Source organism: Triturus cristatus, chromosome 12, assembly GCF_964204655.1.
Source record: "Triturus cristatus chromosome 12, aTriCri1.1, whole genome shotgun sequence".
Lineage (NCBI taxonomy): Eukaryota > Metazoa > Chordata > Amphibia > Caudata > Salamandridae > Triturus > Triturus cristatus.
The window spans coordinates 660325772-660390056 of NC_140595.1; the positions used below are offsets into that span (position 1 = coordinate 660325772).

The window sequence follows — 64285 nt, forward strand, 5'->3', positions numbered from 1 at the left end:
GTGGCCAAGTGGTTAAGGCGATGGACTGCTAATCCATTGTGCTCTGCACGCGTGGGTTCAAATCCCACCTTCGTCGGAAAGCCATCAGAGTCTCTTTTGATGGCCAGCATTTCTTGTAGTATAATTACACTCTCTTTCAAGACAGAGCCAGGATCCGCTAGATGGGATCATCTGACTGTTCCATTTTAACAAATATGTCAAATAAAGTGAAGTATTTTGTGCGTAATAGAAATTAGATCTTTCCTGGAGTTTCCAGAGGATTGCCTTTCACTCACTCCTGGCTTATTAACCAGTTTGGATAAATAGATTGATAAGAAAGCAGCTCTTACTCCTAAAGTTTAGGCATTCTCAAATGAATGACTGTTAACATATGTCTGCCCCACAGAGACAGATCACTTCTAATAAGTGGGTTCTCTATATGTCACTGATTGCAGACATACTAACTAGAGCTATCGGTATGGTCTTGAATGCGAAAACTCTTATTTTCTCATATGAAAATGTAGTTTTTCATACTTCCAAAAAAAGTGCCTTAAGCATGGTCTTCAATGTGTGCGCGCACGTGGACATTCATATGCAACTACGTTTCCATATAGAGTCTCAAAATCATAGATATATTCATACCTCAGTAAGAATACATGTTGCAATTTACATCCTGCGTCCAGACTGGCCTTGTAGCTCAGTGGCAGAGCACTGGACTTGTAAACCAGGGGTCATGAGTTCAAGCCTCATCAGGGCCTTTTTACATGAGTCTTTCTGTATGTTGTTTTCAAGTCATTCTTCCCTGGAGTCACACCTTGCTTTAGGATTGCTTATTGCCAAGCTTCCCTTTCCTGCTTTCATATTATCAAGAAAATATCATGAAGATCATTGAATTATAAATTATTGCCTCACCCCTTCCGATCGCCTGACGAACGCCTGACAAACGCCATTCTCACCCTGCCGGGCAAAGCCAAATAAGCCATGCATATTTACAGTTCCTTTGAAAGGCAGAGCGAGGACTAGGACCTCTGTTCCGACTGAATCTGCATCCACAGAAAGGATGTTATAAGGCCCTACAAATTTCACCAAGGAGATGTGAAAGTCTTCCCCCATAAAATACTTTTTTTCCCAGATACCCCGGCTCTTAGGCAAATGAGGTTACTCCTCAAAACCCCACCCCCACTCACCATAAATATCCTTCTCTCCTGCTGTTCATTCAAATGATACAAGGTATCTTGTACATAGAGAGAAAGGGAGAATAGGCAGACTTGCTTCAAAGATGTGGTGACTTTGGATGGGTGGGTTGAATGAAGAAGTGAACCTGGTTTCTGGGAAAGGAGTATTGAGATGATGATGAGGAAAAGTGAACATGGACCACATTCATAGGTTAGAGAAATACATTTAATAGGTTGAATGGTTTTGAAAAGTGAACTTCGAGCAGTAATTGTTGTTTTTTAAACTGCAAAGAAATTAAAAATGAATGTGGGATTGGAGGCACACTCTGAGCAGAAAAGCACCATAAGCTGCTATGGTGCAACTCAAGATGGTGAATAGAACCTTTAATATGATGATGCTCTTCTTTTGCTAGTTTTTTCGAGTCACCTTTTATTGTAAGTAGCTGATACAGCATTTTTTGCAGCTCTTCAGTTTATGGTTATCATGTGAGAACACTGTTTTCATCATATTTATTATTCTACAAATGTATTTTTAAATGCACTGATGTGGTGTTTGCATGAAATGCAAGATGGCACATCATGGAATGTTTAAACTGAGCATCGCGGAGGATATGTGATATTTGGCACCCAGAGGAGTAGGACACGTAGATCCTATAAGAAGTAAAGACTCTCTAGCAAGGGCCGTCCATACTCTGAGTTTAAACTTTACTTTTTGTGAAATGGTTTATGAAAATCAACACGGCTGCTACAGGTGAGGCTCGAACTCACAACCTCGGCATGGCTCAGTGCAAGTACTGCTGTATAAGTACCGCGCGCTAACCGATTGCACCACTGGAGTTCTCTCTTTTCACATCTCCCCAGGTGAGCCATCTACAGCTGACCAAGTAGATGACAGACACTGCTCCATCATTCACTGTGCAAGATCGACTCACATGCTAGCATGTTATCATGACTATTAAAAATACAGTCCAAACGGAATAGATTCTATAATTGTCCTATAACATATGCTCTGTCTATTCAAAACCCCATAGAATTATATCTTGACAGTTCTGACAAAGTCTAGGGGAATCTTATGAATATTTGTAATTAGCACATAGTAAGAATTTCCCAAAAATGAAATGTAGGTCCCTGATTGGGGGAAGACGTGGAATGTGAGATCTTGCCTCTGCTGTTTTTTTCTTTTTTAGGTACAGTATATTGACACTTCAGTACCTTTTGTGAAGCAAGGTTTCAGATGGGGCTGTAGGGCAGACGAGGTGGCCGAGTGGTTAAGGCGATGGACTGCTAATCCATTGAGCTCTGCACGCGTTGGTTCGAATCCCACCTTCGTCGGAAAGCCATCAGAGTCTCTTTTGATGGCCAGCATTTCTTGTAGTATAATTACACTCTCTTTCAAGACAGAGCCAGGATCCGCTAGATGGGATCATCTGACTGTTCCATTTTAACAAATATGTCAAATAAAGTGAAGTATTTTGTGCGTAATAGAAATTAGATCTTTCATGGAGTTTCCAGAGGATTGCCTTTCACTCACTCCTGGCTTATTAACCAGTTTGGATAAATAGATTGATAAGAAAGCAGCTCTTACTCCTAAAGTTTAGGCCGTCTCAAATGAATGACTGTTAATATATGTCTGCCCCACAGAGACAGATCACTTCTAATAAGTGGGTTCTCTATATGTCACTGATTGCAGACATACTAACTAGAGCTATCGGTATAGTCTTGAATGCGAAAACTCTTATTTTCTCATATGAAAATGTAGTTTTTCATACTTCCAAAAAAAGTGCCTTAAGCATGGTCTTCAATGTGTGCGCGCACGTGGACATTCATATGCAACTACGTTTCCATACAGAGTCTCAAAATCATAGATATATTCATACCTCAGTAAGAATACATGTTGCAATTTACATCCTGCGTGCAGACTGGCCTTGTAGCTCAGTGGCAGAGCACTGGTCTTGTAAACCAGGGGTCATGAGTTCAAGCCTCATCAGGGCCTTTTTACATGAGTCTTTCTGTATGTTGTTTTCAAGTCATTCTTCCCTGGAGTCACACCTTGCTTTAGGATTGCTTATTGCCAAGCTTCCCTTTCCTGCTTTCATATTATCAAGAAAATATCATGAAGATCATTGAATTATAAATTATTGCCTCACCACTTCCGATCGCCTGACGAACGCCTGACAAACGCCATTCTCACCCTGGCGGGCAAGCCCTGCCGGGCAAAGCCAAATAAGCCATGCATATTTACAGTTCCTTTGAAAGGCAGAGCGAGGACTAGGACCTCTGTTCCGACTGAATCTGCATCCACAGAAAGGATGTTATAAGGCCCTACAAATTTCACCAAGGAGATGTGAAAGTCTTCCCCCATAAAATACTTTTTTTCCCAGATACCCCGGCTCTTAGGCAAATGAGGTTACTCCTCAAAACCCCAACCCCACTCACCATAAATATCCTTCTCTCCTGCTGTCCATTCAAATGATACAAGGTATCTTGTACATAGAGAGAAAGGGAGAATAGGCAGACTTGCTTCAAAGATTTGATGACTTTGGATGGGTGGGTTGAATGAAGAAGTGAACCTGGTTTCTGGGAAAGGAGTATCGAGATGAAGATGAGGAAAAGTGAACATGGACCACATTCATAGGTTAGAGAAATACATTTAATAGGTTGAATGGTTTTGAAAAGTGAACTTCGAGCAGTAATTGTTGTTTTTTAAACTGCAAAGAAATTAAAAATGAATGTGGGATTGGAGGCACACTCTGAGCAGAAAAGCACCATAAGCTGCTATGGTGCAACTCAAGATGGTGAATAGAACCTTTAATATGATGATGCTCTTCTTTTGCTAGTTTTTTCGAGTCACCTTTTATTGTAAGTAGCTGATACAGCATTTTTTGCAGCTCTTCAGTTTATGGTTATCATGTGAGAACACTGTTTTCATCATATTTATTATTCTACAAATGTATTTTTAAATGCACTGATGTGGTGTTTGCATGAAATGCAAGATGGCACATCATGGAATGTTTAAACTGAGCATCGCGGAGGATATGTGATATTTGGCACCCAGAGGAGTAGGACACGTAGATCCTATAAGAAGTAAAGACTCTCTAGCAAGGGCCGTCCATACTCTGAGTTTAAACTTTACTTTTTGTGAAATGGTTTATGAAAAACAACACGGCTGCTCCAGGTGAGGCTCGAACTCACAACCTCGGCATGGCTCAGTGCAAGTACTGCTGTATAAGTACCGCGCGCTAACCGATTGCGCAACTGGAGCTCTCTCTTTTCACATCTCCCCAGGTGAGCCATCTACAGCTGACCAAGTAGATGACAGACACTGCTCTATCATTCACTGTGCAAGATCGACTCACATGCTAGCATGTTATCATGACTATTAAAAATACAGTCCAAACGGAATAGATTCTATAATTGTCCTATAACATATGCTCTGTCTATTCAAAACCCCATAGAATTATATCTTGACAGTTCTGACAAAGTCTAGGGGAATCTTATGAATATTTGTAATTAGCACATAGTAAGAATTTCCCAAAAATGAAATGTAGGTCCCTGATTGGGGGAAGACGTGGAATGTGAGATCTTGCCTCAGCTGTTTTTTTCTTTTTTAGGTACAGTATATTGACACTTCAGTACCTTTTGTGAAGCAAGGTTTCAGATGGGGCTGTAGGGCAGACGAGGTGGCTGAGTGGTTAAGGCGATGGACTGCTAATCCATTGTGCTCTGCACACGTGGGTTCGAATCCCACCTTCGTCGGAAAGCCATCAGAGTCTCTTTTGATGGCCAGCATTTCTTGTAGTATAATTACACTCTCTTTCAAGACAGAGCCAGGATCCGCTAGATGGGATCATCTGACTGTTCCATTTTAACAAATATGTCAAATAAAGTGAAGTATTTTGTGCGTAATAGAAATTAGATCTTTCATGGAGTTTCCAGAGGATTGCCTTTCACTCACTCCTGGCTTATTAACCAGTTTGGATAAATAGATTGATAAGAAAGCAGCTCTTACTCCTAAAGTTTAGGCCGTCTCAAATGAATGACTGTTAACATATGTCTGCCCCACAGAGACAGATCACTTCTAATAAGTGGGTTCTCTATATGTCACTGATTGCAGACATACTAACTAGAGCTATCGGTATGGTCTTGAATGCGAAAACTCTTATTTTCTCATATGAAAATGTAGTTTTTCATACTTCCAAAAAAAGTGCCTTAAGCATGGTCTTCAATGTGTGCGCGCACGTGGACATTCATATGCAACTACGTTTCCATACAGAGTCTCAAAATCATAGATATATTCATACCTCAGTAAGAATACATGTTGCAATTTACATCCTGCGTGCAGACTGGCCTTGTAGCTCAGTGGCAGAGCACTGGTCTTGTAAACCAGGGGTCATGAGTTCAAGCCTCATCAGGGCCTTTTTACATGAGTCTTTCTGTATGTTGTTTTCAAGTCATTCTTCCCTGGAGTCACACCTTGCTTTAGGATTGCTTATTGCCAAGCTTCCCTTTCCTGCTTTCATATTATCAAGAAAATATCATGAAGATCATTGAATTATAAATTATTGCCTCACCCCTTCCGATCGCCTGACGAACGCCTGACAAACGCCATTCTCACCCTGGCGGGCAAGCCCTGCCGGGCAAAGCCAAATAAGCCATGCATATTTACAGTTCCTTTGAAAGGCAGAGCGAGGACTAGGACCTCTGTTCCGACTGAATCTGCATCCACAGAAAGGATGTTATAAGGCCCTACAAATTTCACCAAGGAGATGTGAAAGTCTTCCCCCATAAAATACTTTTTTTCCCAGATACCCCGGCTCTTAGGCAAATGAGGTTACTCCTCAAAACCCCACCCCCACTCACCATAAATATCCTTCTCTCCTGCTGTCCATTCAAATGATACAAGGTATCTTGTACACAGAGAGAAAGGGAGAATAGGCAGACTTGCTTCAAAGATTTGGTGACTTTGGATGGGTGGGTTGAATGAAGAAGTGAACCTGGTTTCTGGGAAAGGAGTATCGAGATGAAGATGAGGAAAAGTGAACATGGACCACATTCATAGGTTAGAGAAATACATTTAATAGGTTGAATGGTTTTGAAAAGTGAACTTCGAGCAGTAATTGTTGTTTTTTAAACTGCAAAGAAATTAAAAATGAATGTGGGATTGGAGGCACACTCTGAACAGAAAAGCACCATAAGCTGCTATGGTGCAACTCAAGATGGTGAATAGAACCTTTAATATGATGATGCTCTTCTTTTGCTAGTTTTTTCGAGTCACCTTTTATTGTAAGTAGCTGATACAGCATTTTTTGCAGCTCTTCAGTTTATGGTTATCATGTGAGAACACTGTTTTCATCATATTTATTATTCTACAAATGTATTTTTAAATGCACTGATGTGGTGTTTGCATGAAATGCAAGATGGCACATCATGGAATGTTTAAACTGAGCATCGCGGAGGATATGTGATATTTGGCACCCAGAGGAGTAGGACACGTAGATCCTATAAGAAGTAAAGACTCTCTAGCAAGGGCCGTCCATACTCTGAGTTTAAACTTTACTTTTTGTGAAATGGTTTATGAAAAACAACACGGCTGCTCCAGGTGAGGCTCGAACTCACAACCTCGGCATGGCTCAGTGCAAGTAATGCTGAATAAGTACCGCGCGCTAACCAATTGCACCACTGGAGCTCTCTCTTTTCACATCTCCCCAAGTGAGCCATCTACAGCTGACCAAGTAGATGACAGACACTGCTCCATCATTCACTGTGCAAGATAGACTCACATGCTAGCATGTTATCATGACTATTAAAAATACAGTCCAAACGGAATAGATTCTATAATTGTCCTATAACATATGCTCTGTCTATTCAAAACCCCATAGAATTATATCTTGACAGTTCTGACAAAGTCTCGGGGAATCTTATGAATATTTGTAATTAGCACATAGTAAGAATTTCCCAAAAATGAAATGTAGGTCCCTGATTGGGGGAAGACGTGGAATGTGAGATCTTGCCTCAGCTGTTTTTTTCTTTTTTAGGTACAGTATATTGACACTTCAGTACCTTTTGTGAAGCAAGGTTTCAGATGGGGCTGTAGGGCAGACGAGGTGGCCAAGTGGTTAAGGCGATGGACTGCTAATCCATTGTGCTCTGCACGCGTGGGTTCAAATCCCACCTTCGTCGGAAAGCCATCAGAGTCTCTTTTGATGGCCAGCATTTCTTGTAGTATAATTACACTCTCTTTCAAGACAGAGCCAGGATCCGCTAGATGGGATCATCTGACTGTTCCATTTTAACAAATATGTCAAATAAAGTGAAGTATTTTGTGCGTAATAGAAATTAGATCTTTCCTGGAGTTTCCAGAGGATTGCCTTTCACTCACTCCTGGCTTATTAACCAGTTTGGATAAATAGATTGATAAGAAAGCAGCTCTTACTCCTAAAGTTTAGGCATTCTCAAATGAATGACTGTTAACATATGTCTGCCCCACAGAGACAGATCACTTCTAATAAGTGGGTTCTCTATATGTCACTGATTGCAGACATACTAACTAGAGCTATCGGTATGGTCTTGAATGCGAAAACTCTTATTTTCTCATATGAAAATGTAGTTTTTCATACTTCCAAAAAAAGTGCCTTAAGCATGGTCTTCAATGTGTGCGCGCACGTGGACATTCATATGCAACTACGTTTCCATATAGAGTCTCAAAATCATAGATATATTCATACCTCAGTAAGAATACATGTTGCAATTTACATCCTGCGTCCAGACTGGCCTTGTAGCTCAGTGGCAGAGCACTGGACTTGTAAACCAGGGGTCATGAGTTCAAGCCTCATCAGGGCCTTTTTACATGAGTCTTTCTGTATGTTGTTTTCAAGTCATTCTTCCCTGGAGTCACACCTTGCTTTAGGATTGCTTATTGCCAAGCTTCCCTTTCCTGCTTTCATATTATCAAGAAAATATCATGAAGATCATTGAATTATAAATTATTGCCTCACCCCTTCCGATCGCCTGACGAACGCCTGACAAACGCCATTCTCACCCTGCCGGGCAAAGCCAAATAAGCCATGCATATTTACAGTTCCTTTGAAAGGCAGAGCGAGGACTAGGACCTCTGTTCCGACTGAATCTGCATCCACAGAAAGGATGTTATAAGGCCCTACAAATTTCACCAAGGAGATGTGAAAGTCTTCCCCCATAAAATACTTGTTTTCCCAGATACCCCGGCTCTTAGGCAAATGAGGTTACTCCTCAAAACCCCACCCCCACTCACCATAAATATCCTTCTCTCCTGCTGTCCATTCAAATGATACAAGGTATCTTGTACATAGAGAGAAAGGGAGAATAGGCAGACTTGCTTCAAAGATTTGATGACTTTGGATGGGTGGGTTGAATGAAGAAGTGAACCTGGTTTCTGGGAAAGGAGTATCGAGATGAAGATGAGGAAAAGTGAACATGGACCACATTCATAGGTTAGAGAAATACATTTAATAGGTTGAATGGTTTTGAAAAGTGAACTTCGAGCAGTAATTGTTGTTTTTTAAACTGCAAAGAAATTAAAAATGAATGTGGGATTGGAGGCACACTCTGAGCAGAAAAGCACCATAAGCTGCTATGGTGCAACTCAAGATGGTGAATAGAACCTTTAATATGATGATGCTCTTCTTTTGCTAGTTTTTTCGAGTCACCTTTTATTGTAAGTAGCTGATACAGCATTTTTTGCAGCTCTTCAGTTTATGGTTATCATGTGAGAACACTGTTTTCATCATATTTATTATTCTACAAATGTATTTTTAAATGCACTGATGTGGTGTTTGCATGAAATGCAAGATGGCACATCATGGAATGTTTAAACTGAGCATCGCGGAGGATATGTGATATTTGGCACCCAGAGGAGTAGGACACGTAGATCCTATAAGAAGTAAAGACTCTCTAGCAAGGGCCGTCCATACTCTGAGTTTAAACTTTACTTTTTGTGAAATGGTTTATGAAAAACAACACGGCTGCTCCAGGTGAGGCTCGAACTCACAACCTCGGCATGGCTCAGTGCAAGTACTGCTGTATAAGTACCGCGCGCTAACCGATTGCGCCACTGGAGCTCTCTCTTTTCACATCTCCCCAGGTGAGCCATCTACAGCTGACCAAGTAGATGACAGACACTGCTCCATCATTCACTGTGCAAGATCGACTCACATGCTAGCATGTTATCATGACTATTAAAAATACAGTCCAAACGGAATAGATTCTATAATTGTCCTATAACATATGCTCTGTCTATTCAAAACCCCATAGAATTATATCTTGACAGTTCTGACAAAGTCTAGGGGAATCTTATGAATATTTGTAATTAGCACATAGTAAGAATTTCCCAAAGATGAAATGTAGGTCCCTGATTGGGGGAAGACGTGGAATGTGAGATCTTGCCTCAGCTGTTTTTTTCTTTTTTAGGTACAGTATATTGACACTTCAGTACCTTTTGTGAAGCAAGGTTTTAGATGGGGCTGTAGGGCAGACGAGGTGGCTGAGTGGTTAAGGCGATGGACTGCTAATCCATTGTGCTCTGCACGCGTGGGTTCGAATCCCACCTTCGTCGGAAAGCCATCAGAGTCTCTTTTGATGGCCAGCATTTCTTGTAGTATAATTACACTCTCTTTCAAGACAGAGCCAGGATCCGCTAGATGGGATCATCTGACTGTTCCATTTTAACAAATATGTCAAATAAAGTGAAGTATTTTGTGCGTAATAGAAATTAGATCTTTCATGGAGTTTCCAGAGGATTGCCTTTCACTCACTCCTGGCTTATTAACCAGTTTGGATAAATAGATTGATAAGAAAGCAGCTCTTACTCCTAAAGTTTAGGCCGTCTCAAATGAATGACTGTTAACATATGTCTGCCCCACAGAGACAGATCACTTCTAATAAGTGGGTTCTCTATATGTCACTGATTGCAGACATACTAACTAGAGCTATCGGTATGGTCTTGAATGCGAAAACTCTTATTTTCTCATATGAAAATGTAGTTTTTCATACTTCCAAAAAAAGTGCCTTAAGCATGGTCTTCAATGTGTGCGCGCACGTGGACATTCATATGCAACTACGTTTCCATACAGAGTCTCAAAATCATAGATATATTCATACCTCAGTAAGAATACATGTTGCAATTTACATCTTGCGTTCAGACTGGCCTTGTAGCTCAGTGGCAGAGCACTGGTCTTGTAAACCAGGGGTCATGAGTTCAAGCCTCATCAGGGCCTTTTTACATGAGTCTTTCTGTATGTTGTTTTCAAGTCATTCTTCCCTGGAGTCACACCTTGCTTTAGGATTGCTTATTGCCAAGCTTCCCTTTCCTGCTTTCATATTATCAAGAAAATATCATGAAGATCATTGAATTATAAATTATTGCCTCACCCCTTCCGATCGCCTGACGATCGCCTGACAAACGCCATTCTCACCCTGCCGGGCAAAGCCAAATAAGCCATGCATATTTACAGTTCCTTTGAAAGGCAGAGCGAGGACTAGGACCTCTGTTCCGACTGAATCTGCATCCACAGAAAGGATGTTATAAGGCCCTACAAATTAAATTTCACCAAGGAGATGTGAAAGTCTTCCCCCATAAAATACTTTTTTTCCCAGATACCCCGGCTCTTAGGCAAATGAGGTTACTCCTCAAAACCCCACCCCCACTCACCATAAATATCCTTCTCTCCTGCTGTCCATTCAAATGATACAAGGTATCTTGTACATAGAGAGAAAGGGAGAATAGGCAGACTTGCTTCAAAGATGTGGTGACTTTGGATGGGTGGGTTGAATGAAGAAGTGAACCTGGTTTCTGGGAAAGGAGTATTGAGATGAAGATGAGGAAAAGTGAACATGGACCACATTCATAGGTTAGAGAAATACATTTAATAGGTTGAATGGTTTTGAAAAGTGAACTTCGAGCAGTAATTGTTGTTTTTTAAACTGCAAAGAAATTAAAAATGAATGTGGGATTGGAGGCACACTCTGAGCAGAAAAGCACCATAAGCTGCTATGGTGCAACTCAAGATGGTGAATAGAACCTTTAATATGATGATGCTCTTCTTTTGCTAGTTTTTTCGAGTCACCTTTTATTGTAAGTAGCTGATACAGCATTTTTTGCAGCTCTTCAGTTTATGGTTATCATGTGAGAACACTGTTTTCATCATATTTATTATTCTACAAATGTATTTTTAAATGCACTGATGTGGTGTTTGCATGAAATGCAAGATGGCACATCATGGAATGTTTAAACTGAGCATCGCGGAGGATATGTGATATGTGGCACCCAGAGGAGTAGGACACGTAGATCCTATAAGAAGTAAAGACTCTCTAGCAAGGGCCGTCCATACTCTGAGTTTAAACTTTACTTTTTGTGAAATGTGTGGTAAATAAAATAAATATTACCGGACTGAATTTCATGCGGAATCTTAAATTAAAGTAAAATAGCTCAAAATAACGAGAGGCAGAATCCGTGGTATAAGAGGTTTCTAATGGGCTTTATTCCATTCAAAATGGCCGACTCGAGTCGCGGCCCTCAGGTTCCGTCACCACGAAGGTTCAGGAAGTGAAGTACAATAATTTATTAACAGACATGTATTTTTATAATAAGTACATTACAATGAAACGAATGTAGAAGGCGTAACATTTGATAAGAAAAATGACGTGACAGTGACATAATCGAAACTAGGCGTAATAAGGAATAAAAGAAACATGATTGGTTAGAATTATCAGGCATAGGTGGATCTATAAGATAATACTTGGCATAGATGCGCGCGCGGCAGCATGACGTGTAATTGACGTGCAACTAGGGGGTGAAGGGGACTTGACATTTAGCTCTACATGTGGAGACGAGAAGTCTGGGGTCAAGTCATCCTAATCCCAAATCATATCTAACATCCTATGTTTAAAGAACTATGTTATCCACAAGGAAGAGACTCTCGGACAGAATCTATTCTATACTGACTGTGTGCGTGTACAAGCGTCTAAGTGTCTATATGAGATGCGAGGGGCAGAAAACTTTCCATGGCAACAGGGCTATGAATCACTTGCAGGAGGACGGAAAGACTGAGTCCTTTGCTTGTGAGCTAAAGGAAATGTTTACCTAAATCACTGGACAGGAATGCATCGGCTGAAGAGCAAAATAGATAATTCGAAGGTGAAATACAACTTCTTGGCAGACAGGCGAAAACTGGCCGAGGCAGGCACCGTTAGCTGCACAGGGAGTAGGACAAAGTTCATGGATACAGATGCGAGCTCAAGCTGAAGCTGTCAGAGACAGAGAGCAGGGAAAGGCTTTGAGGACAGAATCGGGCCTACTCGCCTGAACTGTAAAAATGGAGTAACTTAGCCATATAAAGTCGGTGGCCTTTCATACTAAGGAATCGAATATCCAGCCCATTGATGGCTGATCTGACAGAGAACATGTTGACAGTAGACACACATATGTTTGCGTCTTAGAAACTGGAACTGGAGGGAACATACATGTACTTGTAACATGCATATAGAACCGTTGGGGTCCAAGATAGGGGACATAACTGATCAGGAAAATCCACATTTCCACATTCCCTCCTTGTCCCCTTCTTGCCCTTCACGAGACATCAATCTTCATCATTCCATTGATTTGCTCATGGAGCATCATTTCTTCTTCTTTCTTCTTCCGGGATCTTGAGCGAAAACCTTGATGTGGAATACACGATGTGGCACACAGACCACAAATCGCTGGTCCACATTGCAGGCATAGACAACAACTGAAGAGCATAAGAAGGCCAATACCTAGGAAGGATAGAACTCTCCATCCCCAGGCTGATATCACACTCCAAAACCACCCGGACCACGTCCAAGTGCCTGGATTCTCGTGTATCTGGCTTACAATCTTATGAAGGCGTGTTATAGCTTTATATACAGATGGCGAATTTTCTGGTATGAATATACAGCAGCTGGATCCGATGACCCTACAAGCTCCGCCCCTATCGGCCAGGATGACGTCAAGGACAAGACGATTCTGGAGAACAACAATTCTCATCACTGATTGTTCCTCTGTCAGATTGCCTAGGGCGGCTATAGTCTCGTTTACTACAGCTTCAAGAGTCTTGGTGAGTCTGCGTATCAGCTTACTATTTGATATAGTACCTATATAGGGAAAGATACCTTTATTGAAATCTACATACTTGTCCCATGTTGTCTCAGTATAATCGACAACTGGGAGATCTCTTTGCTCTCTATTGTGTACTAAATGAACATTTCGATAATAATCAGGGGGAGCTAGGAAAACAGGTGGCAAAAGGAATGCTATGTAACAGGTACCATCCCAATCTAGAGGCAGACGCATATATGCCGTCTGACCACATATGAAGTAGGAATGGCGAGAAGCTCTAAATGAAGATTTGCCTTGATCACTATATTCTACTGTAGTAACGCATTGGCTATGGCCCATATGTATGGAACCAACTTTTCTAACACATAATTCACCCTTAACTGGAAATACTGACATAGTGGGCAGAATTAGTTCAACTTCGGATTTGACATTCAAAATCATAAGATTAGGTGTAAAATTACCTAATTTATACACTTCATTTTCTAGATCAGTTCCTGTTCTACTGGGGTGACCCTCCTTATTAGGGTGACAGACTTTGAATAAAACTAGATTCAGATTTCCCCATATCCAATGTTGTTGATAAACTGCTGTGTCTGGGTCTATGGAATTTAATAAACTAAACCATGCTCCACAGGAGTCATTGTGTGTGAACGGATGTGGAAAGAAAGGCAGAACTCCTTTGTTATTCTGATAGGGAGGGAGTCGGCCACACACCCAACAATTGGTCGCATTACTAGTCTGATGGGAATGATGTAACATACTAATGAATGTGTTATTGCGCAGCGCAAGTCTATAAGATAATTCATGTGGCGGTAGGTCACTAAAAGAATATTCATCAGTTATATTGAAAACACGTTTTGAAACAGGATGATATATGTGCAAAATCATACTCGTAATAATTACTAAAATACTCAATAAAAACAAAATTAATAATGTCACAATACAGTGGTTACGCAGTAATTTACAATAAGCATGTCGTTTCATTATGATTCTGGACTCTACATGATTCAGACCTAAGGGATACATGTCGGGACAGATTCAACCGCTTCACCTTGGAGAGGACTTAAACAATCAAATCGTCCGACAGTTTAGATCTGGACCTGAGTTTCTGTTTATAGCACTGAGAGTCATTCAGTTCAACAAAAGGAAGTTTTGAATCAGTCTGTGAGGGAGTGCAGGGCACAGTGTCTATATCTGAAGGTAGTCCATGAAATTTTTTTATATGGGTGGAATGCACCCATCCTTTCCGTCCTTCGATCTTCACAGCTGTTCTGGTCGTCAGCAGGACCTGCTTAGGCAACTTCCACCTAGGATCCAATTGGCTTTTCCTATCAAAATTCCGAACCAGGACAAAGTCCCCGGGGACCACGTCATGGGGTTTCGCCTCAGTGTTGTCGGGAAAGGCTGCAGCTACCTGTGAACGAGAAGATTGTAGTGCAGACATCAAGGAAGCCAGGTAATCTGTCAGCATATTACAGTCAACATCAGTTATTTTACGTGGTATAGGCGTCCCCCACATATTCGGCGGTCTACCAAAGATCACCTCATACGGGGATAGCCCTGTTCTAGAGTGTGCTACCATTCTCATGTAAAAGAGTGCAACTGGTAATGCTACTATCCAGTCGACACCTTTCTCTCTACATATTTTGGACAGTCTGATTTTCAGTGTCTGGTTATGTCTTTCTACGAGACCTGCTGCTTCGGGGTGTCGGACACAGTGGAATTTCCACTGATATCCCAACAGGAGTGAGACATGTTTCATTAATTCGGATGAGAAAGGCTGACCGTTATCTGAATATACAACACGTGGTAAACCGTACCGTGGGAAGAATTCTCGAACTAGCTGCTTGGCAGTAGTCGGGGCAGTGTAATCTGATACGGGATACGCCTCTGTCCAACGGGAGAGAGCGCAGACAACTACGAGGACATATTTGAATCCTCGACAACGTTCCATCTGAATATAATCCATCTGGAGGACTTCAAAAGGATGGTCAGGAGGCTGAAATCCACCCTGCTCTACGGGAACACTCTTTCCTGGATTAAACTGACAACATATCATACAGGTACGAACTTTTTGTTTAGCAGCTGCTCGCAAATGTTTGTTAAACCAAATGTGCTGAATGCTGTCTAGCATAGCCTTCTCTCCTAAATGTGCTGGACTGTGAACTGTAGCTATAATGGCTTGAACCATGGAATCGGGGAGAAACCATACAGATTTCTCCTTCGTCATCCATCCTTGATCTGTCTGGATCCCTCCTAGTTCCGTCCATTTCTTTATTTCTTCTGCTGTGGCATGTGTCTGTATGTCAATTACGTCAAGTGTGGGATCCTTAATTGTCATACACTGTGTTGGTGTCTGAACTATTGGCTTTGTCATGTCTAATGTGCGATTCTGAGCAGTCTGTTTAGCTATTCTGTCAGCTAAATCATTGCCTTGAGAAATGGTATCAGTAACCTTCGTGTGTGCTTTACATTTCATAAGTGATATAGCAGTGGGTAGATGTATTGCGTCTAACAAGGCATGAATGAGGGACCCGTGTTGAATATGTGTTCCATGAGAAGTTAAATAACCCCTCTCCCGCCAAAGCACTCCGAAGTCATGTACGACTCCAAATGCATAACGTGAATCAGTATATATGTTGACTTTCTTATTTGTGGCTTGAATACAGGCTTTTGTTAGAGCAATAAGTTCTGCTGCTTGGGCTGACAAAGTATCTATACAATTTGTCTCAATAACTTCAGTGTCTGTTGTGACTGCATACGCGGCCACTAAATCTCCTTTACTTGTTCTCATGCATGATCCGTCTACATACAACGTCAGGTCTGGATCTAACAATGGAACGTCTGTCAAGTCTTGTCTAGGTTTCGTCTTTATTTCAATGATTTCAACACAATCATGAGCTAGTGGGTCTGTTCCAATTACAGGTAATAGTGTAGCAGGATTCAATGTATTACACCGTCGGATCTCTATGTGTGGTTGAAACAATGTCAGTTCATAACCGGTAAGTCTTGCTATGGTCAAGTGTTGCGTTTGTGTTCGGTTCACAAGAACCTCTACTGCATGTGGTACTTGTACTGTCAATGGGTGTCCTAATACTATGGCATCGCTTTGTCTGATTGCTAAAGCTGTCGCTGCCACTGATTTCAGGCATGCAGGCAAAGCCTGAGCTACGGGATCTAATGTACTGGAAAAATAAGCACATGGCTTGCGTGATCCTGCTTGATCCTGAGTGAGTACTGACAAGGCAGTACCTTCGCGTTCTGTAACAAAGAGTGTAAAAGGTTTGCTATAACATGGTGTTGCTAAAACTGGTGCTTGACATAGAGCTTTCTTTAAGCTCTCAAAAGCTTGTGTATGTTCCTGAGTCCAAGGGAGAACAGTCGATGTGGCTGCCTCCTGTGTTGTCAACTGAATGAGTGGTTTTGCTAGAAATGCGTACTGGGGAATCCACTGTCTACAGTATGAAGTGAGGCCTATAAAAGCCCGCACTTCCTTTTGCGTCTGCGGTATTGGCATGTTTGCAATTAACTGAATGCGATCAGGTGTAAGCTGCCTTCCCTCCTTGGACAGCGAGTGACCAAGATAAATAACTCGCTGAACACAGAATTGCAGCTTAGAAGGGGACACCTTGTGCCCCTTGTCGGCTAGGAAATGTAAAACTGTCAGAGAAGCTTTTTCACATTCTGGCTCGCTTCTCGCGGTGATCAGCAGATCATCGACATATTGAAGTAATGCGGTGTTAACGGGCATGTGTATACTGTCAAGTTCTCGTTTCAGTGCTTGGCTGTAGATGCTGGGGCTTTCTGTAAATCCTTGGGGAGCGCGTGAGAATTTAAAGCTGCGCCCATTTAAACTGAATCCGAACAAGTATTGGCTTTCCGGATCTATTGGGACGCTGAAAAAGGCATTCTTGAGATCAATTACAGTAAAGAATGTTGCTTCGGAATCAATTGCTGTCAACAATGATGATATATCAGGGACCACAGGGAATTGTGGTACAATACACTTGTTTAGTTCACGCAAATCAATAACCAATCGGTACACTGGCGGAGCAGTAGGATCAGTTCGTTTAAGAATCGGAATTATCGGTGAATTACATACATTGGAGTCTGTTTCTACAACTACTCCCTGGGCAATTAGTTCATCAATGATTTTCAACAAAGCCACTACAGCATCATGCGGTAACTTGTATTGTCGCATTCGTGGTAGTACCACTCCTGCTTTCAATGTAACTCGATAGGGTGTAATGTTCATGCAGCCAACATCCGTAGGGCCTTGTGCCCATAGATGTACTGGTAAAATCTGTAGTCGGGGATCCATGTCTCTAGACACATAGTGACCTTTAAAATCACGCAAAAACAACCTTACTCCTTCCGGAGAACAACATATTATGGCTCCTAGTGCTTTCAGAGTTTTAATTCCTAACAAATTTTCTGGGCATGATTTAGTAAGCAATAAATCTGTAGTTCGTGTCAAAGGTCCTATCGTAAGTGGTAGAGGCTGTGATACTTCATTAACAATAGGTTTTCCTGAAAAACCAAGGGAAACATTTTGAGAGCCTGAGAGGGGTGCCCCTGGAACTTCACTACGTTTTATGGTTGTTCGACTTGCCCCTGTATCGAGTAAGAATTTTCTATCTTGACCTAATAATTCACTATGTACATAAGGTCCTTCTTGATCTACCGGAATCTCGATAAGCGGTAAGTCAACTTCCCTCTCTAGGCTGGTTCATGCGTAACGCTGATACTCAGGGTATTCATACTGTGCAGTCTGATACATTTGTTGTGTTGTGGTTTGTGTGGCAGTAGCAGGCAACGGTGGTGCAGCTGGCACAAACTGTATGGGTTGCTGTGAGGCTGGCATAGACTGTTGCTGAACTGGCACGGACTGTCCATGCTGCATAGCTCCTTTTTCATTCTGATCTTGTCTAACTAATCGTGGTCTCTCTTTTGCAATACCTGTAGCTATATTTCGTTTCAGGACTTGACAATCATGTACATAATGGCCTAGTTGTTTACAGTAATTGCAGGTTCCTTTTACAGGAACTGCAAAATCACCAGAATGTGTCACACCCTTTTTGTGACCATCTGCTGGTACTGTCTGAGAAACTAGCATTTTCATTTTTGTATCCTTCATGCGTCTATGCTCGTGTTCTTGTTCATCCCTAATTCTATTGTGATGATACTGTAACATTTGTAGCATTTGCGACGGAGTGTTACTTTGCCAGGTACTCTCGAATTTCAATATTCTATTCTTTACTGGAGGTAATGCATTTTCCACTAATTTTGTCACAAATAAATGTGGATATGAGTCACTACTTGCTTTTATACCACTATTTATACCAAAACATTTTTCAAATCGAGCATAATAATCGCTTGTGTCTTCATCTTGCTTTTGTTTACAGGCTGTGATTGCACCCCAATCTTCCTTTTTTGTAGTTAATAAACGTGGCAGTACCTGTACTAGTAAACCTGGTAATAGTTTAACTTTATCCCCGAGCCCTGAACCTGCGGCTCGGCCCCTTTCTTCCTCTGCTAATGCTGTCCAGTCTATCTTTTGGTCTCCCACTTCCCACTCTTTTTCTTTCAGTTTTTCATATATGCCAGTAGGCAAAAGCACCTTTAATATTGTCATAATATCAGGAAAGGTGTACTCTCCCATCAGTAACATGTCTTTAATTTCTCGGTGGAAACCCGCTGGGTCTTTGTCATGGCTAGGTACTACTTTCTTCATTTCTAATAATTCCATTTTTGATATAGGTGTGTAAACAAATACACGGTGAAACTCATTGTCTTCGCCTTTTATTGGGTGCACTTCTCGTAAAGGATTTTGTCTATCCATGTAGTACGGTGCTCTTTCTCTGGGGGGCAGGGAGAGAGAATCTGGATTTACAAAAAGGACGTACTGCTTACGTGACACTAATATCTCTTTAATTAGCTTGTTACTAGAACCTTTCCATCTGTACGTGAGTAGTTCCGTTAATATATCAGGTAAAGGACCAGGATCAGCATGTTGGCTCTTATATAATATGAGGAGTTGCTGAATCATATAGATTCCAGCTAAACGTTGTTCATCTGTACTGAGGTTGAGAAACGTGCGTGCTACGGTCTCATCACCGTATTTTTCAGGACTAACAATCCAGTGAACGGCTGATCTGGCTAATTCTTGCTCATCCATGGAATCGAGGAGGTGGTAACCCCTTCGTTCTCGTAGTATTTTATCTGCGGCTTGAAACGAATGTTCAGGAGACTTCAGATTTATTACAGGCGTCGGATACGTTCTGCTATTATTTGGACATACAGAGTGTATTGGATCAGAAAAACATCTAGTATTTTCACAAGATCTTCCTCTGCCTACATAGGCTATGGTCTCTGACTGTCTTGCAGAATTCCCTGCTTCGGACACTTCATCTTGCTCAAACTCGTCTGTTTCCAATCTCTCTTCATGAATACGCTCTATTTCTTTACGTATTTTTCGGCACATGGCTATTATACAATTTTGCTTATCGTGTCTCCCTTCTGATATATTCTGACTCCATCTTGTAAGAATAAGCATTGCATTCCGGTCTACCCCCGGACGATCTTGATTTCTGATCACACAGTTTATGAGGAAACGTAACAGTTCCCCTTGTATCTCTACTTTCTGGAATTCCATAGCTCTGTTAATACATCCTGGATCTCGTCCTGTTTGAACAAAATGATATATGTTATCTAGATGCGTAGCCATCCCTGGTAACCTTGCTAAATACTCTGCGGCTCGTCTGATACGTAATGATGCCAGGACCATTTCGTCCTCTTTACCAACCACGGGGTCATATCTACAATTTACAAGGAGTTCCTTAAGCGTACGTTCATTTACGAACTTAGGTGTGCGTGAATGTGCTGACTCTTGAAAGACAAGTTTATTTATTCTAGGTGGTGTAAAAGTACTGCTAGCACCTCCCGTGGCCCCATCTGGGGCGTCGGGTGTGAAAGGGTTCGTCGAACGTGATACAGCAACTATGGGTGTCGATACCCCTGTAGAGTCGACTGCGGAAACAGATGCGGAAACAGATGTGCTTGCCGATGCTTGTATCGGGACTTGCTGTTGCACGGGGACAGATACCTGATCCTGACGTTGAACCCCTCCGCCAGACGGTCTATGTGGTGTGGCGTTAGCATACTCGGGGGCTGCATCGTCTAGATATGAGGAAAGGAAAACATCTTCTGCGGTTCTGGGATGCCCCTTTGGATGTACCTTAATTGGAAATAACGGGGGTGGCAAGTCTTTTGGCACCTCCGTAACAGCCTTAGGTAGTCCTTCGGCTAGAAGGGGATACATACCATTCATAAGAGCATTTCTTTGTCTATTTACTTGTTCTGATTTCACTCGGATACCTTCCTCAATTAATAGATTTTCTTGAACTTTATTTGAACTTTCTTTACTCCTCTCTTCTTGTCTACGTGCTTTTTCTGTTCGTCTATGAGATTCTTTACGCCATAACTCAACGGCGTCTTTCTGTGACTGTCTGACCTTTCTTTTCCATAACTCTTCCTCCACTTTCATGATGCACTCTGCATCCCAGGTTCCCGCTATGGGCCACCTTTGACTTTCCGGTAATCCTTTGGTATAATCTACCCATAGATCAAGAAACAATATGGCATCTAAGCCATGTTTATGGTACATGAAATGTCCTGGAGTGTCTCTAGGAGGAATAGGAACTGCTTCTTCAAGCACCCCTTTTCTGGTAGTAATCTGTCTTAACTTCGAGAAGAGCGGCATATTGACAACTGATCTGATACTTACTCTTGAACTTACTTAATACGAGAAACACAATAATGAACAGTGAACAATGAACAGTCATTCATACCACAATATGCAAGACATTTTCTGAATACTTTAAACATTAAACATTAAACATTATAACAATGATCGACAATGATGACAGTCTGCCTAACTAATCACCACGCTGAATTCTTGACAATAACTGAATACTTCGGAATACTTGATATACTGCCAAACAGTACATATACACTGCTAAACAGTGCAGACCGGATTTGTGTACCCAAATCCGTCTTGACCGGCACAACCTATGTGCGCGTCAACACGCCTCCCCGGCGATGGTACTCACCGAGTAGCTCCTTGAAACGGAAGGCCTCAGAGAATGGACAGGACTCGATAACTGCGGACATCGGACCCTCTGGACGTCGGAATTTCGGAAAACCTGGTGGGCCTCTGTATACCTCGGATCTTGCTCTCTCAGATAGGCTCTGGTCGGGATACTTCGCACTTCTCACCGCCTCGTCTGGGTTGAACGCAGCCTCAGTCGCCCCCGCTTGACCGGAGGGAGCTTACAGGAAATCCTGCTGGTACGCGTTTATGGTCCGTCCAGCTGTGGCAGGAGACCGGGCCTGCAACGCACCGCCGGCGCGTGAGATGAGAAAGTGTCCCTATTCGGGCGCCATTATGTGGTAAATAAAATAAATATTACCGGACTGAATTTCATGCGGAATCTTAAATTAAAGTAAAATAGCTCAAAATAACGAGAGGCAGAATCCGTGGTATAAGAGGTTTCTAATGGGCTTTATTCCATTCAAAATGGCCGACTCGAGTCGCGGCCCTCAGGTTCCGTCACCACGAAGGTTCAGGAAGTGAAGTACAATAATTTATTAACAGACATGTATTTTTATAATAAGTACATTACAATGAAACGAATGTAGAAGGCGTAACATTTGATAAGAAAAATGACGTGACAGTGACATAATCGAAACTAGGCGTAATAAGGAATAAAAGAAACATGATTGGTTAGAATTATCAGGCATAGGTGGATCTATAAGATAATACTTGGCATAGATGCGCGCGCGGCAGCATGACGTGTAATTGACGTGCAACTAGGGGGTGAAGGGGACTTGACATTTAGCTCTACATGTGGAGACGAGAAGTCTGGGGTCAAGTCATCCTAATCCCAAATCATATCTAACATCCTATGTTTAAAGAACTATGTTATCCACAAGGAAGAGACTCTCGGACAGAATCTATTCTATACTGACTGTGTGCGTGTACAAGCGTCTAAGTGTCTATATGAGATGCGAGGGGCAGAAAACTTTCCATGGCAACAGGGCTATGAATCACTTGCAGGAGGACGGAAAGACTGAGTCCTTTGCTTGTGAGCTAAAGGAAATGTTTACCTAAATCACTGGACAGGAATGCATCGGCTGAAGAGCAAAATAGATAATTCGAAGGTGAAATACAACTTCTTGGCAGACAGGCGAAAACTGGCCGAGGCAGGCACCGTTAGCTGCACAGGGAGTAGGACAAAGTTCATGGATACAGATGCGAGCTCAAGCTGAAGCTGTCAGAGACAGAGAGCAGGGAAAGGCTTTGAGGACAGAATCGGGCCTACTCGCCTGAACTGTAAAAATGGAGTAACTTAGCCATATAAAGTCGGTGGCCTTTCATACTAAGGAATCGAATATCCAGCCCATTGATGGCTGATCTGACAGAGAACATGTTGACAGTAGACACACATATGTTTGCGTCTTAGAAACTGGAACTGGAGGGAACATACATGTACTTGTAACATGCATATAGAACCGTTGGGGTCCAAGATAGGGGACATAACTGATCAGGAAAATCCACATTTCCACAAATGGTTTATGAAAATCAACACGGCTGCTACAGGTGAGGCTCGAACTCACAACCTCGGCATGGCACAGTGCAAGTACTGCTGTATAAGTACCGCGCGCTAACCGATTGCGCCACTGGAGTTCTCTCTTTTCACATCTCCCCAGGTGAGCCATCTACAGCTGACCAAGTAGATGACAGACACTGCTCCATCATTCACTGTGCAAGATCGACTCACATGCTAGCATGTTATCATGACTATTAAAAATACAGTCCAAACGGAATAGATTCTATAATTGTCCTATAACATATGCTCTGTCTATTCAAAACCCCATAGAATTATATCTTGACAGTTCTGACAAAGTCTAGGGGAATCTTATGAATATTTGTAATTAGCACATAGTAAGAATTTCCCAAAAATGAAATGTAGGTCCCTGATTGGGGGAAGACGTGGAATGTGAGATCTTGCCTCAGCTGTTTTTTTCTTTTTTAGGTACAGTATATTGACACTTCAGTACCTTTTGTGAAGCAAGGTTTCAGATGGGGCTGTAGGGCAGACGAGGTGGCCGAGTGGTTAAGGCGATGGACTGCTAATCCATTGAGCTCTGCACGCGTGGGTTCGAATCCCACCTTCGTCGGAAAGCCATCAGAGTCTCTTTTGATGGCCAGCATTTCTTGTAGTATAATTACACTCTCTTTCAAGACAGAGCCAGGATCCGCTAGATGGGATCATCTGACTGTTCCATTTTAACAAATATGTCAAATAAAGTGAAGTATTTTGTGCGTAATAGAAATTAGATCTTTCATGGAGTTTCCAGAGGATTGCCTTTCACTCACTCCTGGCTTATTAACCAGTTTGGATAAATAGATTGATAAGAAAGCAGCTCTTACTCCTAAAGTTTAGGCCGTCTCAAATGAATGACTGTTAACATATGTCTGCCCCACAGAGACAGATCACTTCTAATAAGTGGGTTCTCTATATGTCACTGATTGCAGACATACTAACTAGAGCTATCGGTATGGTCTTGAATGCGAAAACTCTTATTTTCTCATATGAAAATGTAGTTTTTCATACTTCCAAAAAAAGTGCCTTAAGCATGGTCTTCAATGTGTGCGCGCACGTGGACATTCATATGCAACTACGTTTCCATACAGAGTCTCAAAATCATAGATATATTCATACCTCAGTAAGAATACATGTTGCAATTTACATCCTGCGTGCAGACTGGCCTTGTAGCTCAGTGGCAGAGCACTGGTCTTGTAAACCAGGGGTCATGAGTTCAAGCCTCATCAGGGCCTTTTTACATGAGTCTTTCTGTATGTTGTTTTCAAGTCATTCTTCCCTGGAGTCACACCTTGCTTTAGGATTGCTTATTGCCAAGCTTCCCTTTCCTGCTTTCATATTATCAAGAAAATATCATGAAGATCATTGAATTATAAATTATTGCCTCACCCCTTCCGATCGCCTGACGAACGCCTGACAAACGCCATTCTCACCCTGGCGGGCAAGCCCTGCCGGGCAAAGCCAAATAAGCCATGCATATTTACAGTTCCTTTGAAAGGCAGAGCGAGGACTAGGACCTCTGTTCCGACTGAATCTGCATCCACAGAAAGGATGTAATAAGGCCCTACAAATTTCACCAAGGAGATGTGAAAGTCTTCCCCCATAAAATACTTTTTTTCCCAGATACCCCGGCTCTTAGGCAAATGAGGTTACTCCTCAAAACCCCACCCCCACTCACCATAAATATCCTTCTCTCCTGCTGTCCATTCAAATGATACAAGGTATCTTGTACATAGAGAGAAAGGGAGAATAGGCAGACTTGCTTCAAAGATTTGATGACTTTGGATGGGGGGGTTGAATGAAGAAGTGAACCTGGTTTCTGGGAAAGGAGTATCGAGATGAAGATGAGGAAAAGTGAACATGGACCACATTCATAGGTTAGAGAAATACATTTAATAGGTTGAATGGTTTTGAAAAGTGAACTTCGAGCAGTAATTGTTGTTTTTTAAACTGCAAAGAAATTAAAAATGAATGTGGGATTGGAGGCACACTCTGAGCAGAAAAGCACCATAAGCTGCTATGGTGCAACTCAAGATGGTGAATAGAACCTTTAATATGATGATGCTCTTCTTTTGCTAGTTTTTTCGAGTCACCTTTTATTGTAAGTAGCTGATACAGCATTTTTTGCAGCTCTTCAGTTTATGGTTATCATGTGAGAACACTGTTTTCATCATATTTATTATTCTACAAATGTATTTTTAAATGCACTGATGTGGTGTTTGCATGAAATGCAAGATGGCACATCATGGAATGTTTAAACTGAGCATCGCGGAGGATATATGATATTTGGCACCCAGAGGAGTAGGACACGTAGATCCTATAAGAAGTAAAGACTCTCTAGCAATGGCCGTCCATACTCTGAGTTTAAACTTTACTTTTTGTGAAATGGTTTATGAAAAACAACACGGCTGCTCCAGGTGAGGCTCGAACTCACAACCTCGGCATGGCTCAGTGCAAGTACTGCTGTATAAGTACCGCGCGCTAACCGATTGCGCCACTGGAGCTCTCTCTTTTCACATCTCCCCAGGTGAGCCATCTACAGCTGACCAAGTAGATGACAGACACTGCTCCATCATTCACTGTGCAAGATCGACTCACATGCTAGCATGTTATCATGACTATTAAAAATACAGTCCAAACGGAATAGATTCTATAATTGTCCTATAACATATGCTCTGTCTATTCAAAACCCCATAGAATTATATCTTGACAGTTCTGACAAAGTCTAGGGGAATCTTATGAATATTTGTAATTAGCACATAGTAAGAATTTCCCAAAAATGAAATGTAGGTCCCTGATTGGGGGAAGACGTGGAATGTGAGATCTTGCCTCAGCTGTTTTTTTCTTTTTTAGGTACAGTATATTGACACTTCAGTACCTTTTGTGAAGCAAGGTTTCAGATGGGGCTGTAGAGCAGACGAGGTGGCCGAGTGGTTAAGGCGATGGACTGCTAATCCATTGTGCTCTGCACGCGTGGGTTCGAATCCCACCTTCGTCGGAAAGCCATCAGAGTCTCTTTTGATGGCCAGCATTTCTTGTAGTATAATTACACTCTCTTTCAAGACAGAGCCAGGATCTGCTAGATGGGATCATCTGACTGTTCCATTTTAACAAATATGTCAAATAAAGTGAAGTATTTTGTGCGTAATAGAAATTAGATCTTTCATGGAGTTTCCAGAGGATTGCCTTTCACTCACTCCTGGCTTATTAACCAGTTTGGATAAATAGATTGATAAGAAAGCAGCTCTTACTCCTAAAGTTTAGGCCGTCTCAAATGAATGACTGTTAACATATGTCTGCCCCACAGAGACAGATCACTTCTAATAAGTGGGTTCTGTATATGTCACTGATTGCAGACATACTAACTAGAGCTATCGGTATGGTCTTGAATGCGAAAACTCTTATTTTCTCATATGAAAATGTAGTTTTTCATACTTCCAAAAAAAGTGCCTTAAGCATGGTCTTCAATGTGTGCGCGCACGTGGACATTCATATGCAACTACGTTTCCATACAGAGTCTCAAAATCATAGATATATTCATACCTCAGTAAGAATACATGTTGCAATTTACATCCTGCGTGCAGACTGGCCTTGTAGCTCAGTGGCAGAGCACTGGTCTTGTAAACCAGGGGTCATGAGTTCAAGCCTCATCAGGGCCTTTTTACATGAGTCTTTCTGTATGTTGTTTTCAAGTCATTCTTCCCTGGAGTCACACCTTGCTTTAGGATTGCTTATTGCCAAGCTTCCCTTTCCTGCTTTCATATTATCAAGAAAATATCATGAAGATCATTGAATTATAAATTATTGCCTCACCCCTTCCGATCGCCTGACGAACGCCTGGCAAACGCCATTCTCACCCTGCCGGGCAAAGCCAAATAAGCCATGCATATTTACAGTTCCTTTGAAAGGCAGAGCGAGGACTAGGACCTCTGTTCCGACTGAATCTGCATCCACAGAAAGGATGTTATAAGGCCCTACAAATTTCACCAAGGAGATGTGAAAGTCTTCCCCCATAAAATACTTTTTTTCCCAGATACCCCGGCTCTTAGGCAAATGAGGTTACTCCTCAAAACCCCACCCCCACTCACCATAAATATCCTTCTCTCCTGCTGTCCATTCAAATGATACAAGGTATCTTGTACATAGAGAGAAAGGGAGAATAGGCAGACTTGCTTCAAAGATTTGGTGACCTTGGATGGGTGGGTTGAATGAAGAAGTGAACCTGGTTTCTGGGAAAGGAGTATCGAGATGAAGATGAGGAAAAGTGAACATGGACCACATTCATAGGTTAGAGAAATACATTTAATAGGTTGAATGGTTTTGAAAAGTGAACTTCGAGCAGTAATTGTTGTTTTTTAAACTGCAAAGAAATTAAAAATGAATGTGGGATTGGAGGCACACTCTGAGCAGAAAAGCACCATAAGCTGCTATGGTGCAACTCAAGATGGTGAATAGAACCTTTAATATGATGATGCTCTTCTTTTGCTAGTTTTTTCGAGTCACCTTTTATTGTAAGTAGCTGATACAGCATTTTTTGCAGCTCTTCAGTTTATGGTTATCATGTGAGAACACTGTTTTCATCATATTTATTATTCTACAAATGTATTTTTAAATGCACTGATGTGGTGTTTGCATGAAATGCAAGATGGCACATCATGGAATGTTTAAACTGAGCATCGCGGAGGATATGTGATATTTGGCACCCAGAGGAGTAGGACACGTAGATCCTATAAGAAGTAAAGACTCTCTAGCAAGGGCCGTCCATACTCTGAGTTTAAACTTTACTTTTTGTGAAATGGTTTATGAAAAACAACACGGCTGCTCCAGGTGAGGCTCGAACTCACAACCTCGGCATGGCTCAGTGCAAGTACTGCTGTATAAGTACCGCGCGCTAACCGATTGCGCCACTGGAGCTCTCTCTTTTCACATCTCCCCAGGTGAGCCATCTACAGCTGACCAAGTAGATGACAGACACTGCTCCATCATTCACTGTGCAAGATCGACTCACATGCTAGCATGTTATCATGACTATTAAAAATACAGTCCAAACGGAATAGATTCTATAATTGTCCTATAACATATGCTCTGTCTATTCAAAACCCCATAGAATTATATCTTGACAGTTCTGACAAAGTCTAGGGGAATCTTATGAATATTTGTAATTAGCACATAGTAAGAATTTCCCAAAAATGAAATGTAGGTCCCTGATTGGGGGAAGACGTGGAATGTGAGATCTTGCCTCAGCTGTTTTTTTCTTTTTTAGGTACAGTATATTGACACTTCAGTACCTTTTGTGAAGCAAGGTTTCAGATGGGGCTGTAGGGCAGACGAGGTGGCCGAGTGGTTAAGGCGATGGACTGCTAATCTATTGTGCTCTGCACGCGTGGGTTCGAATCCCACCTTCGTCGGAAAGCCATCAGAGTCTCTTTTGATGGCCAGCATTTCTTGTAGTATAATTACACTCTCTTTCAAGACAGAGCCAGGATCCGCTAGATGGGATCATCTGACTGTTCCATTTTAACAAATATGTCAAATAAAGTGAAGTATTTTGTGCGTAATAGAAATTAGATCTTTCATGGAGTTTCCAGAGGATTGCCTTTCACTCACTCCTGGCTTATTAACCAGTTTGGATAAATAGATTGATAAGAAAGCAGCTCTTACTCCTAAAGTTTAGGCCGTCTCAAATGAATGACTGTTAACATATGTCTGCCCCACAGAGACAGATCACTTCTAATAAGTGGGTTTTCTATATGTCACTGATTGCAGACATACTAACTAGAGCTATCGGTATGGTCTTGAATGCGAAAACTCTTATTTTCTCATATGAAAATGTAGTTTTTCATACTTCCAAAAAAAGTGCCTTAAGCATGGTCTTCAATGTGTGCGCGCACGTGGACATTCATATGCAACTACGTTTCCATACAGTCTCAAAATCATAGATATATTCATACCTCAGTAAGAATACATGTTGCAATTTACATCCTGCGTGCAGACTGGCCTTGTAGCTCAGTGGCAGAGCACTGGTCTTGTAAACCAGGGGTTATGAGTTCAAGCCTCATCAGGGCCTTTTTACATGACTCTTTCTGTATGTTGTTTTCAAGTCATTCTTCCCTGGAGTCACACCTTGCTTTAGGATTGCTTATTGCCAAGCTTCCCTTTCCTGCTTTCACATTATCAAGAAAATATCATGAAGATCATTGAATTATAAATTATTGCCTCACCCCTTCCGATCGCCTGACGAACGCCTGACAAACTCCATTCTCACCCTGCCGGGCAAAGCCAAATAAGCCATGCATATTTACAGTTCCTTTGAAAGGCAGAGCGAGGACTAGGACCTCTGTTCCGACTGAATCTGCATCCACAGAAAGGATGTTATAAGGCCCTACAAATTTCACCAAGGAGATGTGAAAGTCTTCCCCCATAAAATACTTTTTTTCCCAGATACCCCGGCTCTTAGGCAAATGAGGTTACTCCTCAAAACCCCACCCCCACTCACCATAAATATCCTTCTCTCCTGCTGTCCATTCAAATGATACAAGGTATCTTGTACATAGAGAGAAAGGGAGAATAGGCAGACTTGCTTCAAAGATTTGATGACTTTGGATGGGTGGGTTGAATGAAGAATTGAACCTGGTTTCTGGGAAAGGAGTATCGAGATGAAGATGAGGAAAAGTGAACATGGACCACATTCATAGGTTAGAGAAATACATTTAATAGGTTGAATGGTTTTGAAAAGTGAACTTCGAGCAGTAATTGTTGTTTTTTAAACTGCAAAGAAATTAAAAATGAATGTGGGATTGGAGGCACACTCTGAGCAGAAAAGCACCATAAGCTGCTATGTTGCAACTCAAGATGGTGAATAGAACCTTTAATATGATGATGCTCTTCTTTTGCTAGTTTTTTCGAGTCACCTTTTATTGTAAGTAGCTGATACAGCATTTTTTGCAGCTCTTCAGTTTATGGTTATCATGTGAGAACACTGTTTTCATCATATTTATTATTCTACAAATGTATTTTTAAATGCACTGATGTGGTGTTTGCATGAAATGCAAGATGGCACATCATGGAATGTTTAAACTGAGCATCGCGGAGGATATATGATATTTGGCACCCAGAGGAGTAGGACACGTAGATCCTATAAGAAGTAAAGACTCTCTAGCAAGGGCCGTCCATACTCTGAGTTTAAACTTTACTTTTTGTGAAATGGTTTATGAAAAACAACACGGCTGCTCCAGGTGAGGCTCGAACTCACAACCTCGGCATGGCTCAGTGCAAGTACTGCTGTATAAGTACCGCGCGCTAACCGATTGCGCCACTGGAGCTCTCTCTTTTCACATCTCCCCAGGTGAGCCATCTACAGCTGACCAAGTAGATGACAGACACTGCTCCATCATTCACTGTGCAAGATCGACTCACATGCTAGCATGTTATCATGACTATTAAAAATACAGTCCAAACGGAATAGATTCTATAATTGTCCTATAACATATGCTCTGTCTATTCAAAACCCCATAGAATTATATCTTGACAGTTCTGACAAAGTCTAGGGGAATCTTATGAATATTTGTAATTAGCACATAGTAAGAATTTCCCAAAAATGAAATGTAGGTCCCTGATTGGGGGAAGACGTGGAATGTGAGATCTTGCCTCAGCTGTTTTTTTCTTTTTTAGGTACAGTATATTGACACTTCAGTACCTTTTGTGAAGCAAGGTTTCAGATGGGGCTGTAGAGCAGACGAGGTGGCCGAGTGGTTAAGGCGATGGACTGCTAATCCATTGTGCTCTGCACGCGTGGGTTCGAATCCCACCTTCGTCGGAAAGCCATCAGAGTCTCTTTTGATGGCCAGCATTTCTTGTAGTATAATTACACTCTCTTTCAAGACAGAGCCAGGATCTGCTAGATGGGATCATCTGACTGTTCCATTTTAACAAATATGTCAAATAAAGTGAAGTATTTTGTGCGTAATAGAAATTAGATCTTTCATGGAGTTTCCAGAGGATTGCCTTTCACTCACTCCTGGCTTATTAACCAGTTTGGATAAATAGATTGATAAGAAAGCAGCTCTTACTCCTAAAGTTTAGGCCGTCTCAAATGAATGACTGTTAACATATGTCTGCCCCACAGAGACAGATCACTTCTAATAAGTGGGTTCTGTATATGTCACTGATTGCAGACATACTAACTAGAGCTATCGGTATGGTCTTGAATGCGAAAACTCTTATTTTCTCATATGAAAATGTAGTTTTTCATACTTCCAAAAAAAGTGCCTTAAGCATGGTCTTCAATGTGTGCGCGCACGTGGACATTCATATGCAACTACGTTTCCATACAGAGTCTCAAAATCATAGATATATTCATACCTCAGTAAGAATACATGTTGCAATTTACATCCTGCGTGCAGACTGGCCTTGTAGCTCAGTGGCAGAGCACTGGTCTTGTAAACCAGGGTTCATGAGTTCAAGCCTCATCAGGGCCTTTTTACATGAGTCTTTCTGTATGTTGTTTTCAAGTCATTCTTCCCTGGAGTCACACTTTGCTTTAGGATTGCTTATTGCCAAGCTTCCCTTTCCTGCTTTCATATTATCAAGAAAATATCATGAAGATCATTGAATTATAAATTATTGCCTCACCCCTTCCGATCGCCTGACGAACGCCTGACAAACGCCATTCTCACCCTGCCGGGCAAAGCCAAATAAGCCATGCATATTTACAGTTCCTTTGAAAGGCAGAGCGAGGACTAGGACCTCTGTTCTGACTGAATCTGCATCCACAGAAAGGATGTTATAAGGCCCTACAAATTTCACCAAGGAGATGTGAAAGTCTTCCCCCATAAAATACTTTTTTTCCCAGATACCCCGGCTCTTAGGCAAATAAGGTTACTCCTCAAAACCCCACCCCCACTCACCATAAATATCCTTCTCTCCTGCTGTCCATTCAAATGATACAAGGTATCTTGTACATAGAGAGACAGGGAGAATAGCCAGACTTGCTTCAAAGATTTGGTGACCTTGGATGGGTGGGTTGAATGAAGAAGTGAACCTGGTTTCTGGGAAAGGAGTATCGAGATGAAGATGAGGAAAAGTGAACATGGACCACATTCATAGGTTAGAGAAATACATTTAATAGGTTGAATGGTTTTGAAAAGTGAACTTCGAGCAGTAATTGTTGTTTTTTAAACTGCAAAGAAATTAAAAATGAATGTGGGATTGGAGGCACACTCTGAGCAGAAAAGCACCATAAGCTGCTATGGTGCAACTCAAGATGGTGAATAGAACCTTTAATATGATGATGCTCTTCTTTTGCTAGTTTTTTCGAGTCACCTTTTATTGTAAGTAGCTGATACAGCATTTTTTGCAGCTCTTCAGTTTATGGTTATCATGTGAGAACACTGTTTTCATCATATTTATTATTCTACAAATGTATTTTTAAATGCACTGATGTGGTGTTTGCATGAAATGCAAGATGGCACATCATGGAATGTTTAAACTGAGCATCGCGGAGGATATGTGATATTTGGCACCCAGAGGAGTAGGACACGTAGATCCTATAAGAAGTAAAGACTCTCTAGCAAGGGCCGTCCATACTCTGAGTTTAAACTTTACTTTTTGTGAAATGGTTTATGAAAAACAACACGGCTGCTCCAAGTGAGGCTCGAACTCACAACCTCGGCATGGCTCAGTGCAAGTACTGCTGTATAAGTACCGCACGCTAACCGATTGCGCCACTGGAGCTCTCTATTTTCACATCTCCCCAGGTGAGCCATCTACAGCTGACCAAGTAGATGACAGACACTGCTCCATCATTCACTGTGCAAGATCGACTCACATGCTAGCATGTTATCATGACTATTAAAAATACAGTCCAAACGGAATAGATTCTATAATTGTCCTATAACATATGCTCTGTCTATTCAAAACCCCATAGAATTATATCTTGACAGTTCTGACAAAGTCTAGGGGAATCTTATGAATATTTGTAATTAGCACATAGTAAGAATTTCCCAAAAATGAAATGTAGGTCCCTGATTGGGGGAAGACGTGGAATGTGAGATCTTGCCTCAGCTGTTTTTTTCTTTTTTAGGTACAGTATATTGACACTTCAGTACCTTTTGTGAAGCAAGGTTTCAGATGGGGCTGTAGGGCAGACGAGGTGGCCGAGTGGTTAAGGCGATGGACTGCTAATCCATTGTGCTCTGCACGCGTGGGTTCGAATCCCACCTTCGTCGGAAAGCCATCAGAGTCTCTTTTGATGGCCAGCATTTCTTGTAGTATAATTACACTCTCTTTCAAGACAGAGCCAGGATCCGCTAGATGGGATCATCTGACTGTTCCATTTTAACAAATATGTAAAATAAAGTGAAGTATTTTGTGCGTAATAGAAATTAGATCTTTCATGGAGTTTCCAGAGGATTGCCTTTCACTCACTCCTGGCTTATTAACCAGTTTGGATAAATAGATTGATAAGAAAGCAGCTCTTACTCCTAAAGTTTAGGCCGTCTCAAATGAATGACTGTTAACATATGTCTGCCCCACAGAGACAGATCACTTCTAATAAGTGGGTTCTCTATATGTCACTGATTGCAGACATACTAACTAGAGCTATCGGTATGGTCTTGAATGCGAAAACTCTTATTTTCTCATATGAAAATGTAGTTTTTCATACTTCCAAAAAAAGTGCCTTAAGCATGGTCTTCAATGTGTGCGCGCACGTGGACATTCATATGCAACTACGTTTCCATACAGAGTCTCAAAATCATAGATATATTCATACCTCAGTAAGAATACATGTTGCAATTTACATCCTGCGTACAGACTGGCCTTGTAGCTCAGTGGCAGAGCACTGGTCTTGTAAACCAGGGTTCATGAGTTCAAGCCTCATCAGGGCCTTTTTACATGAGTCTTTCTGTATGTTGTTTTCAAGTCATTCTTCCCTGGAGTCACACCTTGCTTTAGGATTGCTTATTGCCAAGCTTCCATTTCCTGCTTTCATATTATCAAGAAAATATCATGAAGATCATTGAATTATAAATTATTGCCTCACCCCTTCCGAACGCCTGACAAACGCCATTCTCACCCTGCCGGGCAAAGCCAAATAAGCCATGCATATTTACAGTTCCTTTGAAAGGCAGAGCGAGGACTAGGACCTCTGTTCCGACTGAATCTGCATCCACAGAAAGGATGTTATAAGGCCCTACAAATTTCACCAAGGAGATGTGAAAGTCTTCCCCCATAAAATACTTTTTTTCCCAGATACCCCGGCTCTTAGGCAAATGAGGTTACTCCTCAAAACCCCACCCCCACTCACCATAAATATCCTTCTCTCCTGCTGTCCATTCAAATGATACAAGGTATCTTGTACATAGAGAGAAAGGGAGAATAGGCAGACTTGCTTCAAAGATTTGGTGACCTTGGATGGGTGGGTTGAATGAAGAAGTGAACCTGGTTTCTGGGAAAGGAGTATCGAGATGAAGATGAGGAAAAGTGAACATGGACCACATTCATAGGTTAGAGAAATACATTTAATAGGTTGAATGGTTTTGAAAAGTGAACTTCGAGCAGTAATTGTTGTTTTTTAAACTGCAAAGAAATTAAAAATGAATGTGGGATTGGAGGCACACTCTGAGCAGAAAAGCACCATAAGCTGCTATGGTGCAACTCAAGATGGTGAATAGAACCTTTAATATGATGATGCTCTTCTTTTGCTAGTTTTTTCGAGTCACCTTTTATTGTAAGTAGCTGATACAGCATTTTTTGCAGCTCTTCAGTTTATGGTTATCATGTGAGAACACTGTTTTCATCATATTTATTATTCTACAAATGTATTTTTAAATGCACTGATGTGGTGTTTGCATGAAATGCAAGATGGCACATCATGGAATGTTTAAACTGAGCATCGCGGAGGATATGTGATATTTGGCACCCAGAGGAGTAGGACACGTAGATCCTATAAGAAGTAAAGACTCTCTAGCAAGGGCCGTCCATACTCTGAGTTTAAACTTTACTTTTTGTGAAATGGTTTATGAAAAACAACACGGCTGCTCCAGGTGAGGCTCGAACTCACAACCTCGGCATGGCTCAGTGCAAGTACTGCTGTATAAGTACCGCACGCTAACCGATTGCGCCACTGGAGCTCTCTCTTTTCACATCTCCCCAGGTGAGCCATCTACAGCTGACCAAGTAGAGGACAGACACTGCTCCATCATTCACTGTGCAAGATCGACTCACATGCTAGCATGTTATCATGACTATTAAAAATACAGTCCAAACGGAATAGATTCTATAATTGTCCTATAACATATGCTCTGTCTATTCAAAACCCCATAGAATTATATCTTGAAAGTTCTGACAAAGTCTAGGGGAATCTTATGAATATTTGTAATTAGTACATAGTAAGAATTTCCCAAAAATGAAATGTAGGTCCCTGATTGGGGGAAGACGTGGAATGTGAGATCTTGCCTCAGCTGTTTTTTTCTTTTTTAGGTACAGTATATTGACACTTCACTACCTTTTGTGAAGCAAGGTTTCAGATGGGGCTGTAGGGCAGACGAGGTGGCCGAGTTGTTAAGGCGATGGACGGCTAATCCATTATGCTCTGCACGCGTGGGTTCGAATCCCACCTTCGTCGGAAAGCCATCAGAGTCTCTTTTGATGGCCAGCATTTCTTGTAGTATAATTACACTCTCTTTCAAGACAGAGCCAGGATCCGCTAGATGGGATCATCTGACTGTTCCATTTTAACAAATATGTCAAATAAAGTGAAGTATTTTGTGCGTAATAGAAATTAGATCTTTCATGGAGTTTCCAGAGGATTGCCTTTCACTCACTCCTGGCTTATTAACCAGTTTGGATAAATAGATTGATAAGAAAGCAGCTCTTACTCCTAAAGTTTAGGCCGTCTCAAATGAATGACTGTTAACATATGTCTGCCCCACAGAGACAGATCACTTCTAATAAGTGGGTTTTCTATATGTCACTGATTGCAGACATACTAACTAGAGCTATCGGTATGGTCTTGAATGCGAAAACTCTTATTTTCTCATATGAAAATGTAGTTTTTCATACTTCCAAAAAAAGTGCCTTAAGCATGGTCTTCAATGTGTGCGCGCAGGTGGACATTCATATGCAACTACGTTTCCATACAGAGTCTCAAAATCATAGATATATTCATACCTCAGTAAGAATACATGTTGCAATTTACATCCTGCGTGCAGACTGGCCTTGTAGCTCAGTGGCAGAGCACTGGTCTTGTAAACCAGGGGTTATGAGTTCAAGCCTCATCAGGGCCTTTTTACATGACTCTTTCTGTATGTTGTTTTCAAGTCATTCTTCCCTGGAGTCACACCTTGCTTTAGGATTGCTTATTGCCAAGCTTCCCTTTCCTGCTTTCATATTATCAAGAAAATATCATGAAGATCATTGAATTATAAATTATTGCCTCACCCCTTCCGATCGCCTGACGAACGCCTGACAAACTCCATTCTCACCCTGCCGGGCAAGCCCTGCCGGGCAAAGCCAAATAAGCCATGCATATTTACAGTTCCTTTGAAAGGCAGAGCGAGGACTAGGACCTCTGTTCCGACTGAATCTGCATCCACAGAAAGGATGTTATAAGGCCCTACAAATTTCACCAAGGAGATGTGAAAGTCTTCCCCCATAAAATACTTTTTTTCCCAGATACCCCGGCTCTTAGGCAAATGAGGTTACTCCTCAAAACCCCACCCCCACTCACCATAAATATCCTTCTCTCCTGCTGTCCATTCAAATGATACAAGGTATCTTGTACATAGAGAGAAAGGGAGAATAGGCAGACTTGCTTCAAAGATTTGGTGACTTTGGATGGGTGGGTTGAATGAAGAAGTGAACCTGGTTTCTGGGAAAGGAGTATCGAGATGAAGATGAGGAAAAGTGAACATGGACCACATTCATAGGTTAGAGAAATACATTTAATAGGTTGAATGGTTTTGAAAAGTGAACTTCGAGCAGTAATTGTTGTTTTTTAAACTGCAAAGAAATTAAAAATGAATGTGGGATTGGAGGCACACTCTGAGCAGAAAAGCACCATAAGCTGCTATGGTGCAACTCAAGATGGTGAATAGAACCTTTAATATGATGATGCTCTTCTTTTGCTAGTTTTTTCGAGTCACCTTTTATTGTAAGTAGCTGATACAGCATTTTTTGCAGCTCTTCAGTTTATGGTTATCATGTGAGAACACTGTTTTCATCATATTTATTATTCTACAAATGTATTTTTAAATGCACTGATGTGGTGTTTGCATGAAATGCAAGATGGCACATCATGGAATGTTTAAACTGAGCATCGCGGAGGATATGTGATATTTGGCACCCAGAGGAGTAGGACACGTAGATCCTATAAGAAGTAAAGACTCTCTAGCAAGGGCCGTCCATACTCTGAGTTTAAACTTTACTTTTTGTGAAATGGTTTATGAAAAACAACACGGCTGCTCCAAGTGAGGCTCGAACTCACAACCTCGGCATGGCTCAGTGCAAGTACTGCTGTATAAGTACCGCGCGCTAACCGATTGCGCCACTGGAGCTCTCTCTTTTCACATCTCCCCAGGTGAGCCATCTACAGCTGACCAAGTAGATGACAGACACTGCTCCATCATTCACTGTGCAAGATCGACTCACATGCTAGCATGTTATCATGACTATTAAAAATACAGTCCAAACGGAATAGATTCTATAATTGTCCTATAACATATGCTCTGTCTATTCAAAACCCCATAGAATTATATCTTGACAGTTCTGACAAAGTCTAGGGGAATCTTATGAATATTTGTAATTAGCACATAGTAAGAATTTCCCAAAAATGAAATGTAGGTCCCTGATTGGGGGAAGACGTGGAATGTGAGATCTTGCCTCAGCTGTTTTTTTCTTTTTTAGGTACAGTATATTGACACTTCAGTACCTTTTGTGAAGCAAGGTTTCAGATGGGGCTGTAGAGCAGACGAGGTGGCTGAGTGGTTAAGGCGATGGACTGCTAATCCATTGTGCTCTGCACGCGTGGGTTCGAATCCCACCTTCGTCGGAAAGCCATCAGAGTCTCTTTTGATGGCCAGCATTTCTTGTAGTATAATTACACTCTCTTTCAAGACAGAGCCAGGATCTGCTAGATGGGATCATCTGACTGTTCCATTTTAACAAATATGTCAAATAAAGTGAAGTATTTTGTGCGTAATAGAAATTAGATCTTTCATGGAGTTTCCAGAGGATTGCCTTTCACTCACTCCTGGCTTATTAACCAGTTTGGATAAATAGATTGATAAGAAAGCAGCTCTTACTCCTAAAGTTTAGGCCGTCTCAAATGAATGACTGTTAACATATGTCTGCCCCACAGAGACAGATCACTTCTAATAAGTGGGTTCTCTATATGTCACTGATTGCAGACATACTAACTAGAGCTATCGGTATGGTCTTGAATGCGAAAACTCTTATTTTCTCATATGAAAATGTAGTTTTTCATACTTCCAAAAAAAGTGCCTTAAGCATGGTCTTCAATGTGTGCGCGCACGTGGACATTCATATGCAACTACGTTTCCATACAGAGTCTCAAAATCATAGATATATTCATACCTCAGTAAGAATACATGTTGCAATTTACATCCTGCGTGCAGACTGGCCTTGTAGCTCAGTGGCAGAGCACTGGTCTTGTAAACCAGGGGTCATGAGTTCAAGCCTCATCAGGGCCTTTTTACATGAGTCTTTCTGTATGTTGTTTTCAAGTCATTCTTCCCTGGAGTCACACCTTGCTTTAGGATTGCTTATTGCCAAGCTTCCCTTTCCTGCTTTCATATTATCAAGAAAATATCATGAAGATCATTGAATTATAAATTATTGCCTCACCCCTTTCCGATCGCCTGACGAACGCCTGACAAACGCCATTCTCACCCTGCCGGGCAAAGCCAAATAAGCCATGCATATTTACAGTTCCTTTGAAAGGCAGAGCGAGGACTAGGACCTCTGTTCTGACTGAATCTGCATCCACAGAAAGGATGTTATAAGGCCCTACAAATTTCACCAAGGAGATGTGAAAGTCTTCCCCCATAAAATACTTTTTTTCCCAGATACCCCGGCTCTTAGGCAAATAAGGTTACTCCTCAAAACCCCACCCCCACTCACCATAAATATCCTTCTCTCCTGCTGTCCATTCAAATGATACAAGGTATCTTGTACATAGAGAGAAAGGGAGAATAGGCAGACTTGCTTCAAAGATTTGGTGACCTTGGATGGGTGGGTTGAATGAAGAAGTGAACCTGGTTTCTGGGAAAGGAGTATCGAGATGAAGATGAGGAAAAGTGAACATGGACCACATTCATAGGTTAGAGAAATACATTTAATAGGTTGAATGGTTTTGAAAAGTGAACTTCGAGCAGTAATTGTTGTTTTTTAAACTGCAAAGAAATTAAAAATGAATGTGGGATTGGAGGCACACTCTGAGCAGAAAAGCACCATAAGCTGCTATGGTGCAACTCAAGATGGTGAATAGAACCTTTAATATGATGATGCTCTTCTTTTGCTAGTTTTTTCGAGTCACCTTTTATTGTAAGTAGCTGATACAGCATTTTTTGCAGCTCTTCAGTTTATGGTTATCATGTGAGAACACTGTTTTCATCATATTTATTATTCTACAAATGTATTTTTAAATGCACTGATGTGGTGTTTGCATGAAATGCAAGATGGCACATCATGGAATGTTTAAACTGAGCATCGCGGAGGATATGTGATATTTGGCACCCAGAGGAGTAGGACACGTAGATCCTATAAGAAGTAAAGACTCTCTAGCAAGGGCCGTCCATACTCTGAGTTTAAACTTTACTTTTTGTGAAATGGTTTATGAAAAACAACACGGCTGCTCCAGGTGAGGCTCGAACTCACAACCTCGGCATGGCTCAGTGCAAGTACTGCTGTATAAGTACCGCGCGCTAACCGATTGCGCCACTGGAGCTCTCTCTTTTCACATCTCCCCAGGTGAGCCATCTACAGCTGACCAAGTAGATGACAGACACTGCTCCATCATTCACTGTGCAAGATCGACTCACATGCTAGCATGTTATCATGACTATTAAAAATACAGTCCCAACGGAATAGATTCTATAATTGTCCTATAACATATGCTCTGTCTATTCAAAACCCCATAGAATTATATCTTGACAGTTCTGACAAAGTCTAGGGGAATCTTATGAATATTTGTAATTAGCACATAGTAAGAATTTCCCAAAAATGAAATGTAGGTCCCCGATTGGGGGAAGACGTGGAATGTGAGATCTTGCCTCAGCTGTTTTTTTCTTTTTTAGGTACAGTATATTGACACTTCACTACCTTTTGTGAAGCAAGGTTTCAGATGGGGCTGTAGGGCAGACGAGGTGGCCGAGTGGTTAAGGCGATGGACTGCTAATCCATTGTGCTCTGCACGCGTGGGTTCGAATCCCACCTTCGTCGGAAAGCCATCAGAGTCTCTTTTGATGGCCAGCATTTCTTGTAGTATAATTACACTCTCTTTCAAGACAGAGCCAGGATCCGCTAGATGGGATCATCTGACTGTTCCATTTTAACAAATATGTCAAATAAAGTGAAGTATTTTGTGCGTAATAGAAATTAGATCTTTCATGGAGTTTCCAGAGGATTGCCTTTCACTCACTCCTGGCTTATTAACCAGTTTGGATAAATAGATTGATAAGAAAGCAGCTCTTACTCCTAAAGTTTAGGCCGTCTCAAATGAATGACTGTTAACATATGTCTGCCCCACAGAGACAGATCACTTCCAATAAGTGGGTTTTCTATATGTCACTGATTGCAGACATACTAACTAGAGCTATCGGTATGGTCTTGAATGCGAAAACTCTTATTTTCTCATATGAAAATGTAGTTTTTCATACTTCCAAAAAAAGTGCCTTAAGCATGGTCTTCAATGTGTGCGCGCAGGTGGACATTCATATGCAACTACGTTTCCATACAGAGTCTCAAAATCATAGATATATTCATACCTCAGTAAGAATACATGTTGCAATTTACATCCTGCGTGCAGACTGGCCTTGTAGCTCAGTGGCAGAGCACTGGTCTTGTAAACCAGGGGTTATGAGTTCAAGCCTCATCAGGGCCTTTTTACATGACTCTTTCTGTATGTTGTTTTCAAGTCATTCTTCCCTGGAGTCACACCTTGCTTTAGGATTGCTTATTGCCAAGCTTCCCTTTCCTGCTTTCATATTATCAAGAAAATATCATGAAGATCATTGAATTATAAATTATTGCCTCACCCCTTCCGATCGCCTGACGAACGCCTGACAAACTCCATTCTCACCCTGCCGGGCAAAGCCAAATAAGCCATGCATATTTACAGTTCCTTTGAAAGGCAGAGCGAGGACTAGGACCTCTGTTCCGACTGAATCTGCATCCACAGAAAGGATGTTATAAGGCCCTACAAATTTCACCAAGGAGATGTGAAAGTCTTCCCCCATAAAATACTTTTTTTCCCAGATACCCCGGCTCTTAGGCAAATGAGGTTACTCCTCAAAACCCCACCCCCACTCACCATAAATATCCTTCTCTCCTGCTGTCCATTCAAATGATACAAGGTATCTTGTACATAGAGAGAAAGGGAGAATAGGCAGACTTGCTTCAAAGATTTGGTGACTTTGGATGGGTGGGTTGAATGAAGAAGTGAACCTGGTTTCTGGGAAAGGAGTATCGAGATGAAGATGAGGAAAAGTGAACATGGACCACATTCATAGGTTAGAGAAATACATTTAATAGGTTGAATGGTTTTGAAAAGTGAACTTCGAGCAGTAATTGTTGTTTTTTAAACTGCAAAGAAATTAAAAATGAATGTGGGATTGGAGGCACACTCTGAGCAGAAAAGCACCATAAGCTGCTATGGTGCAACTCAAGATGGTGAATAGAACCTTTAATATGATGATGCTCTTCTTTTGCTAGTTTTTTCGAGTCACCTTTTATTGTAAGTAGCTGATACAGCATTTTTTGCAGCTCTTCAGTTTATGGTTATCATGTGAGAACACTGTTTTCATCATATTTATTATTCTACAAATGTATTTTTAAATGCACTGATGTGGTGTTTGCATGAAATGCAAGATGGCACATCATGGAATGTTTAAACTGAGCATCGCAGAGGATATGTGATATTTGGCACCCAGAGGAGTAGGACACGTAGATCCTATAAGAAGTAAAGACTCTCTAGCAAGGGCCGTCCATACTCTGAGTTTAAACTTTACTTTTTGTGAAATGGTTTATGAAAAACAACACGGCTGCTCCAGGTGAGGCTCGAACTCACAACCTCAGCATGGCTCAGTGCAAGTACTGCTGTATAAGTACCGCGTGCTAACTGATTGCGCCACTGGAGCTCTCTCTTTTCACATCTCCCCAGGTGAGCCATCTACAGCTGACCAAGTAGATGACAGACACTGCTCCATCATTCACTGTGCAAGATCGACTCACATGCTAGCATGTTATCATGACTATTAAAAATACAGTCCAAACGGAATAGATTCTTTAATTGTCCTATAACATATGCTCTGTCTATTCAAAACCCCATAGAATTATATCTTGACAGTTCTGACAAAGTCTAGGGGAATCTTATGAATATTTGTAATTAGCACATAGTAAGAATTTCCCAAAAATGAAATGTAGGTCCCTGATTGGGGGAAGACGTGGAATGTGAGATCTTGCCTCAGCTGTTTTTTTCTTTTTTAGGTACAGTATATTGACACTTCAGTACCTTTTGTGAAGCAAGGTTTCAGATGGGGCTGTAGAGCAGACGAGGTGGCTGAGTGGTTAAGGCGATGGACTGCTAATCCATTGTGCTCTGCACGCGTGGGTTCAAATCCCACCTTCGTCGGAAAGCCATCAGAGTCTCTTTTGATGGCCAGCATTTCTTGTAGTATAATTACACTCTCTTTCAAGACAGAGCCAGGATCTGCTAGATGGGATCATCTGACTGTTCCATTTTAACAAATATGTCAAATAAAGTGAAGTATTTTGTGCGTAATAGAAATTAGATCTTTCATGGAGTTTCCAGAGGATTGCCTTTCACTCACTCCTGGCTTATTAACCAGTTTGGATAAATAGATTGATAAGAAAGCAGCTCTTACTCCTAAAGTTTAGGCCGTCTCAAATGAATGACTGTTAACATATGTCTGCCCCACAGAGACAGATCACTTCTAATAAGTGGGTTCTGTATATGTCACTGATTGCAGACATACTAACTAGAGCTATCGGTATGGTCTTGAATGCGAAAACTCTTATTTTCTCATATGAAAATGTAGTTTTTCATACTTCCAAAAAAAGTGCCTTAAGCATGGTCTTCAATGTGTGCGCGCACGTGGACATTCATATGCAACTACGTTTCCATACAGAGTCTCAAAATCATAGATATATTCATACCTCAGTAAGAATACATGTTGCAATTTACATCCTGCGTGCAGACTGGCCTTGTAGCTCAGTGGCAGAGCACTGGTCTTGTAAACCAGGGGTCATGAGTTCAAGCCTCATCAGGGCCTTTTTACATGAGTCTTTCTGTATGTTGTTTTCAAGTCATTCTTCCCTGGAGTCACACCTTGCTTTAGGATTTCTTATTGCCAAGCTTCCCTTTCCTGCTTTCATATTATCAAGAAAATATCATGAAGATCATTGAATTATAAATTATTGCCTCACCCCTTCCGAACGCCTGACAAACGCCATTCTCACCCTGCCGGGCAAGCCCTGCCGGGCAAAGCCAAATAAGCCATGCATATTTACAGTTCCTTTGAAAGGCAGAGCGAGGACTAGGACCTCTGTTCCGACTGAATCTGCATCCACAGAAAGGATGTTATAAGGCCCTACAAATTTCACCAAGGAGATGTGAAAGTCTTCCCCCATAAAATACTTTTTTTCCCAGATACCCCGGCTCTTAGGCAAATGAGGTTACTCCTCAAAACCCCACCCCCACTCACCATAAATATCCTTCTCTCCTGCTGTCCATTCAAATGATACAAGGTATCTTGTACATAGAGAGAAAGGGAGAATAGGCAGACTTGCTTCAAAGATTTGGTGACTTTGGATGGGTGGGTTGAATGAAGAAGTGAACCTGGTTTCTGGGAAAGGAGTATCGAGATGAAGATGAGGAAAAGTGAACATGGACCACATTCATAGGTTAGAGAAATACATTTAATAGGTTGAATGGTTTTGAAAAGTAAACTTCGAGCAGTAATTGTTGTTTTTTAAACTGCAAAGAAATTAAAAATGAATGTGGGATTGGAGGCACACTCTGAGCAGAAAAGCACCATAAGCTGCTATGGTGCAACTCAAGATGGTGAATAGAACCTTTAATATGATGATGCTCTTCTTTTGCTAGTTTTTTCGAGTCACCTTTTATTGTAAGTAGCTGATACAGCATTTTTTGCAGCTCTTCAGTTTATGGTTATCATGTGAGAACACTGTTTTCATCATATTTCTTATTCTACAACTGTATTTTTAAATGCACTGATGTGGTGTTTGCATGAAATGCAAGATGGCACATCATGGAATGTTTAAACTGAGCATCGCGGAGGATATGTGATATTTGGCACCCAGAGGAGTAGGACACGTAGATCCTATAAGAAGTAAAGACTCTCTAGCAAGGGCCGTCCATACTCTGAGTTTAAACTTTACTTTTTGTGAAATGGTTTATGAAAAACAACACGGCTGCTCCAGGTGAGGCTCGAACTCACAACCTCGGCATGGCTCAGTGCAAGTACTGCTGTATAAGTACCGCGCGCTAACCGATTGCGCCACTGGAGCTCTCTCTTTTCACATCTCCCCAGGTGAGCCATCTACAGCTGACCAAGTAGATGACAGACACTGCTCCATCATTCACTGTGCAAGATCGACTCACATGCTAGCATGTTATCATGACTATTAAAAATACAGTCCAAACGGAATAGATTCTATAATTGTCCTATAACATATGCTCTGTCAATTCAAAACCCCATAGAATTATATCTTGACAGTTCTGACAAAGTCTAGGGGAATCTTATGAATATTTGTAATTAGCACATAGTAAGAATTTACCAAAAATGAAATGTAGGTCCCTGATTGGGGGAAGACGTGGAATGTGAGATCTTGCCTCAGCTGTTTTTTTCTTTTTTAGGTACAGTATATTGACACTTCAGTACCTTTTGTGAAGCAAGGTTTCAGATGGGGCTGTAGGGCAGACGAGGTGGCCGAGTGGTTAAGGCGATGGACTACTAATCCATTGTGCTCTGCACGCGTGGGTTCGAATCCCACCTTCGTCGGAAAGCCATCAGAGTCTCTTTTGATGGCCAGCATTTCTTGTAGTATAATTACACTCTCTTTCAAGACAGAGCCAGGATCCGCTAGATGGGATCATCTGACTGTTCCATTTTAACAAATATGTCAAATAAAGTGAAGTATTTTGTGCGTAATAGAAATTAGATCTTTCATGGAGTTTCCAGAGGATTGCCTTTCACTCACTCCTGGCTTATTAACCAGTTTGGATAAATAGATTGATAAGAAAGCAGCTCTTACTCCTAAAGTTTAGGCATTCTCAAATGAATGACTGTTAACATATGTCTGCCCCACAGAGACAGATCACTTCTAATAAGTGGGTTCTCTATATGTCACTGATTGCAGACATACTAACTAGAGCTATCGGTATGGTCTTGAATGCGAAAACTCTTATTTTCTCATATGAAAATGTAGTTTTTCATACTTCCAAAAAAAGTGCCTTAAGCATGGTCTTCAATGTGTGCGCGCACGTGGACATTCATATGCAACTACGTTTCCATACAGAGTCTCAAAATCATAGATATATTCATACCTCAGTAAGAATACATGTTGCAATTTACATCCTGCGTGCAGACTGGCCTTGTAGCTCAGTGGCAGAGCACTGGTCTTGTAAACCAGGGGTCATGAGTTCAAGCCTCATCAGGGCCTTTTTACATGAGTCTTTCTGTATGTTGTTTTCAAGTCATTCTTCCCTGGAGTCACACCTTGCTTTAGGATTGCTTATTGCCAAGCTTCCCTTTCCTGCTTTCATATTATCAAGAAAATATCATGAAGATCATTGAATTATAAATTATTGCCTCACCCCTTCCGATCGCCTGACGAACGCCTGACAAACGCCATTCTCACCCTGGCGGGCAAGCCCTGCCGGGCAAAGCCAAATAAGCCATGCATATTTACAGTTCCTTTGAAAGGCAGAGCGAGGACTAGGACCTCTGTTCCGACTGAATCTGCATCCACAGAAAGGATGTTATAAGGCCCTACAAATTTCACCAAGGAGATGTGAAAGTCTTCCCCCATAAAATACTTTTTTTCCCAGATACCCCGGCTCTTAGGCAAATGAGGTTACTCCTCAAAACCCCACCCCCACTCACCATAAATATCCTTCTCTCCTGCTGTCCATTCAAATGATACAAGGTATCTTGTACACAGAGAGAAAGGGAGAATAGGCAGACTTGCTTCAAAGATTTGGTGACTTTGGATGGGTGGGTTGAATGAAGAAGTGAACCTGGTTTCTGGGAAAGGAGTATCGAGATGAAGATGAGGAAAAGTGAACATGGACCACATTCATAGGTTAGAGAAATACATTTAATAGGTTGAATGGTTTTGAAAAGTGAACTTCGAGCAGTAATTGTTGTTTTTTAAACTGCAAAGAAATTAAAAATGAATGTGGGATTGGAGGCACACTCTGAACAGAAAAGCACCATAAGCTGCTATGGTGCAACTCAAGATGGTGAATAGAACCTTTAATATGATGATGCTCTTCTTTTGCTAGTTTTTTCGAGTCACCTTTTATTGTAAGTAGCTGATACAGCATTTTTTGCAGCTCTTCAGTTTATGGTTATCATGTGAGAACACTGTTTTCATCATATTTATTATTCTACAAATGTATTTTTAAATGCACTGATGTGGTGTTTGCATGAAATGCAAGATGGCACATCATGGAATGTTTAAACTGAGCATCGCGGAGGATATGTGATATTTGGCACCCAGAGGAGTAGGACACGTAGATCCTATAAGAAGTAAAGACTCTCTAGCAAGGGCCGTCCATACTCTGAGTTTAAACTTTACTTTTTGTGAAATGGTTTATGAAAAACAACACGGCTGCTCCAGGTGAGGCTCGAACTCACAACCTCGGCATGGCTCAGTGCAAGTAATGCTGTATAAGTACCGCGCGCTAACCAATTGCACCACTGGAGCTCTCTCTTTTCACATCTCCCCAAGTGAGCCATCTACAGCTGACCAAGTAGATGACAGACACTGCTCCATCATTCACTGTGCAAGATAGACTCACATGCTAGCATGTTATCATGACTATTAAAAATACAGTCCAAACGGAATAGATTCTATAATTGTCCTATAACATATGCTCTGTCTATTCAAAACCCCATAGAATTATATCTTGACAGTTCTGACAAAGTCTCGGGGAATCTTATGAATATTTGTAATTAGCACATAGTAAGAATTTCCCAAAAATGAAATGTAGGTCCCTGATTGGGGGAAGACGTGGAATGTGAGATCTTGCCTCAGCTGTTTTTTTCTTTTTTAGGTACAGTATATTGACACTTCAGTACCTTTTGTGAAGCAAGGTTTCAGATGGGGCTGTAGGGCAGACGAGGTGGCCAAGTGGTTAAGGCGATGGACTGCTAATCCATTGTGCTCTGCACGCGTGGGTTCAAATCCCACCTTCGTCGGAAAGCCATCAGAGTCTCTTTTGATGGCCAGCATTTCTTGTAGTATAATTACACTCTCTTTCAAGACAGAGCCAGGATCCGCTAGATGGGATCATCTGACTGTTCCATTTTAACAAATATGTCAAATAAAGTGAAGTATTTTGTGCGTAATAGAAATTAGATCTTTCCTGGAGTTTCCAGAGGATTGCCTTTCACTCACTCCTGGCTTATTAACCAGTTTGGATAAATAGATTGATAAGAAAGCAGCTCTTACTCCTAAAGTTTAGGCATTCTCAAATGAATGACTGTTAACATATGTCTGCCCCACAGAGACAGATCACTTCTAATAAGTGGGTTCTCTATATGTCACTGATTGCAGACATACTAACTAGAGCTATCGGTATGGTCTTGAATGCGAAAACTCTTATTTTCTCATATGAAAATGTAGTTTTTCATACTTCCAAAAAAAGTGCCTTAAGCATGGTCTTCAATGTGTGCGCGCACGTGGACATTCATATGCAACTACGTTTCCATATAGAGTCTCAAAATCATAGATATATTCATACCTCAGTAAGAATACATGTTGCAATTTACATCTTGCGTCCAGACTGGCCTTGTAGCTCAGTGGCAGAGCACTGGACTTGTAAACCAGGGGTCATGAGTTCAAGCCTCATCAGGGCCTTTTTACATGAGTCTTTCTGTATGTTGTTTTCAAGTCATTCTTCCCTGGAGTCACACCTTGCTTTAGGATTGCTTATTGCCAAGCTTCCCTTTCCTGCTTTCATATTATCAAGAAAATATCATGAAGATCATTGAATTATAAATTATTGCCTCACCCCTTCCGATCGCCTGACGAACGCCTGACAAACGCCATTCTCACCCTGCCGGGCAAAGCCAAATAAGCCATGCATATTTACAGTTCCTTTGAAAGGCAGAGCGAGGACTAGGACCTCTGTTCCGACTGAATCTGCATCCACAGAAAGGATGTTATAAGGCCCTACAAATTTCACCAAGGAGATGTGAAAGTCTTCCCCCATAAAATACTTTTTTTCCCAGATACCCCGGCTCTTAGGCAAATGAGGTTACTCCTCAAAACCCCACCCCCACTCACCATAAATATCCTTCTCTCCTGCTGTTCATTCAAATGATACAAGGTATCTTGTACATAGAGAGAAAGGGAGAATAGGCAGACTTGCTTCAAAGATGTGGTGACTTTGGATGGGTGGGTTGAATGAAGAAGTGAACCTGGTTTCTGGGAAAGGAGTATTGAGATGATGATGAGGAAAAGTGAACATGGACCACATTCATAGGTTAGAGAAATACATTTAATAGGTTGAATGGTTTTGAAAAGTGAACTTCGAGCAGTAATTGTTGTTTTTTAAACTGCAAAGAAATTAAAAATGAATGTGGGATTGGAGGCACACTCTGAGCAGAAAAGCACCATAAGCTGCTATGGTGCAACTCAAGATGGTGAATAGAACCTTTAATATGATGATGCTCTTCTTTTGCTAGTTTTTTCGAGTCACCTTTTATTGTAAGTAGCTGATACAGCATTTTTTGCAGCTCTTCAGTTTATGGTTATCATGTGAGAACACTGTTTTCATCATATTTATTATTCTACAAATGTATTTTTAAATGCACTGATGTGGTGTTTGCATGAAATGCAAGATGGCACATCATGGAATGTTTAAACTGAGCATCGCGGAGGATATGTGATATTTGGCACCCAGAGGAGTAGGACACGTAGATCCTATAAGAAGTAAAGACTCTCTAGCAAGGGCCGTCCATACTCTGAGTTTAAACTTTACTTTTTGTGAAATGGTTTATGAAAATCAACACGGCTGCTACAGGTGAGGCTCGAACTCACAACCTCGGCATGGCTCAGTGCAAGTACTGCTGTATAAGTACCGCGCGCTAACCGATTGCACCACTGGAGTTCTCTCTTTTCACATCTCCCCAGGTGAGCCATCTACAGCTGACCAAGTAGATGACAGACACTGCTCCATCATTCACTGTGCAAGATCGACTCACATGCTAGCATGTTATCATGACTATTAAAAATACAGTCCAAACGGAATAGATTCTATAATTGTCCTATAACATATGCTCTGTCTATTCAAAACCCCATAGAATTATATCTTGACAGTTCTGACAAAGTCTAGGGGAATCTTATGAATATTTGTAATTAGCACATAGTAAGAATTTCCCAAAAATGAAATGTAGGTCCCTGATTGGGGGAAGACGTGGAATGTGAGATCTTGCCTCTGCTGTTTTTTTCTTTTTTAGGTACAGTATATTGACACTTCAGTACCTTTTGTGAAGCAAGGTTTCAGATGGGGCTGTAGGGCAGACGAGGTGGCCGAGTGGTTAAGGCGATGGACTGCTAATCCATTGAGCTCTGCACGCGTTGGTTCGAATCCCACCTTTGTCGGAAAGCCATCAGAGTCTCTTTTGATGGCCAGCATTTCTTGTAGTATAATTACACTCTCTTTCAAGACAGAGCCAGGATCCGCTAGATGGGATCATCTGACTGTTCCATTTTAACAAATATGTCAAATAAAGTGAAGTATTTTGTGCGTAATAGAAATTAGATCTTTCATGGAGTTTCCAGAGGATTGCCTTTCACTCACTCCTGGCTTATTAACCAGTTTGGATAAATAGATTGATAAGAAAGCAGCTCTTACTCCTAAAGTTTAGGCCGTCTCAAATGAATGACTGTTAATATATGTCTGCCCCACAGAGACAGATCACTTCTAATAAGTGGGTTCTCTATATGTCACTGATTGCAGACATACTAACTAGAGCTATCGGTATAGTCTTGAATGCGAAAACTCTTATTTTCTCATATGAAAATGTAGTTTTTCATACTTCCAAAAAAAGTGCCTTAAGCATGGTCTTCAATGTGTGCGCGCACGTGGACATTCATATGCAACTACGTTTCCATACAGAGTCTCAAAATCATAGATATATTCATACCTCAGTAAGAATACATGTTGCAATTTACATCCTGCGTGCAGACTGGCCTTGTAGCTCAGTGGCAGAGCACTGGTCTTGTAAACCAGGGGTCATGAGTTCAAGCCTCATCAGGGCCTTTTTACATGAGTCTTTCTGTATGTTGTTTTCAAGTCATTCTTCCCTGGAGTCACACCTTGCTTTAGGATTGCTTATTGCCAAGCTTCCCTTTCCTGCTTTCATATTATCAAGAAAATATCATGAAGATCATTGAATTATAAATTATTGCCTCACCACTTCCGATCGCCTGACGAACGCCTGACAAACGCCATTCTCACCCTGGCGGGCAAGCCCTGCCGGGCAAAGCCAAATAAGCCATGCATATTTACAGTTCCTTTGAAAGGCAGAGCGAGGACTAGGACCTCTGTTCCGACTGAATCTGCATCCACAGAAAGGATGTTATAAGGCCCTACAAATTTCACCAAGGAGATGTGAAAGTCTTCCCCCATAAAATACTTTTTTTCCCAGATACCCCGGCTCTTAGGCAAATGAGGTTACTCCTCAAAACCCCAACCCCACTCACCATAAATATCCTTCTCTCCTGCTGTCCATTCAAATGATACAAGGTATCTTGTACATAGAGAGAAAGGGAGAATAGGCAGACTTGCTTCAAAGATTTGATGACTTTGGATGGGTGGGTTGAATGAAGAAGTGAACCTGGTTTCTGGGAAAGGAGTATCGAGATGAAGATGAGGAAAAGTGAACATGGACCACATTCATAGGTTAGAGAAATACATTTAATAGGTTGAATGGTTTTGAAAAGTGAACTTCGAGCAGTAATTGTTGTTTTTTAAACTGCAAAGAAATTAAAAATGAATGTGGGATTGGAGGCACACTCTGAGCAGAAAAGCACCATAAGCTGCTATGGTGCAACTCAAGATGGTGAATAGAACCTTTAATATGATGATGCTCTTCTTTTGCTAGTTTTTTCGAGTCACCTTTTATTGTAAGTAGCTGATACAGCATTTTTTGCAGCTCTTCAGTTTATGGTTATCATGTGAGAACACTGTTTTCATCATATTTATTATTCTACAAATGTATTTTTAAATGCACTGATGTGGTGTTTGCATGAAATGCAAGATGGCACATCATGGAATGTTTAAACTGAGCATCGCGGAGGATATGTGATATTTGGCACCCAGAGGAGTAGGACACGTAGATCCTATAAGAAGTAAAGACTCTCTAGCAAGGGCCGTCCATACTCTGAGTTTAAACTTTACTTTTTGTGAAATGGTTTATGAAAAACAACACGGCTGCTCCAGGTGAGGCTCGAACTCACAACCTCGGCATGGCTCAGTGCAAGTACTGCTGTATAAGTACCGCGCGCTAACCGATTGCGCAACTGGAGCTCTCTCTTTTCACATCTCCCCAGGTGAGCCATCTACAGCTGACCAAGTAGATGACAGACACTGCTCTATCATTCACTGTGCAAGATCGACTCACATGCTAGCATGTTATCATGACTATTAAAAATACAGTCCAAACGGAATAGATTCTATAATTGTCCTATAACATATGCTCTGTCTATTCAAAACCCCATAGAATTATATCTTGACAGTTCTGACAAAGTCTAGGGGAATCTTATGAATATTTGTAATTAGCACATAGTAAGAATTTCCCAAAAATGAAATGTAGGTCCCTGATTGGGGGAAGACGTGGAATGTGAGATCTTGCCTCAGCTGTTTTTTTCTTTTTTAGGTACAGTATATTGACACTTCAGTACCTTTTGTGAAGCAAGGTTTCAGATGGGGCTGTAGGGCAGACGAGGTGGCTGAGTGGTTAAGGCGATGGACTGCTAATCCATTGTGCTCTGCACACGTGGGTTCGAATCCCACCTTCGTCGGAAAGCCATCAGAGTCTCTTTTGATGGCCAGCATTTCTTGTAGTATAATTACACTCTCTTTCAAGACAGAGCCAGGATCCGCTAGATGGGATCATCTGACTGTTCCATTTTAACAAATATGTCAAATAAAGTGAAGTATTTTGTGCGTAATAGAAATTAGATCTTTCATGGAGTTTCCAGAGGATTGCCTTTCACTCACTCCTGGCTTATTAACCAGTTTGGATAAATAGATTGATAAGAAAGCAGCTCTTACTCCTAAAGTTTAGGCCGTCTCAAATGAATGACTGTTAACATATGTCTGCCCCACAGAGACAGATCACTTCTAATAAGTGGGTTCTCTATATGTCACTGATTGCAGACATACTAACTAGAGCTATCGGTATGGTCTTGAATGCGAAAACTCTTATTTTCTCATATGAAAATGTAGTTTTTCATACTTCCAAAAAAAGTGCCTTAAGCATGGTCTTCAATGTGTGCGCGCACGTGGACATTCATATGCAACTACGTTTCCATACAGAGTCTCAAAATCATAGATATATTCATACCTCAGTAAGAATACATGTTGCAATTTACATCCTGCGTGCAGACTGGCCTTGTAGCTCAGTGGCAGAGCACTGGTCTTGTAAACCAGGGGTCATGAGTTCAAGCCTCATCAGGGCCTTTTTACATGAGTCTTTCTGTATGTTGTTTTCAAGTCATTCTTCCCTGGAGTCACACCTTGCTTTAGGATTGCTTATTGCCAAGCTTCCCTTTCCTGCTTTCATATTATCAAGAAAATATCATGAAGATCATTGAATTATAAATTATTGCCTCACCCCTTCCGATCGCCTGACGAACGCCTGACAAACGCCATTCTCACCCTGGCGGGCAAGCCCTGCCGGGCAAAGCCAAATAAGCCATGCATATTTACAGTTCCTTTGAAAGGCAGAGCGAGGACTAGGACCTCTGTTCCGACTGAATCTGCATCCACAGAAAGGATGTTATAAGGCCCTACAAATTTCACCAAGGAGATGTGAAAGTCTTCCCCCATAAAATACTTTTTTTCCCAGATACCCCGGCTCTTAGGCAAATGAGGTTACTCCTCAAAACCCCACCCCCACTCACCATAAATATCCTTCTCTCCTGCTGTCCATTCAAATGATACAAGGTATCTTGTACACAGAGAGAAAGGGAGAATAGGCAGACTTGCTTCAAAGATTTGGTGACTTTGGATGGGTGGGTTGAATGAAGAAGTGAACCTGGTTTCTGGGAAAGGAGTATCGAGATGAAGATGAGGAAAAGTGAACATGGACCACATTCATAGGTTAGAGAAATACATTTAATAGGTTGAATGGTTTTGAAAAGTGAACTTCGAGCAGTAATTGTTGTTTTTTAAACTGCAAAGAAATTAAAAATGAATGTGGGATTGGAGGCACACTCTGAACAGAAAAGCACCATAAGCTGCTATGGTGCAACTCAAGATGGTGAATAGAACCTTTAATATGATGATGCTCTTCTTTTGCTAGTTTTTTCGAGTCACCTTTTATTGTAAGTAGCTGATACAGCATTTTTTGCAGCTCTTCAGTTTATGGTTATCATGTGAGAACACTGTTTTCATCATATTTATTATTCTACAAATGTATTTTTAAATGCACTGATGTGGTGTTTGCATGAAATGCAAGATGGCACATCATGGAATGTTTAAACTGAGCATCGCGGAGGATATGTGATATTTGGCACCCAGAGGAGTAGGACACGTAGATCCTATAAGAAGTAAAGACTCTCTAGCAAGGGCCGTCCATACTCTGAGTTTAAACTTTACTTTTTGTGAAATGGTTTATGAAAAACAACACGGCTGCTCCAGGTGAGGCTCGAACTCACAACCTCGGCATGGCTCAGTGCAAGTAATGCTGAATAAGTACCGCGCGCTAACCAATTGCACCACTGGAGCTCTCTCTTTTCACATCTCCCCAAGTGAGCCATCTACAGCTGACCAAGTAGATGACAGACACTGCTCCATCATTCACTGTGCAAGATAGACTCACATGCTAGCATGTTATCATGACTATTAAAAATACAGTCCAAACGGAATAGATTCTATAATTGTCCTATAACATATGCTCTGTCTATTCAAAACCCCATAGAATTATATCTTGACAGTTCTGACAAAGTCTCGGGGAATCTTATGAATATTTGTAATTAGCACATAGTAAGAATTTCCCAAAAATGAAATGTAGGTCCCTGATTGGGGGAAGACGTGGAATGTGAGATCTTGCCTCAGCTGTTTTTTTCTTTTTTAGGTACAGTATATTGACACTTCAGTACCTTTTGTGAAGCAAGGTTTCAGATGGGGCTGTAGGGCAGACGAGGTGGCCAAGTGGTTAAGGCGATGGACTGCTAATCCATTGTGCTCTGCACGCGTGGGTTCAAATCCCACCTTCGTCGGAAAGCCATCAGAGTCTCTTTTGATGGCCAGCATTTCTTGTAGTATAATTACACTCTCTTTCAAGACAGAGCCAGGATCCGCTAGATGGGATCATCTGACTGTTCCATTTTAACAAATATGTCAAATAAAGTGAAGTATTTTGTGCGTAATAGAAATTAGATCTTTCCTGGAGTTTCCAGAGGATTGCCTTTCACTCACTCCTGGCTTATTAACCAGTTTGGATAAATAGATTGATAAGAAAGCAGCTCTTACTCCTAAAGTTTAGGCATTCTCAAATGAATGACTGTTAACATATGTCTGCCCCACAGAGACAGATCACTTCTAATAAGTGGGTTCTCTATATGTCACTGATTGCAGACATACTAACTAGAGCTATCGGTATGGTCTTGAATGCGAAAACTCTTATTTTCTCATATGAAAATGTAGTTTTTCATACTTCCAAAAAAAGTGCCTTAAGCATGGTCTTCAATGTGTGCGCGCACGTGGACATTCATATGCAACTACGTTTCCATATAGAGTCTCAAAATCATAGATATATTCATACCTCAGTAAGAATACATGTTGCAATTTACATCCTGCGTCCAGACTGGCCTTGTAGCTCAGTGGCAGAGCACTGGACTTGTAAACCAGGGGTCATGAGTTCAAGCCTCATCAGGGCCTTTTTACATGAGTCTTTCTGTATGTTGTTTTCAAGTCATTCTTCCCTGGAGTCACACCTTGCTTTAGGATTGCTTATTGCCAAGCTTCCCTTTCCTGCTTTCATATTATCAAGAAAATATCATGAAGATCATTGAATTATAAATTATTGCCTCACCCCTTCCGATCGCCTGACGAACGCCTGACAAACGCCATTCTCACCCTGCCGGGCAAAGCCAAATAAGCCATGCATATTTACAGTTCCTTTGAAAGGCAGAGCGAGGACTAGGACCTCTGTTCCGACTGAATCTGCATCCACAGAAAGGATGTTATAAGGCCCTACAAATTTCACCAAGGAGATGTGAAAGTCTTCCCCCATAAAATACTTGTTTTCCCAGATACCCCGGCTCTTAGGCAAATGAGGTTACTCCTCAAAACCCCACCCCCACTCACCATAAATATCCTTCTCTCCTGCTGTCCATTCAAATGATACAAGGTATCTTGTACATAGAGAGAAAGGGAGAATAGGCAGACTTGCTTCAAAGATTTGATGACTTTGGATGGGTGGGTTGAATGAAGAAGTGAACCTGGTTTCTGGGAAAGGAGTATCGAGATGAAGATGAGGAAAAGTGAACATGGACCACATTCATAGGTTAGAGAAATACATTTAATAGGTTGAATGGTTTTGAAAAGTGAACTTCGAGCAGTAATTGTTGTTTTTTAAACTGCAAAGAAATTAAAAATGAATGTGGGATTGGAGGCACACTCTGAGCAGAAAAGCACCATAAGCTGCTATGGTGCAACTCAAGATGGTGAATAGAACCTTTAATATGATGATGCTCTTCTTTTGCTAGTTTTTTCGAGTCACCTTTTATTGTAAGTAGCTGATACAGCATTTTTTGCAGCTCTTCAGTTTATGGTTATCATGTGAGAACACTGTTTTCATCATATTTATTATTCTACAAATGTATTTTTAAATGCACTGATGTGGTGTTTGCATGAAATGCAAGATGGCACATCATGGAATGTTTAAACTGAGCATCGCGGAGGATATGTGATATTTGGCACCCAGAGGAGTAGGACACGTAGATCCTATAAGAAGTAAAGACTCTCTAGCAAGGGCCGTCCATACTCTGAGTTTAAACTTTACTTTTTGTGAAATGGTTTATGAAAAACAACACGGCTGCTCCAGGTGAGGCTCGAACTCACAACCTCGGCATGGCTCAGTGCAAGTACTGCTGTATAAGTACCGCGCGCTAACCGATTGCGCCACTGGAGCTCTCTCTTTTCACATCTCCCCAGGTGAGCCATCTACAGCTGACCAAGTAGATGACAGACACTGCTCCATCATTCACTGTGCAAGATCGACTCACATGCTAGCATGTTATCATGACTATTAAAAATACAGTCCAAACGGAATAGATTCTATAATTGTCCTATAACATATGCTCTGTCTATTCAAAACCCCATAGAATTATATCTTGACAGTTCTGACAAAGTCTAGGGGAATCTTATGAATATTTGTAATTAGCACATAGTAAGAATTTCCCAAAGATGAAATGTAGGTCCCTGATTGGGGGAAGACGTGGAATGTGAGATCTTGCCTCAGCTGTTTTTTTCTTTTTTAGGTACAGTATATTGACACTTCAGTACCTTTTGTGAAGCAAGGTTTTAGATGGGGCTGTAGGGCAGACGAGGTGGCTGAGTGGTTAAGGCGATGGACTGCTAATCCATTGTGCTCTGCACGCGTGGGTTCGAATCCCACCTTCGTCGGAAAGCCATCAGAGTCTCTTTTGATGGCCAGCATTTCTTGTAGTATAATTACACTCTCTTTCAAGACAGAGCCAGGATCCGCTAGATGGGATCATCTGACTGTTCCATTTTAACAAATATGTCAAATAAAGTGAAGTATTTTGTGCGTAATAGAAATTAGATCTTTCATGGAGTTTCCAGAGGATTGCCTTTCACTCACTCCTGGCTTATTAACCAGTTTGGATAAATAGATTGATAAGAAAGCAGCTCTTACTCCTAAAGTTTAGGCCGTCTCAAATGAATGACTGTTAACATATGTCTGCCCCACAGAGACAGATCACTTCTAATAAGTGGGTTCTCTATATGTCACTGATTGCAGACATACTAACTAGAGCTATCGGTATGGTCTTGAATGCGAAAACTCTTATTTTCTCATATGAAAATGTAGTTTTTCATACTTCCAAAAAAAGTGCCTTAAGCATGGTCTTCAATGTGTGCGCGCACGTGGACATTCATATGCAACTACGTTTCCATACAGAGTCTCAAAATCATAGATATATTCATACCTCAGTAAGAATACATGTTGCAATTTACATCTTGCGTTCAGACTGGCCTTGTAGCTCAGTGGCAGAGCACTGGTCTTGTAAACCAGGGGTCATGAGTTCAAGCCTCATCAGGGCCTTTTTACATGAGTCTTTCTGTATGTTGTTTTCAAGTCATTCTTCCCTGGAGTCACACCTTGCTTTAGGATTGCTTATTGCCAAGCTTCCCTTTCCTGCTTTCATATTATCAAGAAAATATCATGAAGATCATTGAATTATAAATTATTGCCTCACCCCTTCCGATCGCCTGACGATCGCCTGACAAACGCCATTCTCACCCTGCCGGGCAAAGCCAAATAAGCCATGCATATTTACAGTTCCTTTGAAAGGCAGAGCGAGGACTAGGACCTCTGTTCCGACTGAATCTGCATCCACAGAAAGGATGTTATAAGGCCCTACAAATTAAATTTCACCAAGGAGATGTGAAAGTCTTCCCCCATAAAATACTTTTTTTCCCAGATACCCCGGCTCTTAGGCAAATGAGGTTACTCCTCAAAACCCCACCCCCACTCACCATAAATATCCTTCTCTCCTGCTGTCCATTCAAATGATACAAGGTATCTTGTACATAGAGAGAAAGGGAGAATAGGCAGACTTGCTTCAAAGATGTGGTGACTTTGGATGGGTGGGTTGAATGAAGAAGTGAACCTGGTTTCTGGGAAAGGAGTATTGAGATGAAGATGAGGAAAAGTGAACATGGACCACATTCATAGGTTAGAGAAATACATTTAATAGGTTGAATGGTTTTGAAAAGTGAACTTCGAGCAGTAATTGTTGTTTTTTAAACTGCAAAGAAATTAAAAATGAATGTGGGATTGGAGGCACACTCTGAGCAGAAAAGCACCATAAGCTGCTATGGTGCAACTCAAGATGGTGAATAGAACCTTTAATATGATGATGCTCTTCTTTTGCTAGTTTTTTCGAGTCACCTTTTATTGTAAGTAGCTGATACAGCATTTTTTGCAGCTCTTCAGTTTATGGTTATCATGTGAGAACACTGTTTTCATCATATTTATTATTCTACAAATGTATTTTTAAATGCACTGATGTGGTGTTTGCATGAAATGCAAGATGGCACATCATGGAATGTTTAAACTGAGCATCGCGGAGGATATGTGATATGTGGCACCCAGAGGAGTAGGACACGTAGATCCTATAAGAAGTAAAGACTCTCTAGCAAGGGCCGTCCATACTCTGAGTTTAAACTTTACTTTTTGTGAAATGTGTGGTAAATAAAATAAATATTACCGGACTGAATTTCATGCGGAATCTTAAATTAAAGTAAAATAGCTCAAAATAACGAGAGGCAGAATCCGTGGTATAAGAGGTTTCTAATGGGCTTTATTCCATTCAAAATGGCCGACTCGAGTCGCGGCCCTCAGGTTCCGTCACCACGAAGGTTCAGGAAGTGAAGTACAATAATTTATTAACAGACATGTATTTTTATAATAAGTACATTACAATGAAACGAATGTAGAAGGCGTAACATTTGATAAGAAAAATGACGTGACAGTGACATAATCGAAACTAGGCGTAATAAGGAATAAAAGAAACATGATTGGTTAGAATTATCAGGCATAGGTGGATCTATAAGATAATACTTGGCATAGATGCGCGCGCGGCAGCATGACGTGTAATTGACGTGCAACTAGGGGGTGAAGGGGACTTGACATTTAGCTCTACATGTGGAGACGAGAAGTCTGGGGTCAAGTCATCCTAATCCCAAATCATATCTAACATCCTATGTTTAAAGAACTATGTTATCCACAAGGAAGAGACTCTCGGACAGAATCTATTCTATACTGACTGTGTGCGTGTACAAGCGTCTAAGTGTCTATATGAGATGCGAGGGGCAGAAAACTTTCCATGGCAACAGGGCTATGAATCACTTGCAGGAGGACGGAAAGACTGAGTCCTTTGCTTGTGAGCTAAAGGAAATGTTTACCTAAATCACTGGACAGGAATGCATCGGCTGAAGAGCAAAATAGATAATTCGAAGGTGAAATACAACTTCTTGGCAGACAGGCGAAAACTGGCCGAGGCAGGCACCGTTAGCTGCACAGGGAGTAGGACAAAGTTCATGGATACAGATGCGAGCTCAAGCTGAAGCTGTCAGAGACAGAGAGCAGGGAAAGGCTTTGAGGACAGAATCGGGCCTACTCGCCTGAACTGTAAAAATGGAGTAACTTAGCCATATAAAGTCGGTGGCCTTTCATACTAAGGAATCGAATATCCAGCCCATTGATGGCTGATCTGACAGAGAACATGTTGACAGTAGACACACATATGTTTGCGTCTTAGAAACTGGAACTGGAGGGAACATACATGTACTTGTAACATGCATATAGAACCGTTGGGGTCCAAGATAGGGGACATAACTGATCAGGAAAATCCACATTTCCACATTCCCTCCTTGTCCCCTTCTTGCCCTTCACGAGACATCAATCTTCATCATTCCATTGATTTGCTCATGGAGCATCATTTCTTCTTCTTTCTTCTTCCGGGATCTTGAGCGAAAACCTTGATGTGGAATACACGATGTGGCACACAGACCACAAATCGCTGGTCCACATTGCAGGCATAGACAACAACTGAAGAGCATAAGAAGGCCAATACCTAGGAAGGATAGAACTCTCCATCCCCAGGCTGATATCACACTCCAAAACCACCCGGACCACGTCCAAGTGCCTGGATTCTCGTGTATCTGGCTTACAATCTTATGAAGGCGTGTTATAGCTTTATATACAGATGGCGAATTTTCTGGTATGAATATACAGCAGCTGGATCCGATGACCCTACAAGCTCCGCCCCTATCGGCCAGGATGACGTCAAGGACAAGACGATTCTGGAGAACAACAATTCTCATCACTGATTGTTCCTCTGTCAGATTGCCTAGGGCGGCTATAGTCTCGTTTACTACAGCTTCAAGAGTCTTGGTGAGTCTGCGTATCAGCTTACTATTTGATATAGTACCTATATAGGGAAAGATACCTTTATTGAAATCTACATACTTGTCCCATGTTGTCTCAGTATAATCGACAACTGGGAGATCTCTTTGCTCTCTATTGTGTACTAAATGAACATTTCGATAATAATCAGGGGGAGCTAGGAAAACAGGTGGCAAAAGGAATGCTATGTAACAGGTACCATCCCAATCTAGAGGCAGACGCATATATGCCGTCTGACCACATATGAAGTAGGAATGGCGAGAAGCTCTAAATGAAGATTTGCCTTGATCACTATATTCTACTGTAGTAACGCATTGGCTATGGCCCATATGTATGGAACCAACTTTTCTAACACATAATTCACCCTTAACTGGAAATACTGACATAGTGGGCAGAATTAGTTCAACTTCGGATTTGACATTCAAAATCATAAGATTAGGTGTAAAATTACCTAATTTATACACTTCATTTTCTAGATCAGTTCCTGTTCTACTGGGGTGACCCTCCTTATTAGGGTGACAGACTTTGAATAAAACTAGATTCAGATTTCCCCATATCCAATGTTGTTGATAAACTGCTGTGTCTGGGTCTATGGAATTTAATAAACTAAACCATGCTCCACAGGAGTCATTGTGTGTGAACGGATGTGGAAAGAAAGGCAGAACTCCTTTGTTATTCTGATAGGGAGGGAGTCGGCCACACACCCAACAATTGGTCGCATTACTAGTCTGATGGGAATGATGTAACATACTAATGAATGTGTTATTGCGCAGCGCAAGTCTATAAGATAATTCATGTGGCGGTAGGTCACTAAAAGAATATTCATCAGTTATATTGAAAACACGTTTTGAAACAGGATGATATATGTGCAAAATCATACTCGTAATAATTACTAAAATACTCAATAAAAACAAAATTAATAATGTCACAATACAGTGGTTACGCAGTAATTTACAATAAGCATGTCGTTTCATTATGATTCTGGACTCTACATGATTCAGACCTAAGGGATACATGTCGGGACAGATTCAACCGCTTCACCTTGGAGAGGACTTAAACAATCAAATCGTCCGACAGTTTAGATCTGGACCTGAGTTTCTGTTTATAGCACTGAGAGTCATTCAGTTCAACAAAAGGAAGTTTTGAATCAGTCTGTGAGGGAGTGCAGGGCACAGTGTCTATATCTGAAGGTAGTCCATGAAATTTTTTTATATGGGTGGAATGCACCCATCCTTTCCGTCCTTCGATCTTCACAGCTGTTCTGGTCGTCAGCAGGACCTGCTTAGGCAACTTCCACCTAGGATCCAATTGGCTTTTCCTATCAAAATTCCGAACCAGGACAAAGTCCCCGGGGACCACGTCATGGGGTTTCGCCTCAGTGTTGTCGGGAAAGGCTGCAGCTACCTGTGAACGAGAAGATTGTAGTGCAGACATCAAGGAAGCCAGGTAATCTGTCAGCATATTACAGTCAACATCAGTTATTTTACGTGGTATAGGCGTCCCCCACATATTCGGCGGTCTACCAAAGATCACCTCATACGGGGATAGCCCTGTTCTAGAGTGTGCTACCATTCTCATGTAAAAGAGTGCAACTGGTAATGCTACTATCCAGTCGACACCTTTCTCTCTACATATTTTGGACAGTCTGATTTTCAGTGTCTGGTTATGTCTTTCTACGAGACCTGCTGCTTCGGGGTGTCGGACACAGTGGAATTTCCACTGATATCCCAACAGGAGTGAGACATGTTTCATTAATTCGGATGAGAAAGGCTGACCGTTATCTGAATATACAACACGTGGTAAACCGTACCGTGGGAAGAATTCTCGAACTAGCTGCTTGGCAGTAGTCGGGGCAGTGTAATCTGATACGGGATACGCCTCTGTCCAACGGGAGAGAGCGCAGACAACTACGAGGACATATTTGAATCCTCGACAACGTTCCATCTGAATATAATCCATCTGGAGGACTTCAAAAGGATGGTCAGGAGGCTGAAATCCACCCTGCTCTACGGGAACACTCTTTCCTGGATTAAACTGACAACATATCATACAGGTACGAACTTTTTGTTTAGCAGCTGCTCGCAAATGTTTGTTAAACCAAATGTGCTGAATGCTGTCTAGCATAGCCTTCTCTCCTAAATGTGCTGGACTGTGAACTGTAGCTATAATGGCTTGAACCATGGAATCGGGGAGAAACCATACAGATTTCTCCTTCGTCATCCATCCTTGATCTGTCTGGATCCCTCCTAGTTCCGTCCATTTCTTTATTTCTTCTGCTGTGGCATGTGTCTGTATGTCAATTACGTCAAGTGTGGGATCCTTAATTGTCATACACTGTGTTGGTGTCTGAACTATTGGCTTTGTCATGTCTAATGTGCGATTCTGAGCAGTCTGTTTAGCTATTCTGTCAGCTAAATCATTGCCTTGAGAAATGGTATCAGTAACCTTCGTGTGTGCTTTACATTTCATAAGTGATATAGCAGTGGGTAGATGTATTGCGTCTAACAAGGCATGAATGAGGGACCCGTGTTGAATATGTGTTCCATGAGAAGTTAAATAACCCCTCTCCCGCCAAAGCACTCCGAAGTCATGTACGACTCCAAATGCATAACGTGAATCAGTATATATGTTGACTTTCTTATTTGTGGCTTGAATACAGGCTTTTGTTAGAGCAATAAGTTCTGCTGCTTGGGCTGACAAAGTATCTATACAATTTGTCTCAATAACTTCAGTGTCTGTTGTGACTGCATACGCGGCCACTAAATCTCCTTTACTTGTTCTCATGCATGATCCGTCTACATACAACGTCAGGTCTGGATCTAACAATGGAACGTCTGTCAAGTCTTGTCTAGGTTTCGTCTTTATTTCAATGATTTCAACACAATCATGAGCTAGTGGGTCTGTTCCAATTACAGGTAATAGTGTAGCAGGATTCAATGTATTACACCGTCGGATCTCTATGTGTGGTTGAAACAATGTCAGTTCATAACCGGTAAGTCTTGCTATGGTCAAGTGTTGCGTTTGTGTTCGGTTCACAAGAACCTCTACTGCATGTGGTACTTGTACTGTCAATGGGTGTCCTAATACTATGGCATCGCTTTGTCTGATTGCTAAAGCTGTCGCTGCCACTGATTTCAGGCATGCAGGCAAAGCCTGAGCTACGGGATCTAATGTACTGGAAAAATAAGCACATGGCTTGCGTGATCCTGCTTGATCCTGAGTGAGTACTGACAAGGCAGTACCTTCGCGTTCTGTAACAAAGAGTGTAAAAGGTTTGCTATAACATGGTGTTGCTAAAACTGGTGCTTGACATAGAGCTTTCTTTAAGCTCTCAAAAGCTTGTGTATGTTCCTGAGTCCAAGGGAGAACAGTCGATGTGGCTGCCTCCTGTGTTGTCAACTGAATGAGTGGTTTTGCTAGAAATGCGTACTGGGGAATCCACTGTCTACA

At 41.4% G+C, this 64285-nt stretch overlaps 30 non-coding genes across 30 annotated transcripts; 17 read left to right on the forward strand and 13 right to left on the reverse strand.

Annotated features, from left to right (window-relative positions):
- The first annotated feature begins 3075 nt into the window (after nucleotides 1-3075).
- TRNAT-UGU (transfer RNA threonine (anticodon UGU)) lies at nucleotides 3076-3147 on the forward strand. The gene has a single exon. It is a non-coding gene; the product is annotated as a tRNA-Thr (tRNA).
- A 1174-nt stretch (nucleotides 3148-4321) lies between these two features.
- On the reverse strand, nucleotides 4322-4416 carry TRNAI-UAU (transfer RNA isoleucine (anticodon UAU)). The gene is made up of 2 exons: nucleotides 4379-4416; nucleotides 4322-4357 (listed from the first exon to the last, which is right to left on the reverse strand). It is a non-coding gene; the product is annotated as a tRNA-Ile (tRNA).
- A 1083-nt stretch (nucleotides 4417-5499) lies between these two features.
- TRNAT-UGU (transfer RNA threonine (anticodon UGU)) lies at nucleotides 5500-5571 on the forward strand. The gene has a single exon. It is a non-coding gene; the product is annotated as a tRNA-Thr (tRNA).
- A 3584-nt stretch (nucleotides 5572-9155) lies between these two features.
- On the reverse strand, nucleotides 9156-9250 carry TRNAI-UAU (transfer RNA isoleucine (anticodon UAU)). The gene is made up of 2 exons: nucleotides 9213-9250; nucleotides 9156-9191 (listed from the first exon to the last, which is right to left on the reverse strand). It is a non-coding gene; the product is annotated as a tRNA-Ile (tRNA).
- Nucleotides 9251-10333: 1083 nt separating this feature from the next.
- On the forward strand, nucleotides 10334-10405 carry TRNAT-UGU (transfer RNA threonine (anticodon UGU)). Its single transcript has one exon. It is a non-coding gene; the product is annotated as a tRNA-Thr (tRNA).
- Nucleotides 10406-23423: 13018 nt separating this feature from the next.
- Nucleotides 23424-23505, forward strand: TRNAS-GCU (transfer RNA serine (anticodon GCU)). Its single transcript has one exon. It is a non-coding gene; the product is annotated as a tRNA-Ser (tRNA).
- Nucleotides 23506-24094: 589 nt separating this feature from the next.
- TRNAT-UGU (transfer RNA threonine (anticodon UGU)) lies at nucleotides 24095-24166 on the forward strand. The gene has a single exon. It is a non-coding gene; the product is annotated as a tRNA-Thr (tRNA).
- Nucleotides 24167-25340: 1174 nt separating this feature from the next.
- Nucleotides 25341-25435, reverse strand: TRNAI-UAU (transfer RNA isoleucine (anticodon UAU)). The gene is made up of 2 exons: nucleotides 25398-25435; nucleotides 25341-25376 (listed from the first exon to the last, which is right to left on the reverse strand). It is a non-coding gene; the product is annotated as a tRNA-Ile (tRNA).
- A 412-nt stretch (nucleotides 25436-25847) lies between these two features.
- On the forward strand, nucleotides 25848-25929 carry TRNAS-GCU (transfer RNA serine (anticodon GCU)). The gene has a single exon. It is a non-coding gene; the product is annotated as a tRNA-Ser (tRNA).
- Nucleotides 25930-26518: 589 nt separating this feature from the next.
- TRNAT-UGU (transfer RNA threonine (anticodon UGU)) lies at nucleotides 26519-26590 on the forward strand. The gene has a single exon. It is a non-coding gene; the product is annotated as a tRNA-Thr (tRNA).
- A 1160-nt stretch (nucleotides 26591-27750) lies between these two features.
- TRNAI-UAU (transfer RNA isoleucine (anticodon UAU)) lies at nucleotides 27751-27845 on the reverse strand. The gene is made up of 2 exons: nucleotides 27808-27845; nucleotides 27751-27786 (listed from the first exon to the last, which is right to left on the reverse strand). It is a non-coding gene; the product is annotated as a tRNA-Ile (tRNA).
- A 2313-nt stretch (nucleotides 27846-30158) lies between these two features.
- On the reverse strand, nucleotides 30159-30253 carry TRNAI-UAU (transfer RNA isoleucine (anticodon UAU)). The gene is made up of 2 exons: nucleotides 30216-30253; nucleotides 30159-30194 (listed from the first exon to the last, which is right to left on the reverse strand). It is a non-coding gene; the product is annotated as a tRNA-Ile (tRNA).
- Nucleotides 30254-30665: 412 nt separating this feature from the next.
- On the forward strand, nucleotides 30666-30747 carry TRNAS-GCU (transfer RNA serine (anticodon GCU)). Its single transcript has one exon. It is a non-coding gene; the product is annotated as a tRNA-Ser (tRNA).
- A 1821-nt stretch (nucleotides 30748-32568) lies between these two features.
- TRNAI-UAU (transfer RNA isoleucine (anticodon UAU)) lies at nucleotides 32569-32663 on the reverse strand. Its single transcript has 2 exons — nucleotides 32626-32663; nucleotides 32569-32604 (listed from the first exon to the last, which is right to left on the reverse strand). It is a non-coding gene; the product is annotated as a tRNA-Ile (tRNA).
- A 412-nt stretch (nucleotides 32664-33075) lies between these two features.
- On the forward strand, nucleotides 33076-33157 carry TRNAS-GCU (transfer RNA serine (anticodon GCU)). The gene has a single exon. It is a non-coding gene; the product is annotated as a tRNA-Ser (tRNA).
- Nucleotides 33158-34967: 1810 nt separating this feature from the next.
- TRNAI-UAU (transfer RNA isoleucine (anticodon UAU)) lies at nucleotides 34968-35062 on the reverse strand. Its single transcript has 2 exons — nucleotides 35025-35062; nucleotides 34968-35003 (listed from the first exon to the last, which is right to left on the reverse strand). It is a non-coding gene; the product is annotated as a tRNA-Ile (tRNA).
- A 2329-nt stretch (nucleotides 35063-37391) lies between these two features.
- On the reverse strand, nucleotides 37392-37486 carry TRNAI-UAU (transfer RNA isoleucine (anticodon UAU)). The gene is made up of 2 exons: nucleotides 37449-37486; nucleotides 37392-37427 (listed from the first exon to the last, which is right to left on the reverse strand). It is a non-coding gene; the product is annotated as a tRNA-Ile (tRNA).
- A 1083-nt stretch (nucleotides 37487-38569) lies between these two features.
- On the forward strand, nucleotides 38570-38641 carry TRNAT-UGU (transfer RNA threonine (anticodon UGU)). Its single transcript has one exon. It is a non-coding gene; the product is annotated as a tRNA-Thr (tRNA).
- A 1161-nt stretch (nucleotides 38642-39802) lies between these two features.
- On the reverse strand, nucleotides 39803-39897 carry TRNAI-UAU (transfer RNA isoleucine (anticodon UAU)). Its single transcript has 2 exons — nucleotides 39860-39897; nucleotides 39803-39838 (listed from the first exon to the last, which is right to left on the reverse strand). It is a non-coding gene; the product is annotated as a tRNA-Ile (tRNA).
- A 412-nt stretch (nucleotides 39898-40309) lies between these two features.
- On the forward strand, nucleotides 40310-40391 carry TRNAS-GCU (transfer RNA serine (anticodon GCU)). The gene has a single exon. It is a non-coding gene; the product is annotated as a tRNA-Ser (tRNA).
- Nucleotides 40392-43390: 2999 nt separating this feature from the next.
- On the forward strand, nucleotides 43391-43462 carry TRNAT-UGU (transfer RNA threonine (anticodon UGU)). Its single transcript has one exon. It is a non-coding gene; the product is annotated as a tRNA-Thr (tRNA).
- Nucleotides 43463-44625: 1163 nt separating this feature from the next.
- Nucleotides 44626-44720, reverse strand: TRNAI-UAU (transfer RNA isoleucine (anticodon UAU)). Its single transcript has 2 exons — nucleotides 44683-44720; nucleotides 44626-44661 (listed from the first exon to the last, which is right to left on the reverse strand). It is a non-coding gene; the product is annotated as a tRNA-Ile (tRNA).
- Nucleotides 44721-45132: 412 nt separating this feature from the next.
- Nucleotides 45133-45214, forward strand: TRNAS-ACU (transfer RNA serine (anticodon ACU)). The gene has a single exon. It is a non-coding gene; the product is annotated as a tRNA-Ser (tRNA).
- A 589-nt stretch (nucleotides 45215-45803) lies between these two features.
- TRNAT-UGU (transfer RNA threonine (anticodon UGU)) lies at nucleotides 45804-45875 on the forward strand. The gene has a single exon. It is a non-coding gene; the product is annotated as a tRNA-Thr (tRNA).
- A 1174-nt stretch (nucleotides 45876-47049) lies between these two features.
- Nucleotides 47050-47144, reverse strand: TRNAI-UAU (transfer RNA isoleucine (anticodon UAU)). Its single transcript has 2 exons — nucleotides 47107-47144; nucleotides 47050-47085 (listed from the first exon to the last, which is right to left on the reverse strand). It is a non-coding gene; the product is annotated as a tRNA-Ile (tRNA).
- Nucleotides 47145-50637: 3493 nt separating this feature from the next.
- On the forward strand, nucleotides 50638-50709 carry TRNAT-UGU (transfer RNA threonine (anticodon UGU)). Its single transcript has one exon. It is a non-coding gene; the product is annotated as a tRNA-Thr (tRNA).
- A 1174-nt stretch (nucleotides 50710-51883) lies between these two features.
- Nucleotides 51884-51978, reverse strand: TRNAI-UAU (transfer RNA isoleucine (anticodon UAU)). The gene is made up of 2 exons: nucleotides 51941-51978; nucleotides 51884-51919 (listed from the first exon to the last, which is right to left on the reverse strand). It is a non-coding gene; the product is annotated as a tRNA-Ile (tRNA).
- Nucleotides 51979-53061: 1083 nt separating this feature from the next.
- TRNAT-UGU (transfer RNA threonine (anticodon UGU)) lies at nucleotides 53062-53133 on the forward strand. The gene has a single exon. It is a non-coding gene; the product is annotated as a tRNA-Thr (tRNA).
- A 3584-nt stretch (nucleotides 53134-56717) lies between these two features.
- On the reverse strand, nucleotides 56718-56812 carry TRNAI-UAU (transfer RNA isoleucine (anticodon UAU)). The gene is made up of 2 exons: nucleotides 56775-56812; nucleotides 56718-56753 (listed from the first exon to the last, which is right to left on the reverse strand). It is a non-coding gene; the product is annotated as a tRNA-Ile (tRNA).
- Nucleotides 56813-57895: 1083 nt separating this feature from the next.
- TRNAT-UGU (transfer RNA threonine (anticodon UGU)) lies at nucleotides 57896-57967 on the forward strand. Its single transcript has one exon. It is a non-coding gene; the product is annotated as a tRNA-Thr (tRNA).
- The last annotated feature ends 6318 nt before the right edge of the window (nucleotides 57968-64285 follow it).